This window comes from Solanum lycopersicum, chromosome 9 (genome assembly GCF_036512215.1).
Source record: "Solanum lycopersicum chromosome 9, SLM_r2.1".
Classification (NCBI taxonomy): Eukaryota; Viridiplantae; Streptophyta; class Magnoliopsida; order Solanales; family Solanaceae; genus Solanum; species Solanum lycopersicum.
The window spans coordinates 35,123,343-35,195,431 of NC_090808.1; the positions used below are offsets into that span (position 1 = coordinate 35,123,343).

The following is a 72,089-nucleotide window of genomic DNA, read 5'->3' on the forward strand; positions in this document are numbered from 1 at the left end:
CCAGATGTCTAAGCCCAAAAATGGTGGACATAAACTAAAGAGAATGCCATGGAAGCCTAAAGAATTTTCTCACCCTCGAATTTTATGTACTGATCACCGATCTTCTAAGCGAGGTCTGACAATAGATGTATGAAGATGCCTTGTATTCAACAAAAATAAGAGCAAGTTCACTATCAATACATAACCATAATGCATAGGTAGGATCACACGACTTTCCTACTAGTGTAACCAAAAGCAAGTCAAACAACATTATAATCACGTGCATATATATCAACATAGACAATATTAGTAACATGATGAATCAACGATGTATTTCACATTATCATCAAATCATTGGTCCTCTCACAGAACCCTAACCGAAACCCAAACAGTTAGCCTTCTAGAATTTGGCAATCTAATTCTAAACTTATGCCGAAATGTGGCAGCTGATACAAAATTATACCGAAATGTGGAAATACAATCTTAATGTTATCCTAAAATGTGGAAACTGACCAAGTTAGTTATGTCGCAACGTTTCAACATATTTAAGTTATTTATGACAGAATGTGGCAAAAAATCAAAGTAATTTCTTGTCGGAACGTGGAAAAATATCCCAAGCACACACTACAATCACAATAACAATCACAATCAGAAGTATATGAACAAGATCATTCATTTATATCATGATTTCATGGCATACATCATTCATCCATCTCATTGACAATAAGTGTTATCAGTATTGCAATATTCATATATATCAAAGTATCAAAATGAAGCAAAAACGTGAATATATCACACAAACAAAGAATCACAATCATCATCTACCTCGAAAGAAGCATAAAACACTAAAAAACTTGATCCTTCATTTCAAGATTCATTTCTCTTTTCTTTTTCTTAAACAATTGATATATTACAGGATTCAATAAAATATTATTAATTAACCGTATTACTAATAACTGTAAGAACCCTAGATCAAACCTATGACTCCAATAATCTAAATTAGGGTTGCTTCCACCCTATAATCTACATCAAAACTTCTCTCCATAATTAATAACCTATTCTTCTATGTTCATCAAATCAAAAAATTGATTCGGGGAGTGAAAAGCTTACCTTTAACCGTAACAATGGTGGAAAACGAGTTGAAGTCGCATGGGGTTCATTACTGAACAAAAAAAGAAAAAAAGTGGATAATGAGGTCGTTTAGGGGTTTATTAACGACTTTAATTCACGTCCTACGTTTCATAATGACACCCATCCCACCATAGCGGCAGTGTCAATGTGGCAGAATCCCTTGCCAGGATGGCGTTGTCGAACAAATGAGCTATCTCAAGAATTTAAAAATCCCAAATTTCTAACACACCTCTACTCCATGAGGATTACAAAAAAACCATTTATGATATGTTTGATCCCGGAGATATACATGCTCAAATTAAATTCCATGAAGTCATACGGGTCCATTAACGAGTAATCTTAGTAATCATGTTATCAATATAATAAATTGTTAACCTAATTGCTACTAGTTTTCTCTACTCTTTAGTGATTCTAATTTCCTCTAAATCATGATAGGTTTGGAAAAAATCCCAATACTACGTAAAAGTTTTCCGACCAAGATTTTTCTCGAGTTAGAATTATTTTACTGATGGGAACATGTCGTTATAGTAGATACCAATTTACCCATTACTCATTCTAGAGTGACAAAACTTAGGAAAATATGATCACGAAGGAATGATGTTTTAACTGATTCGATGAACAAATTGGGATCCTTGTCTCACATGTCATTCTCAGTTTCCCAAGTGTCTTCTTAAATTTATTGATGCTTCCATTGATCTTTCACGGACTTAATCCCCTTGGTCCTAAACTTATGCACATGAAGATTAAGAATAGCAATAGGTTCCTTATCATATTTAAGGACCTTGTCTAGTAGAATTTGGTCCCACTTAATGATATGATCACTGTCACTATGATTACTATTCATCATAGAGACATGAAATATCGGTTGGAATCATTATTTATTATGGGTTAGATACAATCTATAAGTCTCTGTCAGTATATATTCAAGAACCTCAATTTGACTAATATCTCATGGACTTAACTTACCCTTCTTACGGAATCTCATCACCCCTATCATGGGTGATACCCTAAGAAGAACATTCAGTCTGGTATGAAATTTTGTGTCTCTTACCTTATGATCTTCGTAGTTCTTTTGTTTACTCTTGGCTCCTTATAGCTTTGCTTGAATATTGCTAACATTATCTTGAGTAACATTCACTAAATGAAAACCCAAAGGCTTCACACCTCCTGCCACAAACCAACCTATGGGTAAGCTACATCCCCTCCCATTTAATTCGTCAAATAGTGCCATATAAATGTTTGAGTACCCAATTCATCATGAAGTTTGTTCCAAAATATGGATGTAAATTGTGTACTACAATATAAGAATACAGGAAGCGACACTCCATGTAGCTTCATTATCTCTTCCACATACCCCTTAACCAATTATGGTGCATTATAGTCTATCCTTACACCGAATAAAATGTGCTGACTAAGTCAATCTATGAACCATCTCCCAAAAAGAATCAAACTTACACAATGTCTTGGGATGACTAACCACACTTCTATTCCAGAATTATCATCCTTTGAAGCAAACCTTTCGGCCTTTGATTATCTTATTTAACTTGTTTGAAATTATGACACTTCACTGCGTACTCCTCTATGTCTTTCTTCATCCCTCGCCATTAATAAAATATAATTTGTTTCAGATATCTGTAGATCTTTGTCACACCCAGATTAATAGAAATCGTGAACCATGAAAACCTGTCAACGATTTATGAATAGATTCATCAACTCGAGTAACACAAATTCTCCCTTAAACACATAGCACACCCTCTGCATCAAGATTGGACTCTTATGCCTTACTTTTCAATGTCTTTGCCTTGAGTTCGTTAAAATTTTCATTCTCAAATTGTTTGGATTTGATCTCCTTAATTAATGTGGCCTTAATTTCAATATTATCTAACATCCACCACTTCAAGAGATACCCAACTGCATGAACTTGGACTATTAAGGTTTGAATTTCTTTGGACAAAGGGAACTTGGTTATAGTGAAGTTAAATAAGGTACCCATACTTTCCTCTTTTCAACTCCAACATATGCCACAACATTAGCCTTCCCTGGATTGTATTCAATGGTAATATCATAATGATTGAGTAATACCATCCATCTTTGTTGTCTAAACATTAGATCTTTCTGAGGAACACCTGTTGCAAACTACGATGATCGGCAAACACTTCACAATTAACACCATATAGGTAATGTTGCAAATTTTTTAGAACAAACACTAGTGTTTCCAACTCTAAATCATTCATTGGATAATACTTCTCATGCACCTTTAATTGACGTGAGGCATATGCTATCACATTCTTATTCTGCATCAACATAAAATCCAAACAAGAACATGAAGCATCACAATAAAAAATAAAATCTATACCTTTAATCGGTAATGCTAGTATGGATGCGGAGGTGAAGAGCGTCTTGAACTTTTGAAATCTCTCCTCACCTTTTTAGTCAAATTAGTCAAGTAAGTAGCAATACAGAAAAAATTCATAAAAAATTTACGATAATAGCTAGTGAGTCCCACAAAACTCCCAACTTTCGTCACCAAACTAGAAATAACTGAACTCTTAACCGCCTAATTTTTTTGAGGATGTACGATTACCCATTATTTGGAAAATACATGCCAAATTTCATTGAATTCAACAAATATTCACAGTTAGAAAATTTAACATACCATTTTTGCTTTCCAAGAACACCCAAAACACTTCGAAGATGGTTGACATGCTCTTTTTCACTTTTCAAATACCAGAAAATAACATCAATAAATACTATATTAAATGATTGAACAAATGGTTTGAAAACCCCATTTATCATACTCATGAAAGATGTAGGAACATTGATAAAGCAAAAAGACATAACAAAATATTCATACATCCTTAGGTCTAATATTCTATTCATGGTAACCAGATCTTAGCTCAATCTTCGAGAAAATTTTTGGACCTTGCAATTGGTCAAAAAGATCATATGTTCAAAGGATCTTCAATTTTAACATCCCTAATATAGGAAAAACAAGCCAAACAACCTTGGTCTACTAATTTACTAGCCCAAATGGAGGATATAATATTAGCTTGCTTAGGATTGGACGCAAACTTCCCACTACAAATTTTTCTCTTCCCCGATCTAAAGTCACAAACTTTGTATCACAATTCTACAGATTATAATAGTTGCAAAACTATGACATGCCCAAGATAATATCAAAGCCAGTCATATTCAAAATCACTAAATATGCTAATGTCTGATATCCCATAAACAAAATAGGGCAAGCCGGATAGACATGGATAGCTATGTGTGACTCTCCAACTAGGGTAGAAACATAAATAGGGGGCATAAAGTGCATCACATATCATATTAAACCTGGAAGCAAATCTCACTAACATATAAGAACAAATAGAACTGAGATTAAACAATTAGTAGTCATCCGATCACAGACAAGAATAGCACATGTGATCACCGCGTCAAATGCCTCTACACTATTCCTACCCTAAAAAGTATAACATTGCACTCTCTAATCATGACAAGCCACTTCCCTTCCTGGTGGCGCATTACCTCTACCCCTACCTCCACGACCTCGCTGATAAAGTCCTTGGCCACCTTGTGGGCGTCCTCTACTGTTATTACAATTCCTTGTTGGTACCACTCCTCTAGATGGCTGTTATACGGAGTCTAGCACATGCGGGTAGGGGTTATATCTCAACATATGTCTGATTTCTCCATAATTATAGAAAATATGATCAGAGGATGGTCTACTTCTCGTCAAAAGCGTGAATTGTAGAAGTGGGCATAGTAGACTGAATTGGCTTGGCTTCAAGCGTTGGCCTACCGAATCCCTTCGAATATCAGCCATGAAAAATTCAAGAATTTTTGGCTTTCTTAGTAAACACCTTAGATCTACCATATCCCCTGACACCCTCCTATTTCTTCACATAGTCTGTCACTTTATTAAAGTTACTTCCTACAAAAGTCATGTGAACATATAAAACTTGCAAATGAAAATTAAGTCCTCCAATAAATAAGCATATCTTCTCCTTCTTTGTAGGAACAAATTACGTAGCATATCTTAATAAAGAATTGAACTTGGCATCAAAAGAATCCACAATCGTCCCACCTTTCCAAAAGGCCATAAATAAATCCTTCTTGCATTGTCTCAGGGTTCTACGAACATATTTTTCCAAGAAACGAACATGAAAATAGGTCATGTGAGACGGGGTAATGTAGAAGATTTGCACTCCGTGTAAGATTTCCACCAATGTTTGGCCTTACCTTAAAAATTGAAGGACACGAACTCAACCCAATGTTGGTGAACAATATCCAATTTACGAAGCCTCTCATAACATGCTAACATAAACTCATAAGTGTTTTAAATTTTAAAACCCAAAACACTAGACGCATAAGATTCAAGAACATAGCCAACATGACATGCTCATTACCATTCATAATAGAAACCAAAAAAGGATGGAAGAAATCATCAAAACATACATTTCTACCCATTTTGGGCGAAGTTCTAGCAACAAGGGGCTTGAACTTGAGTAGGCAGAAGCACTGCAGTTCTAGCAAACCATTTTAAGAATACTATGATCTGTTGAGCTAATATTAGATCGAAAAGGGAAAAACCTTAGTATCAACCAGTACCTCTTCCTCTTGAAGATTCTCCTGAAGATCTACAACCTCGATAACCTCTTACATCTCCTCATTATGGATGAGTTGGATCTCATTCACATGACAATTTGTCAATCGGTGTCTCATTACTAGAAGACACTAATATCCCATGACCTGTACCCGTACCTCTTCCTCTACCCCTACCTTGACCACGAATCTCATTGCAGGTTTCTCAGTTGGAGAACTAACGGGAGCTACTGGACAAACACTGTTAAACCTTACGTTATCCATCAGTGGAGGGAAGAATGAAGGAGGATAGATACCAAATTTAATCACCTAGATACTAACTGTACCCAATTAATACCACAAAAGAGAAAAGAGAAAAATATACTTATTTTCTGAAGTCCTATAGCCTCTTGAAATAAACTAAATTTGTCCCTATACTATTCTGTGAGATTAGATTTGACTTGTTTCGGTACATTAAGATCAATGAAAATTGTCTTTTATCTCAACTTTTTCACAACCCAAACTATTGTGATTCACACCCACACTAACTATCCAATAACTACTACTACAACCCTAACCGAAATAACTAAACAAACTATGACAATTAAGTTACAGAAGCATGTTAATCAACTAAACATGCATAATTTATATGTATAGAATATAAAATGTACGAAAACGTCAAAATCTCAACTAAGTCTAAAACAAGAAGAGATGCAACCCTAGTCTAGTGATTTAAATAACTAGCAAAAGCAAATTTCAAAGTCCGAAAATGGTGGACAAAGACTAAAGAAAATCCCATGGAAGCCCGGGACAATTTGCTCACCCTTGAATTCGAAGTAATGATCGCTAATCTTCAAAGTGATGTCTGACAATAGTAGCATGAAGATACCATGTACTTAACAAAAATTAGATCAAGTGTAGTAACAATACACAACCACAGTGTACTATTAGGATCATGCGGCTATTCAACTAGTATAACATAAACAAGTCAAAAAATATTATAATCACATGCATATATATATATATATATATATCAACATATATAGAACATGTAGAATAAACAACACATACAATATTATTATCATACCATTGGTCCTCTTATGAAAACCATACCCAATAAGTTACCTTTCTGAAATGTGGCAATACGATCCTAAAGTTTTTTTGGAACATGGCAACTGATCGAAGTAAGTTATGTTGGAACATGGAAATCGATCCAAGAGAGTTATGATGGATTGTGATAAACGATCCAAGACACAAACTACAATCACAATCACAAGTATAAAATAAATATCATACATTTACATCATGATTTCATGGCATACATCTTAATCTCTCTCATTTACAACAAGTGTGATAGAGATTGGAACACTCATACATATATAAGTATCACAATGAAGTAAGAGCATGCATAAATAGCATAAACATAAAATCACAACCATTATATACCTCGAAATATGCTTGAAACCCTAAGAATCTACATATAACCCATGTGATTACCCATATTACTGACAAATGTATGAACGCTAGATCAAACCCATGATCCCGATCATCTAAATAAGGGTTGTTTCCATAATAGAATCTACATCAAAACCCTTCCCCATCAAAAATAACCCATTGTATTTGTTCTACGGATCGAAAAATAGATTCGAGGAGTCACTCTTTAGGCACAAGAATGGTAAAAATGAGTAGGAGTTGCCTGGGTTTGTTACTTATTTCAAAAAGTAAGAAACTGCATGATTTGTTTGTTTAAGGTTTATTAATAACTTTAATTCACATAATAGCTGCCACATTGGGACCCATCCTGCCACAACAGCAACACCAAAGCAGCAGAATCCCCTACTAAGGTGGGGTTATCGAACCACTGAGCTGTCTCAAGAATTTCCAGCACTCCAATTCAAAGCACACCTCTTACCCAAGGCATTACGAAAATATCATTTACACTAAGTCTCACATTTGAACACTATAATTATAGTACTCTCTCATCTCAAAAATAATAAAATTTTGGGAAAACTTTGAGCATTATTTCTAGATGTGTTGTTGTTGTGGATTGAAAATCTTGCTAAATGCTTAATTGCTGATAATATAGTTTGCTCAATTGGTGAATTTTCTCAGTTAGTTAATTTTAGTTTTGCATCAGAATTATTTAATAGTGCAATTCTCATTGAGCTTTTTTTAGGAAAGCATGCGAGTCAATTTCCTTTGTAACAACCCGGAAGCGACTATGCTAAGTAAGACCTTAATGTACCTACAATGCATAGGTTTGACCGGGTTCACACGGCTTAATGCGCGTGGAACAAGACCCCTGGAACTATGCCCCAGCCAAGCCAACCAACTTGGTGAGTTGGTTGATCTAGGCAGGTTGGTTCCAGCCATGTTAGGTCCCCAAACACTAGGATTCACCCTAGTGAGTCTTAACCGGACTTAGAGGGTTAGTCCAAGGTTTTAAGGGTTATAGGGATAAAAAGGTAATTTTGGGGCTACGGGTAGTATAGTAATTACCCTAGGTTGATATTTAATTAATTAAATAAGGTTTTTAATTAGTCAAAATGGGTCAAAGCTTGGTGGTCAAACCTGAGTTTGATCGGATCTCCACACTCGGGTTCAAGCCGAGTTGGAGGCCTTAAAGTGGGCGATTTAAGTGAATTAAATCAGACAAAAAATAAGGAGGGGAATTATAGTAACTTAAAACATAGATTATAATCTGATTTTTACCATTTAAATTGTGTTGAATAAGTCAACAACAAACCCCAAGAAAAGGGGGTGCACGACTCAAACTAGGAGTGTACTCCATGTACACTCTTAATTCATTATATATCCACAAAACGTTTTTCAACTTTACCTTGATATATAAAATCAGAAAAATAAAATAAGTCTACTGTTGTAAGAGTTCTCGACATTCATCCATCAAAAATGAAAAGAAAAATAAGTACGGCTAAGTGTTTTAAGAAATCACGTAAAGAACGTCTTTTGTGAACAAGAATCAAGGCTCGGAAGAGAGGTTTGTGCGTGTGTGAAGACGTGTCTGTGGCTGGTGGCCAAAGTTGAAAAAGGTATGGGTTATCATCTATCTTGATCCCTTTCCCAAGAGTCCCCTAAGGCTCAGTTCAAATCAAATCTAAAAACTAAGGTTGTCCCCGTTGCATACCCCTATCATTAGATCCAATGAACGATTGATACATGCGTTGGTATGACTTCTTGCATATGTTTTTAGGAATGATTGTGATTATGTGAAATGTGTGTTCTTTGAATTTTTATGATTTTGTTATGTCTGCCCAAATGTTGAATGTTACATGTGCACAAATATGTTGTTTTCCGTGATTATGATGTTACGGACTACTTGAAGAAATTGTGAATTATGTGTTACATAATGTTGTATGTTTAACATGAAAGAAGAAATGGTGATGTTCATGAACAAGAAAATGAAAGTAAAGTCCTTAACAAATTGGTTAAAAGTTCATATAAAACTCCGATGCAAGAAAGTGAACTAAAGACCTATACTAATTGACTAAGTCTTGACTAACCACTTGTAAAAAATGAATAAAAAGAGATGCTGCCATTGAGGGTGGAACCCGAGATCTCAAAGTCCTAAAACTAAGAGAAGAGGCCTTAAATTAAAATAAAAAAATAGTGTGAGAGAGGGGATTCGAACCCGTTCCTCGGCCAAGTGTGTGAGACACATAAATTTCACACAATAAAATAATAAAATTGAGGCCACTGGAATTCGATCCCGGATCCTCTTGGCCGAGTATATGAAGATACCTAACACTCTAAATAATAAAAAAAATGAAATACTACCCAAGGGATTCGATCACTGATTCTCTTGACCGAAATTGTGAGGCACATAAGTCTTACATATAAGATAAAACGCAGCCACTAGGGATCGAACTCAGGCCCATTGGCCGAATATGCAAGATGCATAAGTCTTGCACAATGTGCACTCAGATGATCATGATACACTTAGTTAAATATGAGTAACCCGAAAGGGGTACTACCATGAATGTAAAGTACACTAAAGGCCATGTGCATGGCTTATGATGTAAGTTAATGGCAAGATGAAGGAATGAACATTCACGTAATGATGATGTTGGTCTTATGTTGTACATGTGTTTGACTTATGGATTATGTAATTGTTTCTCTATATGGGTTCATGATTGTTTTACAAAATGTAGGTTCCGGTCGTTTATCTTATAAAAGGCCTTTAAAGACTACTTGAATATTTTCCAAGTGTTCTGTAGGTTCTCACCTTCCAAGGAAAATGCCACTATCTCGCTATTGGATATTTTTTTAGTCTTAAAGACAATTTAGTTCATTCTCCTTCTTTGATTACTTTGTATATGCCTATATGAGGCCTTTATTGTCATGAAGTATGGGATACGTCCAATGTTGTACTTGTTTTATAATATAAGATGTATTCTAGACTTCTTATAAATCTATATTGCTATATTATGTATGTGAAATACAAGTAGAAGCCTATGTATTGCTTCCTATACGAGGAGTCTAAGTATAATCTCTAATTATATACTATGTGGAAGCGAGAGGTCTAAGTAAACCTCAATGTAAAAGTAGTTAAAAAGTTTTAGATTCTCCACTAATTTGACTTATGAAATGTAATGACAAATGCTAAGTGGTTAGTCTTAGTCCTCTTCGAGGACAACGACGTCGGTTACTTCTAGGGGGTGCTCCCAGATGTTAAAGTGAAACACTTGGTCGAATGAAACCCTTATCTAACAAATCCTTTAACTACTCTTTCAACTTTGTTGGTACCATTCTCTATGGCGGAATAGTCATAGAATGATTATCTGGATTGATGTCTATGCTTAAGCCTATTTATCTTTGAGGAGGGACTCCAAGTAGGTCATCTGGAAAGACTTATAGAAACTTGTTTTTCTATGGGACCTGAATGAACGGGAGGTACCTCAAAACTAGAGTCATTAACGACTATGTGATGGATAATACCCTTCGAAACTAACTTTCTCTCCTTAAGGTACAAAATGAAACTACTCTTAGGCACTGTTGATCAACTACTCCACTCTATGACTGGCTCATTAGGGATCTAAAATTTGAAAACTCGAGTATTACAATCTATTAATTCATAATAGTCATGAAGTTAGTCCATACCTAGAATGACATCAGAATCTACCATGTCTAACTCAACTAAATTAGCCATGGTGTCTTCCTGATTAATTGAAACCACATAATCAAGATGAACTTGCTTAGCTATAATAGACTCCCCAACAAGTGTAGGAACGCAGAAGGGTTGACAAAGTTTCTTAGGAATAACATCAAACTAATTTGCAACATAAGGGGTTACGAAATATAAACTTTCTCTTAGGTCTAGCAAAGCATATACATTTTGATCATACCAGTGACAAAATTTGGAGAGTTCTCTTGCTCTTGGTGACTAGTGAGTGTATAGAGGCAGTTTGCTCCACCTCCAAAATCGGAAGTAGCTCCTCTAGGTGCAGCCTTGTCTGGTGGAGCAACTAATAAAGACTAGGATCTATTGCCCAGATTTCCATTACCTTGCTTAATCTTGGGACACTCTTTCATGAAGTGCCCCTCATACCCACACTTGAAAGAACAGTGTGTCCATCATGACAGTTACCCGAGTGGTTTTTACCATACCTACCACATGTAGGAGCCTAACTACCTCCTTATGCCACACTACCTTGAGACTATATAGGTATAGCTCTAAAATTCTGTGAATTTTGTCCATTATACTCACCCTTATTTCTAAGTTTAGGTGCACAAGCAGATAATTGTGCAGGCCCTTTTTGCTTCTAAAATGACGAACGATCGACGCTACCTTTCTGCTGCCCAGACTCATTTGTTGTCTTCGCTTTCTTATTTTTGAACTATTCTCTATCTCTTAGTTTTTCCTCCATAACCTGCTGCATATAAACCATCGACCTTTATATGTCCATGTCACCTATCAACATCGTTGACCCTCCGTCTTCGCTTGATAGATGAACCAACCCAGCAATAAACAAGCTTATTCTACTCTTCATGTCCTTAACCATCTTCAGAGTATAACGAGGTAGTTAGGTGAACTTCCACCAATATTTATGAAAACTTAGATAAGCCTTCTTAATCGTGAGGAACTCACGTGCCTTGGCCTTTTTCAATTTATGGGGAAATAAAGCCCCAAAGAAGGCTTCATCAAAACAAGTCCAACTCGCAGGTGGTGCATCCACATCTCTACCCTCATTCCACTGATCAAGCCAAGTCCTAAAAACACCCTTCAATTGATATGCAACTAGCTCAACCTCTCAGTGTCGTCAACATGCATAACTTCAAATACCTTCTTCAATACCTCGATAAAATTCTCTATATCCTTTTCAGTGCATCCTTAAGAATTCTCAGATTGTCAAAGTATCAACCACTTCCTTCCTAGATCCTCTGTGTTGACCAACGTGGTTAGTCACAGCTCGACTAAGCACCCTTATCACCTCTCATAACTCGGCATTAGTGACATTTTCATTGGGTTTCACTTCAAGTTCATTGGGTACCCCTTGATCCCGAGGTTCAACATTCTTCCTAGATTGACGATCTCTAACTACTCTTCATGGAGACATGATTATCTGAAACACACAAAAGCACAAATTAAAAAAAATTAGAGATCAACTCTAATGCACTAAATGATTATGAAAGAAGTAAACGAACTCCTAAATGTTACAGCCCCCTAATTATAGATGTGACGCGCTTCACACTGATAACTAGGACTCTACAGACATGACTTCATAGATTTCCTAGGTAAAACAATCTTACTTCATTAAAGGTAAAACAATAACAAACTTTACTTTATTCATATAAAAAGTAATATAATTTCATTGGGAGATTATCTAACCTACAACCATCACTATGAGCCTAAGTGATGTTACAACATTTTACATCACGTTGCCAAAGATTGTCCTATACCTTGATATCGTCATAGAATCTGAACTACTAAGTGAATCCACTAGTTTATGCTAAAAAGCACTAAGGAATCACGTTGTAACTATCCAATAGTACCCCTTAGAAGTTAGGGCATCCTTGAATCTGTAACAACCCTAAAAATGGATAAGATAGGAAATGTATAATCTGTCAAGAATGCCTATGATTAGACTAGGGTTCACACAGATTGATGCGCGTAGAACCAGGCCTCGAAACCCTTGATACAGCCAAGCCAACTAACTTGAAAAGTTATTTGATCTTGGATAGTTTGGGTCCAACCATGTAGGGCTCTCGAATACGAAGATTTACTCAAAGGAGTCTTTACCGGACTTAAAAAGAAGAAATCTTAGGTTTGAAGGGTCTAGGGGTAATGGTATTTTTTCCTGGGTAACGGTAGTATAATAATTTCCCTAAACATGTAATTAATTATTTAATTAATAAATTTTAGGGGCTGTTTGGGGAGATAGGGCCGAAATTGAGCCCTTGAAATGAAGTCTTGCTCCACCGTGGTTCGAAACTAAGTGGGAGCAATGATTTAATGTTATTTTTGTTATTGGTAAATTAAATTAAATAAATTAATAACTAATGGACATTTTAAAAAGGAAAATCAGATTTTATTATTAATTATTATTCATTTATTTATTAATTAATGTTTTTTTTAAATTGAATAAGTCTTGCAAACTATCCTAGTTTTAAGAGGCACTATCTCACACAAACTCTCTCTCTATCTCTCTTGTCAAAATTGTTTTTCTTAGATGAAAAAACAGAAGATAAAAACATTAGAAAACAATCAAAAGTTCTCTACACTCAAAGAACTTACAAAAACAAAATACAAGCAAGCAAGCTAAGTTAAGAACGAAAACCTTGCATCATCTTCTCGATGGGTAAGGTGGGAGTTTCTCTGTTGGATGTTGGGTTGGTGGTGATTTAGGGAAAAAATATCTAGACCAAGAACAGGTATGGGTTTTTTCTCTTTGAATCCTTTCTCCAAGAGAAATTTCTTTCTACAAAATTCAACGTGTGAAACTAGGGTTGTCCCCTTTATTGTTAAACTCCTTGTCCCTAGTCTCCTTCCAATTTCAATCTAAATTAGTTTATAAATCATGTTGTTGGTATGGTTGCTGGTAGCTAATTGTGAAATATGATGTTCCTTATGATTTTATGTTTGGAAATAGTAAGCATGTTCAATAATGTCAATCAAAAATGATGTGGTGCAATGTGTAAAATGTTTGTTGCTGTTCTCCATTTGAAGTCTTAAAATGGCTTGTTTGATGATTCGAATTATTGTGCATAAACTGTGTAAATTGTGATGTAAATAAAGTGTAAGGTGGATGATCTTAAGTGGAAAAATCTAAGCTAAAAAAACAATGAATCTACACCTAAGAATGTGTTAAATGAATTGTGAAAGTACTTCAAAACGAACTTATGAATGTTGTTAAATAAAGGCTAGAATTTAATAAAATTTCCAGCACTTAGTGATGGAATTTTCGGCCAGAATACTTGAGGTTGAGAGGTTTAAGAATATATTTAAAACATGTGAGGTCGATGGGGATTGAACCCAAGACCTCACAACATGAAAGCTTAAAAAAATGAGAGGTGTGGGATTCGAACCTGATACGCTCAAACTTACTTCTCAAATGAGAAGTAAAGCGGTCGCGTCAAGTAAATAACCCAACTAGTGAGGTTGGGATCATTCCCACGAGGAAAATAGTCTAGACTTAACTTCAACTTGTTATTACTATTGTTCGGTTGATGACTTCCTTAGAAAGTAAAAACATAAAAAGGGGGGTTCTATCTCTAAATAAGTGAAAATAAACAACGAACTTGAAAAAGACACTTAACAACTTTTAATTTTGGGTTTTAATCAATTAATCAAAGTAACTAGGGTTTACGTGTTCCCCACAGGTTCATAACTTGATAATTCTAACTATAACCATTCTTTCCTAGTATCTTGCATGCAAAGTGATAAGTTATGTATTTCTAAATCCTTGGTCCGGCATCTAGAAAATCTCACTCCGCACCTTGGTCCGGCTGTGTGTGTTGCTTTCCTAACCCTTATCTTTACCTCATATTAAGCATCGTATTCGATATTTGATTAAGTTATTACCTCGTACCAATCAATACTAGCCTATTAGATAGTATACACTAAATCTATGTTAATAATTCTTTTCCTATTATCTACCTCCTTGGTCCGGCAAGTAGCATTAAGGCGAGTTCTAACGTTGATCATCCGTTAAAAAGACTTCTAAGAGAAAGAATTATTAATATAGCAAGACACTATTCTAGAATTGCTATTTTAGCTAGGGTTTATCTCATTATTTGCCTATGGTTCCCACAACCCTAGTTATGGATTTTAGTTACTCATAGCCATAAACACAATATTCAAATATATTAAATAAGAATTCATGTACTTACTTCAATGAGAAAGAATAAAGTCCAAAAATTTGCTTGATTAATCACCAAAAATCACTTATAAGAATCTCCAAAAATCAAACACTAATACACAAAGTCTAATAATATGATGTCTAATCTAGCAGAGTCTAACCTCAAAAATGAGGTTTTTCGAACTATTTATAAAAAATAAAAACCTAATTAAACAAGGATTCAAATTACTGGAAATCTGCCAAAATGCGGCTGGGTCGACGGACCACGCGACAGACCGTCGTGGTCAAAACGGACCGTCGTGGACTCTGTCGTCCTATACTTGGTGCAATTAATTCTGCAGCTTTCTTCATTCCCCTCAACGGCAACTGTGACGGACCGTCATAGGCACAACGGTCCGTCGAGGGTCTTCGTTTTAAAATACTTCAACTCTTGGAATCTGGGTACTGGGATCACTTCTCTGATCTTCATGACAAACCTGCAGGACAGATCGTCTTAGCCATGACGGACCGTCACAAGCTTCGTAATCCCACTCTTGGTCAGACTTCCCCATCTTCCTTCAGCAGCTGCACTATGCTGCCACCTACGGACCGTCACAGGCACGACGGAGCGTCATAAGCTCCATAGGTGGTCTCTTCTGCATTTTTCGCTCAAAATCTCTGCTTTCAGCTTTTGACAGATTTCCTGCAAAACAAAGAGAAACTTATATCAAAATTAGCACAAAAAGTCTTTCGGACACACTAAACTTAACGAAAAAATATTAATTATACTGTTAAACCACGGTATATCAGAACCCACAACCTCTCAGCCAAACAAAAGAGTAAGAGGGAAATATTAAATCAATAAAAATAATGGGAAGAGTGGGATTCGAACCCACAACCTCTTGGCTGAAGGAGGAGGCAATGAGAGAAATTTAAAAAAAAATAAAGTGAGGTTGTGGGGGCTCGATCCCACAACCTCACTACCAACACTTAAGTAGTTAACTTTTAAATGAAAATAAAAATAAGGAGGTTGTAGGGGTTCGAACCCACAACCTCTAAGTCCCATGAGAAATAAAGAAAAAAATATAGAGAGGTTGTGGGGGTTTGATCCCACAACCTCCTGGTTAAGAAAAAATGGACAAGGAAAATATATAGGAAAATAAAAAGGCGGTTGTGAGATTTCGAACCAACGACCCCTCGGCCAAAGGTGAGAAATTCTAGAAAAAAGGAACTAAAAAGAAATGTTGATGTTGGGGTTCGATCTAGGGTCCCAATGTCATGAGGACTAAAAATAAGATCAAGGAAAAATGTAAGTGTTGCCCAAGGGATTTGAACTTCGGTTCCCTTGCCCAAAATTTTGGTATTAATACATATATCATACATGAATAAAATGTTCAAAAATAATGTCACCTACTTAGATCGAAATCAAAATCTTGGCATACATTCAAGATACATAACACTTTTACTACATAATCTTAGGAAGCTATGAGTCATTTAAAAACTATGAATGAAGCCTCATCGCTTGTATATATAGACCCATAAGTCTAGCATATGATTAAAAAATAAGTGAACCTATGATGTATGTAATGAAATGATGAAACCCTATAAAGGTTAAATAAGAGTGTAAGATACACTAATTGCCAAGTCTGTTGGCATATGATGAAATCAACAATGAAATTATGAAATGAACAATGAAATGATGAAACCCTAGAAGGGTTATAAGAGTGTGAAACACATTAAATGTCCAAGTGCATTGGCAGATGATGAAATGAAACATTCAAGTAAAAAAAAGGGTGAGTAATTATGAAGAGAAAATGTGCTAATATTAATGAATGTGGTTACAACATGATATGAGTCTAATATAAATATTGGAGCAATCTCAAATGAGCCTAATTAAATGTTACCAAAATGTACTCACCTATGAGAGTGCAAAGTTAATGAAGAGACCAGTCTCTATAAACACTCTAATGAAAGTATTGAGATTAACACACTTCATAATAATGATGAGATGAGAAATCATCTATTGAGATATGAAGTCCTCATACTAGAAGCCAGCTTCCATGACTTATGAGTTGAATGAAATGGAGCTTTATGCAGAGCACCGATAGACTAGCTATGAGCGGTGATGCCTTTTTTCGGGAAGGGCGGAGGTTCACGTAAATCTCATGAAATGAGACTGCCTGGCATGCCAGGTATGAGTTCCTTATATATCCTAGTCTTTGAACCTATACTGCCAAAATAGGGATCTAGAAGGCTTCAATCCCCTATATACGCTAGCATGTTTTGGATCACTTTGGCCGGTGATTCCACCTTTTTTCGGTGTGGGGAACACACTGGATTTCGTGATGCTCTTATGATCTATGTCGGTTAAAGTTAAAGTTCCTAATGAATTAATGAGGTCAACCTCAAATGATGTACACAATGAAATGAATGATACCAAATATGTTAGGATAGGAAAATCAAGAGGTGAGCTAGACTCAAATAATGATACTAGGTTATTCTTGGTCATTGCCAGCAAACCTGATTAGAGTCTTAAACTACATCCCAGTAATAGATTGTTCTTACACTAGCTTATGAATGAATGGAATGAAGTACGTATGAATGAATAAAGCAGACTCTTGTGTTTGTTAATGAGGACTCCCTAGTTGAGGTCCCATATGTTGATCCCTCATTTTGGAAAGTCTTAATGTCAAGTCCATGATTCCAACATCTCATGGCACATGAATGAATGTTATAAAAGATGTTATGTGCTATATACTACGTGATATGACATGTGAAATATGTTATGTGTTGTTTGCAAAATAATAAGTTTGATGATGCATGTTACACTCATGGCATGACTTTCCTAATCAAAATTTGGATAGTTCACTAACTTTCCTAATCCCAAATTGGAAAATCCACTAACTTGACTTTCCATAATCATGTTGTTCGGGAAGATCTATTCTTACTCATGCATGTACTTTGTGTGTTCTTCCATATGCCCATACTTAGTACAAGTGTGTACTAATTCCAGACAACTCTATAGTTTTAGGTTCAGACACAGGTGGACGCTAGAGCTTACAGGTTGACGTTGCATCTATCCTGACGTGGATCTTTCATCCGGACTTGGTTGGCCCTCATGATTTTGAGGATGTCTACCGTTATTATCTAGATTCGATGTAGGCTTTAGCTAGTGCAGCATGTTCCACTAGTGTTTCTTTCCACTTTCATTTCATATTTTGTATTGGTGCCATTTTGGCAAAAATATGTCTAAGGCAATTATGAACTCTTTCTTTCATTTTATTATCTCTATATTGGATGGTTGATTTGTGAACACCTTTGATTTTGAGTTTAAAATGTTTAGCATGAAATAAGAAAACAAAAGGTTCAATTTTTTGCTAAAATTAACATAAATGAATTAAGAATGACGTATGTAGGCTTGCCTGCGACCTTTTGAGAGGTCAACAATGCCGATCTCTTTAGAGGTATAGGTTTCAGTCGTGACAAAGTTAATATCAGAGAACTAGGCTAAATTTCAAGGATAATAAGTTCACATCAACCATATTAAATAGTTTCTAAGTCATGGTAGTGAAGTGCACCACTATCCTAAATTAGAGACTGCATGATGAATAGGAAAATCTCCCTTCTTCTGATCGTGCGTTTGCTAATGTCCAATTTATCGGTGTTATGAGCCTATCTAACATCAACTCTTGTTGTTTTCAGAGAATGAATACCAGGAGAAACATTGGTTAGAGGAGTGGAGGAGCAAATGCTAGGGACAATCAGGTTCCATCCTAGGCTCCAACTGAAGGAGTGGCTATGCCGGTTAACCCGGCTGGGTTGAATGGTTCGGAGGTGCGGGAATCTCTAGCCGAGATGGCACAGGCCATAACTATGTAGGCCCAGGCCATGACTGCCCTGGTCAACCAGCAGGATGTTCAGAGGGAGAACCCACCGGTTCGTAGCATGGCTGACAGGCTGAGAGACTTCATGAGGATGAATCTTCCTATTTTCACAGGGTCTAAGACTTCAGAGGACCCCAGGAGTTTGTGGATGAGGTGCATACATTTTTTGTGGCGATGGGGGCCACAGATACTGAGAAGGCTGAGTTGGCTTCCTATCAGCTCAAGGATATTGCACAGACTTGGTGCAAGATTTTGCAGGATAGCCGAGCTTTGCGCGGAGTTCCGGTCACTTGGGAGCTAATTAAGACATCCTTCCTAGAGAAATTCTTCCCCGAGGAGATGATGGAGGCCAAGGTTGAGGAATTTATCAACCTTAAGCAAAGATCTATGACAGTCAGGGAGTGTTCCCTAAAGTTTGTGAAATTATCCAATTATGCCACTTCTCTTGTCTAACAGAAGATACGAGATGAGTAGATTCTTTACAGGGATTGATGAGGATCTCAAGGAGGAGTGTAGGGAAGCTATGATACATGACTGAATGGACCTTTCCAGGCTATGGTCCATGTCCATCAAGTGGAAGAAAGCAGGAAGAGGAAGCACATTAGAACAGGGAACAAGTCAAGGCAAGCTGAGAAGAATTTTTATAGGAAGAGTAGTACTAAAATCAGGGATAACTTCAGGTTTTAGAAGGGACTCTCCCACCAAGGGGAGTCAAGTTCATCCAAGGGTCGCTATGGTAGGGATTCTGATCCCAGAGTTAAGAGAAACAATGGAGTAGATACACCTCAGGAGAGACCACCTTGTATAAAGTGTGGCAAACTGCATGGAGGAGAGTGTATGGTGGGCACTAACTCTTGTTGCAGTTGTTGCAACCCGGGTCACATGGTGAAGGATTGTCTGAATAGGAGAAGTCAAGAACAAGGGAAGAAGAGAGTTCAGCCTAATGGTCTAAGTGAGGAGGCTCCAAGGAGGCAACGATTCTTCGCACTATGTATGGTGTTTATGCACTAGTATGAGTTTAATATGTTTGAGTCATCATGTTGGTTTGATATATGAATTAAATGTTGATTTATATTTTATGCTTTGATGATACTAGTTTAGGGAAGAATTCCTTCATCTAATAATGTGAAGCTACTAGTAGGTCTCAAGGATGTACACCATCATGTTAATATGTGAATCAGATTTTCACCAACGGAAGTATTGAATTACCTATGTATGTGTATGTTCTATAGATGACTTACTTATTATTAGTAAAGAGTAGTGTCATTCGGGGACGAATGATCCTAAGAGGGGGATAATGTAACAACCCTAAAAATAGATAATATAAGAAATGTTTAATCTGTCAAGAATGCCTATGATTAGACCAGGGTCCACACTGATTGATGCGCGTAGAACCAAGCCTCAAAACCCTTGCTACATCCAACCCTACTAACTTGGGAAGTTATTTGAGCTTGGAAAGGTTGGGTCCAACCATGTAGGGCTCTTGAATATGAAGATTAACTCAAATAAGTATTTACCAAACTTAAAAAGAAGAAATATTAGGTTTGAAGGGTCTAGGTGTAGAATGGTCTGTTTCCTGGCTAAGGCTAGTATTGAAATTACCCTAAGTATGTAATTAATTATATAATTAATAAGGTGAAGGGGCAATTTGGGGAGAGATGGACAAAATTGAGCCCTTGAAATGAAGTCTTGCTCCACCGGGTTCGAACCTAAGTGGGAGCAATGATTTGATGTGATTTTTGTTATTGGTGAATTAATTTAATAAATTAATAATTAATGGATGATTTAAAAAGGAAAATCATATTTTATTATTAATTATTAATTATTTATTTATTAATGTTTTTTTTTAATTGACTAGGTCGTGCCAACTATCCTAGTTTTAAGAGGCACTATCTCACACAAACTCTCTCTCTCAGGCCTAAATCTCTCTCTCTCTCTCATCCAAATTGTTTTTCTTGGCTGCAAAAATAGAATATAAAAACATTAGAAAACAATCAAAAGTTCTCTAAACTCAAAGAACTTACAAAAAAATATATACAAGCAAGCAAGCTAACTTAAGAAACAAAAACTTTGCATCATCTTCTCGACGGGTAAGGTGGGAGTTTCTGTGTTGGACGTTGGGTTTGTGGTGATTCTTGGAAGAAACTTTGAGTGTTGAACAACACCAAGAACAGGAATGGGTTTTTACTCTGGGAATCCTTTCTCCAAGAGAAATTTCTTTCTACAAAATTAAACGTGTGAAACTAGAGCTGTCCCTTTTATTGTTGAACTCTTTGTCCCGAGTCTCCTTCCGATTTCAATCTAAATTAGTTTATAAATCATTTTGTTGGTATGGTTTCTGGTATCAAAGTGTGAAATATGATGTTCCTTATTATTTTATGTGTGGAAATAGTAAGCATGTTCAATGATGTCAGCCGAAAATGATGTGGTGCAATGTGTAACATGTTTGTTGTTGTTCTCCATTTGAAGTCTTAAAATGGCTTGTTTGATGATTGGAATTATTATGCATAAGGTGTGTAATTGTGATGTAAATAAAGTGTAAGGTGGCTTATCTTAAGTGGAAAATTCTAAGCTAAAATAACAATGAATCTACACCTAAGAATGTGTTAAATGAATTGTGAAAGTATTTCAAAACGAACGTATGAATGTTGTTAAATAAAGGCTAGAAAATTTAATAAAATTTCCAGCACTTGGTGATGGAATTTTCGGCCAGAATACTTGAGGTTGAGAGGTTTAAGAATATATTTAAAACATGTGAGGTCAGTGGGGATTGAACCCAAGACCTCACAACATGAAAGCTTAAAAAATGAGAGGTGTGGGATTCGAACCCACAACCTCTCGGCCAAACAAAAGAGTATAGGGAAATATTAAATCAATAAAAATAATGGGAGGAGTGGGATTCGAACCCACAACCTCTTTGCTGAAGGAGGAGACAATGAGAGAAATTAAAAAAAATAAACTGAGGTTGTGGGGGCTCGATCCCACAACCTCACTACCAACTCTTAAGTAGTTAACTTTTAAATGAAAAAAAAATAAGGAGGCCGTGGGGGTTCGAACCCACAACCTCTAAGTCCCATGGAAGAAAAAAATAAAGAGAGGTTGTGGGGGTTTGATCCCACAACCTCCTGGTAAAGCCAAAATGGACAAGGAAAATAGATAGGAAAATGAAAAGGGGGTTATGGGGGTTCGAACCTACAAACCCTAGGCCAAAGGGAGAGAATTTCTAGAAAAAAGGAACTAAAAAAAATGTTGATGATGGGGTTTGATCTAGGGTCCCAATGTCATGAGGACTAAAAATAAAATCAAGTAAAAATGTAAGTGTTGTCCAAGGAATTCGAACTTCGATTCCCTTACCCCAAATTTCCGTATTGACATAAATCATACGTGAATTAAATGTTCAAGAATAATGGCACTTACTTAGAACGAAATAATAATCTTGGCATACGTACAAGATATATAAGTCTTGTACTACATAATCTTAGGAAGCTATGAGTCACTTAACAAACTATGAATGAAGTATCATGGCTTCTATGTATAGACCCATAAGTCTAGTGTAAGATCAAAAAATAAGTGAACCTAAGATGTATGTAATGAAATGATGAAACCCTAGAAAGGTTATGTACGAGTGTAAGATGACTAAATGGCCAAGTGCATTGGCATATGATGAAATGAACAATGAAATGATGAAACCCTAGACGGGTTAAGTAAGAGTGTGCAACACACTAAATAGCCAAGTGCATTGGCATATGATGAAATTAATAATGAACTGATCAAATGAACAATGAAATGATGAACCCTAGAGGGGTTATGTAAGAGTGTGAAACACACTAAATGGCCAAGTGCATTGGCATATGATGAATCGAACATTCTCGTAAAAAAAGGGTGCGTAATGATGAAGAGAAAATGTGCTAATATTATGAATGTGGTGACAACATGATATGAGTCTAATGTAAAAGATGTGAGCAATCTCAAATGAGCCTAAGTAAATGTTACTAAAACGTACTCACCTATGAGAGTGTAAAGTTAGTGAAGAGACCAGTCTCAATGAAAACTCTAATGAAAGTATTAAGATTAACACAATTAATACTAATGATGAGATGAGAAATCATCTATTGAGCTATGATGTCCTCATACTAGAATCCAACTTCCATGACGTATGAGTTGAATGATATGGAACTTTATACAGAGAACCGATAGACTAGCTATGAGCGGTGATGCTTTTTTGGGAAGGGTAGAGGTTCACGTAAATCTCATGAGATCAGACTGTCCGGCATGCCAGGTATGGTTTTCCTTATATCTCCTAGTCTTTGAACCTATACTGCCAATGTAGGGATCTAGCAGGATTCAATCCCTTATATACGCTAGCATGTTTTGGGTCACTTTGGCTGGTGATTCCACCTCTTTTCACTGTGGGGCAGACACTGGATTTCATGATGCTCACATGATCTATGTCGGTTAAATTTAAAGTTCCCAATGAATGAATGAGGCCAGCCTCAAATGATGTACACAATGAAATGAATGATACCAAAGGTGTTAGGATAGGATAATCAAGAGGTGAGCTAGACTCAAGTAATGATACTAGGTTATTCTTGGTCATTGCACAGCAAACCTGATTAGAGTCTTAACCTACATCCCAGGTATAGATGGTGCTTACACTAGCTTATGAATGAATGGAATGAAGTACGTATGAATGAATGAAGCAGACTCCGTGTTTGCTAATGAGGACTCCCTAGTTGAGGTCCCATATGTTGATCCCTCATTTTGGAAAGTCTTAATGTCAAGTCCATGATTCCAACACCTCATGGCATATGAATGAATGTTATAAAAGATGTTATGTGCTATCTACTACGTGATATGACATGTAAAATATGTAATGTGCTGTTTGCAAAATGATAAGTTTGATTATGCATGTTACACTCATGGCATGACTTTCCTAATCCAAATTTGAAAAGTTCACTAACTTTCCTAATCACAATTTGGCAAGTCCACTGACTTGACTTTCCATAATCATGTTGTTAAGAAAGAGCTATTCTTACTCATGCATGTCCTTTGTGTGTGCTTGCATATACCCATACTTAGTACAAGTGTGTATTGATTCCAGACAACTCTATATTTTTAGGTGCAGGCAGATTGACGCTAGAGCTTACAAGTTGACATTGCAGCTATCCGGACGTTGAGCTTTCATCCGGACTTGGTAGGCCCTCATGCTTTTGAGGATGTACCGTTATTAACTAGCTTAGATGTAGGCTTTAGCTAGTGGAGCATGTTCCACTAGTGTTTCTTTCCACTTTTATTTCATACTTTGTATTGGTGTCATTTTTGCAAAAATACGTTTAAGGCAATTATGAACTGTTTCTTTCATTTGATTATCTCTATATTAGATGGTTGATTTGTGAACACTTATGATGTTGAGTTTAAAATGTTTAGCATGAAATAAGAAAACAAAATGTTCAAATTTTTCGCTAAAATTAACCTAGATGAAGTAAGAATGACGTATGTAGGCTTGTCTGTGACCTATGTGAGGTCAACGCCGATCTCATCTGGGGTATAGGTTTCGGTCGTGACAGAATCAAAACACGACGTTGTCGACCTCTCAGAGGTCTAAGATAAGCCCTTTCATACCATTCATTGCATACATATATAAAAGTAGTGCGGAAATTAAAACTTTTCACCCGAAATAATAATACTTCAAAATAACTCTTGTATAGGAAAACATAATGAAAGGCTAAGTCTCAAAGTCACCATCTTAGACATATGAATATATTGGGACACGTCCCATACTTCAACATATAGGAAAATATCTAAGTGTATTACAATACTTTCAATAAGGAAATCTAAATATCAAGATGTCCTCGAATCAAGTGAGGACATACCACCTTTTACTTGAATGAACACTAATCCAAGCTTCAGCTTTGAGACTCCTGTGAAACGCCACCTACACCTTTAGAGATAGACAAAATGTATGGAATTAGTACAAACACTTGTCCTAAGTATGGAGTAATGCATAAAATCATGATAAAAGGAATTTTGTATAAAAACATGCTCTTTTTGAGTAAAACATTGTAGTATAAGTATAAGAAAAACATTTAACACCTTAGAAACATATAAGATATCACATAAGCATTTTATCAAATAGTTAAGAAATATTACAGTGAACTATGTCACTTTACAGTGAACTAAGTTCAACTTCACAATAACCTCTTTTAGCTTGCATCATTCTCACCGAAGGTTATCCTCAAACTCACTTAAGTGAGACGAAGAGAGACTGCCCATACACCCTCTCTAAGCACACCTAAATTATCCTTAAGAGTACCTAACATAAGATTGTTCCCTTTTCCTTTCATTAACTCTCCACCTAAGGTTACTCTAAGATTAACCTAAGTAGGACAAGAAGAGACCGACCATACACCCTCTTCAAGCTTAACTAATCAACCCTCAAAGCTACCCTCGATAGAGCAAATTCTATTCAATATACATTAGCTAGAGTCATAATTGCTCAGTTAATTACAATACATTTCATTCATTAGACACTTCACAAATGGTCTTGGAAAGACCTAGGGACTCACATACTAACATCTTCAAAGTCTAGTCGTGCAATGTCTAGATAGCTTCCCATTCCACTATCTAAACTTCGTAGTACTTATCCAACACTAGCATGTATCCCACATGATTAGAATAGGCAATAAATGACATAGACCATACTAGATAGGCATTGAATTCGGAGTCATAAACCTACTCCGAAGGGTGTTCTACTTTCCAAGGGTAGATTTAGGACACATCCCATGTTGGCTTATGTTTAAGGAATATCAAGGTCTTTTATGTACTCTAGTCTCATTCTCAAGTAGAGGTACATTGTAATCTAGTCTCCTTCTTAAGTAGAGCTACAAACTACAACATATTCACTCGGTGCAAGCCTCTGTTCTCATAGAGTAATTTCAATATCATGGAGCATATAAAAAGGTAAAATCTCTTAGTCATTACCTAGTCATAATACACCTACCAAAGATGGGTCCACTAGGCCTGCCACTGAATGGTCTATAAGGATAGCTCATTATTAACCTTTTCTCTATATAGAAGGTTCCACATATTAGTCATGCTTAAAAGGGCACCATCTTAGGTCTACCAATCCTAGACTTTCATTCAACATTCATCCATACATATACAAGACAAAGATGCCTAATCCTACTAACTCAAGATGCTCATATTCATCATATACATGTATCAAGTAAGGGACACAAGTCTACGACAACAAGACACATCATTAATTCACTTAGCACATATAGCATATCATTCTTTGAAGCACTTAGGAATGACCCTTATCATATTTATTTATCCTATAAATTACTATAACATCATCAATATAACCATTGTAGACTCATATAGTCAAGTAGGAATAATCATGTATCAACTCTAAGACTACACACATGACATATTAATAGTCTAACATGATCACCTAACCACATCAAACTTTCACATTACTAGCATGTAGATAGATATGATCATACTTCACATAATCAACTATGTGCATCATCATAATACCTCAAGTAATTGCCGACAAGGCCATGATCATCATATTACATAAAGTAACGCTGACAAGGCTACATCAATTGCAAGTAAAACATGTAACACTGCCAACATTGGTGGACCATACCAACCAAAACATAATTGAAATATAATTAAAATAAAATAAAGAGAATTAGGGCAACGTACCACCACTCCATTCTTACCACTTCAATCCGTAGTTAAGTCATCCAATTCAATACCATAAGGTCCTTACCCATGGCCATGAACATCAATAAATCATCATACTAGATTAAACTAGGTCAATAACTTAACAATCTAAAACCAATTATACATCAATTTCATATAATATTTACATCATTAGATAGACCATAGAAAACTATAATATAATTCATAAGTATAGAGACATGATCATTTAACCCATAAAATATTCAAAATAAGAATTGCATGGGATAATAAGAATGATAGATTTAAAACATTTCATTAACATCAGTTCAATTCTAAAATATTAATTCAAAAACATTTATGCAAGAACCCATGTATAGATTATGAAAACGGACAATTCATGCTATTGATCATCTTTGAAAATCAACGGAATTGACTCCTTGAAGAAAGAGATTTCAAGGATGAATAACCATACCTTAATTGCGATGAAAATTCCATGATATTGATGGAGAAAAACTTGAGAAATCTAACTTATTCCTTGGAGCTTCAATGCTTCAATAATGGAGTTTTGGAGAGAGTGAATGGAGAGGTTTTGTTTTGAGATGAGGGTTTTTTCTTTGATTGGTGAGTTTAGGGGTTTAAATAGGTCCTATAGCTGTCCATAATATACCCCAAAATTACCGAAAATACCCCTACATTTATTGCACAAATTAATCAACTCAAATTTGACTTTAAAATGACGCAACAAAATCTTGGACTTTACTGCGCATCTCGGAGACACTTCCAAATATTATTTTTCAGAAATTCTTGGACAGAATGGTTCGTGACAGCTCCGCATCGCCGGGAAAGAATTTTTCCTAATGTATGACAGTTGCGCATCGCGCAGAAGCATGCCAAATCTTGGCTGATTGGCAGCTTCGCTGGCCCATGTTTGGGTCCTCCTCGGGGACCCTTTTAATGGTCCCCGGGGCGTCGTTCCCGGAAGTTTTGACCCTTTGCATTTAAGGGTACACGTAGGAACTATCGGTACTGAATTCCACCATCAAACCATCCTCCAATATATTACTACAAAACACTACGATACACTAGTTCAAGTTCGACTAGTTTCTGAACGTCTTGGAAGTTCTTGGACATTTGACCTCCTAGCACTTCCAAACTTTATATACTTCCAAAGAACACTATTATTAACCATTTTATGACTTTAAAACATCATGACAAAAGTTTTAGTCTCTAGCTTAAGTTAGCTCATTTTGAGAGACGTTACACACCTAAAAAGTATGACCCTATTTCTGCCCATGATGGCTACATGGTTTATGGGGGCTTGAGTTAATAATGACTCACAATCCCATATTGGTGCTTAATACTACTCCAAAAATATACTTAGCTCTTTTTTAAAAAACAATTTCTTCTCTTGTTTGAGATAATTACTCAAAAGAATAGCTCAAAGGCTATCTTGGAATCAAAGTTCCCTTTCTCTGTTCAAAACTCATTTGGAAATCTGAGTTTTCTCTCATCTTAAATGTGACCATTTACTCTTGAAAATACTTAGTTCCCATGCATTATTTTCAAGAAATGAACTTTGCTCATACTCTTTACTCAACTTCAGAACTTAAGTCTTAAAACAAAGTTGAAATTTTCTTAAAAGACGTAAAAACTTGGAACAAACTTCTCATCTCGACTCTTGACTTATCTTAATTGTGATCTTAACTTCTCTTGACTTGACTCTTGACTGATCCTTGAATTGAATTATGGATTGAAGGATTATGATTTGTATTTGGAAAGATCTCATGTTGTTTAGGAATGATTTTAGATGGTTAAACATGATAAAGCTCATGAAATCACCATCTTAGAACAAGTCTGTGATGTTGAGAAATTTTTTGCCCACTAGGGGAGCAAGTCTGTGATGCAAAAATGCGTGCTAGATCGCACTCGACTTTTTCCTTCTTCATTTTCCCAATTCTCCTAAACTCGAATATTTTTTTCAAAATTATTTTAGATTCTGATACCCAACATATGTACTCAAGAACCTAACTCAATACAACTCAAAAACTCAGATAAAGATCTCAGAAATTCCATAATTCAACCCAATTCAAGAGCAACATTCAAATTCAAGAATACATGTGAATAACATCAATTTTCAAACTCTTTTAGGACGAATTATGCTAAACTAAACATGTTTGGCGTGTGGGTGAACGAACCCAACGCTATAAAAGAGTCACATGCATAGTCGGATCAATTCTTTGGTGAATCCATAACCAAAATCGATTGCTCTTGGTGACTCATGCTTTTCCTCTTCTCTTTTCTCTTGCGCTTTTTCTCCAATATCGCTAACTCTCTTTTTCGAAAGTATAAATTGAACTAACTCGGATTTTACACCAATTACTTTACTAAAAATGTATTTAATTAGTTGGGTAAGAAAAAGACCAAACTACCCTTCTAAAATCCGGATTGGCAAATTCATTAACCAAACAGCCCAACTTCTAAAGGGCATAACTTACTCATACGAACTCGGAACTGCGCAAAATCATCCGCGTTAGAAAGATCTTTCCGACCATATCTGGAACTACACCTAACTCATCTTGAGCTAGGATTTATAGTCGTTTGAAGTTGACAAAAAACTCATTTTTTTCTAACTTAGGTAAATTTCCAAATTATTAATTATTCCAAAAATGGTTATCTCCGGTTCTTATCTTCTTCCTAGCTATTTTAAATTGTGTAATGTTGTAATTTATGTATTTGATGAATAGGGTGTTCAAAAAATACCTTGACATGTTTGTGATTGTGTTCATTGATGACATATTGATCTATTTGAAAAGTAAGGATGATCACATCATTCATTTGAGGATTGTGTTGTAAGTTCTCAAGGTTCAACAACTCTTTGCAAAGTTTAGCATGTGTGAGTTTTGGCTAAGGTCCATAGCTTTTATTGGTCACATTGTTTGAAAACAGGTTAATGAGGTAGACCCTATGAAGACTAATGCGGTTAAGAGTTGGCCTAGACCTTTATGCCCTTCGGACATTAGAAGTTTCTTGGGTTTGGCTTGTTAGTACAAAAGGCTTTTTGAGAGATTTTCTTAAATTTCCTCTTGTTTGAAAGCATTAACTCAGAAAAATTATAAGTTCATAAGGTCCAAAGTGTGTGAAAAGATTTTTCAAGAATTGAAAGATAAACTATTTCTACTCCGATGTTGACATTACCGGAAAAGACCAATGATTTTGTTGTTTATTGTGATGCCTCAAGAATAGGGCTAGGATGTGTGCTTAAGAAAGATGGAAATTTATTGCATATGCTTCAAGGCAATTTAAGAATCATGAGAAGAATTATCATAACCGTGACCTTGAGCTAGTGGCAATTTTTTTTGCCTTAAATATTTGGGCACTATTTGTATGGTGTTCATGTCGATGTTTTTACTAACCATAGGACTTTTCAATATGTGTTTAATCATAATGATCAAAATCTTTGCCAAATAAGGTGGTTTGAGTTATTAAAGAATTATGATATGAGTGTTTTCTATCACCCCAGTAAGGCAAATGTGGTGTCAAATGCTCTTAGTCGGTTATTTATGGGTAGTGTTGCTCACATCGGAATGATAAAAAGAAGTTAGTTTGAGGTGCACCCGATGTTAAAGCCAAGCAAGGTCTTGATTCGACTTTGGTATAATTGAAGGAAGCAGTGCTTAAGAAGTCTGTAGAGGATGTCTCCCAAGGGGGAGATGGATTACTTAGATATCAAGGTCATTTGTATGTTCCTAATGTTGATGAGTTGAGGGGGCAGATCTTGTCAGAAGCCCATAGTTCTCGATATTCAATTCCCCCGGAAGCCACTAAGATGTACCGTGATTTGTAGGAGGTATATTGGTGGAAGGGATGAAGAAGGATATTGCAGAATTAGTGGCTAAAAGTTCTAATTGTTAACAAGTGAAAGTTGAGCATCAGAAACCGGGAGGTTTATCCCAAGACATTAGCATTCCTACTTGGAAGTGGGAAGATTTGAATATGGACTTTGTTGTTTGGTTGTCTCGCACCCGGCAACAACATGAATCAATCTAGGTTATAACAAATCAATTGAAGAAATCAGCTCATTTCGTTCCCATCAAGCTATCTTATTCAATGGAGGATTACGCTAAGTTGTACTTGAGGGCAATGGTAAAGTTGCATTGAGTGCCTTTATCCATTATCTCCAATTGAGGTACCCAATTCACTTCTCAGTATTGGAGATCTTTTAAAAAAAGGTAAGGGTACTTGTGTTAATCTTAGTACGATATTTCATCAAGTAATCGATGGTCAAGAAGAGCCTACTATCCAAACTTCGCAAGATATGTGTAGAGTTTGTTTGATAGATTTCAACGGTAATTGGCATGACCACTTACCTTTGATTGAGTTCGCCTATAACAATAGTTATCACTTGTGTAATGGTATGGCTCCATTTGAGACCTAGTATGGCAAAAGATGTAGATCTCTTATAGGTTGGTTTGAGGTGGGTAAAGTTGCCTTAATAGGTCTCGGGTTGGTACATGAGACTATGGAAAAAGTTCAACTTATTAGAAAAAGGTGAAAACGGTTTAAAGTCGCCGAAAGTCATGTGTCAATATAAGAAGAATAGATCTTGAAGCTTATTCCCTGATACATAGGCCCATATCATATTTGAGGCTTATTAATAAGGTGGCTTATGAACTTGAGTTACCTAATAAATTGGCATCAGTGCATCCAGTTTTCCATCTCTCCATGTTAAAGAAATGTGTTGGTGATCCGACATGTGAGTTCCCTTAGAAGATTTGGGAGTTAAAGAGAACCTTTCTCATAAGGAAGTACCGTGTGAGATTTTTGATCGACAATTCAAGAAATTGATAAATAAAGAAGTTGCTTCCGTGAAAGTGTTGTGGAGAAATTATTTAGTTGAGGGTGCTACTTGGGAGGCCAGGGCCGATATGATGTCCCGTTATCTTCATCTTTTTCCTTCTACCCGTACTCTAGCTTGACGTATTGATGTTCCTCATTGCTTACTCTTTTGATGTCACGTGTCATAGATATTTACATGATTTCCTCATTTATGCATGTTCATGAAAAATCTTACAGTTTTGAGAAAATGAGTCAACTTGATATGTCTTGAATCTCATTCAAGGATGAATGATCCCAAGATGGAAATAATGTAACACCTCAAATTTGAGAACGGGTAAAAATTTTAGCTTTTAAGAATCTTGTGTAAGTTCTTATGGTGTCATCCACAAATCGTGGAATGACCTATGAACCGTAGGTGGTTTCGTGGTTGGCTAGTAGTTTTCCCCAAAAAGGTCTAGATCAATGACCATGATCAACGGACCATCGATGGACCCACAGTCAATGGATGAGATAAGTCGATCAAGGCCTCAGATTTTAGTTGACCATCAGTTGAACCACGGTCTGTAGGTCGTCACCATCATTGTTTCAGTAGTTGAATTGTTAGGGTCTTTTGACTTTTTTCCTAATTATTTTTTCCTAATACTATGTCGTTTTACCCTTCACTTAATGACCTATATAAGTGTTTTAGCCCCAAATTTACCCAATTGAAATCACTCCCTCAAATTTACAAAAGAAGAACAAGTCTTCCTCTCAAAATATTTGTGTCGCTCTAGAAACCTTAAAGAAGAAAGGATCAGCCTAGGGTTTGAAGTCAAGTCTCCTAATGGAAGTCAAGTCTCCTAATCCTCCATTGAAGTTAAGCAATTGATATTAAGGTATGATAGTTTTTATCTATGGATCTCTTCCATTCATGGAGTTCTTAAATTCTCCAACTTATAATGCTAGAATTCCCCAAATGAGTTAGGGTTTTCTTTCATGTCATGGGTTCCTTTAAATATTGATGTAATCGATTGATCCATGATCTTTTATGCATGAATTGAGTTAATCCCGTGTTTATGATGATCTCCCATGAACCTATGTAATTTCCAATGTTTTCCAAGTTAAAATCATAACTTATGTGTTTTGGATTATGAAGAGAAGTTTATGAAATCAAGCATGTTCACATGAAATTTATGCAAATACTTTAAGGATGCTTTGAGAGTGAAGTATCATGTTGTTGCTATTGTTGTGTTGTTAAAATGATTTCTCATATCCACATGTAAGCATGAATTGTGAAAGGTTTTCTCACATGATAAGGGTTCTTAGAGTTGAAAGGTTTTCTCACCTAAAACAAATCAATGTTAAGAAGCTACTCCAATGATGAGGCAAGATGTGATTACTCATTCTCTTTAATTGAATGAGAAGAGACGATTGCCATGTTACATGATGTAAAGACAAGAGGCGATTACCCATGCTCTTTAATTGAATGACAAGAAACGATTGCCCATGTTACATTATGTATGGACAAGAGGCGATAACCCATGTTCCTTTAAGAGTTAAGAGTAATATGAATAAGAACTATTCCGTTGAAGTTAAGCTTAGAACCGAGTGCACAAGTGGCGATTACCCATGTCCTCTAACTATGTGCCAACATAGGATTGTCTAGGTAGACATTAGCTAGTGGATCCGCATAAGCTAGAAGTTCATGGTCCTTATCGTGGCATGTAGGACAACTCTTTTGGTGTGGGAGACACCGAATTTTATAATAGCTCTCATGGTCTTATATACCGATTAAGGCTACTTCCCACAAGTGAGTTATGATGACCTAAAGTTACTTCAAGGAAGTATCTCATGCATGTTTACAATGGCGATTATGGGCATTGACCATGTTTTATGACTCGTGCTTTCTAACTCTTATCACATGTTTAGCTTGATAGTTGTATCTTATGAAGGTATCTCCCCTGTAGCATGTTTTTATACATTTTATGAATGGCTATCATACTTAGTACATATTTTGCACTAACGCATACTCTTACCTACATTTTCTCAATGTAGCTCTTACAGTCAGGGTTACTAGTTTTGTGGCTAGAGTGCATAGAGGAGATTCCAAGCTTTGATGAGTCCTTATGCTTCAAGGAGGGACAGTTATTGTTTTCAGTGTTCCTTACTTCAATTTTGAACATGATGTACAGATTTCACCCAAATTAAATCTTATGTACTAGATGGCTTTGAGACAATGTTTTAGACTTCCGCTTTACTTTTATAAATGGGTTTGAGTTGAAATGTACCTCTTTTATCTCTTTTATTCTATTTCTAACATGATGAAAGTTGCATGGAGCCTTTCGAAATCTTATACGCCATGTTACGCCTACTACCTGGATCATGATAACATTTCTCTTATGTTCAATATCATGTTATTGATTTTCAGTTTTTCTAATGTACATTTTACTTGAAATTGCATAGCTATTCGACGAGAGAAAATAAAGTTTAGCATTCAGCGCTTTCTTTGGAATCAAGTGAAGAAAATTGGCTCTTCGATTAACAAAAAGAATAAGAGAATAAAAACCTCAACTATTATTGATTTGGTTTGGCTTGATTTATAGATTTTAAAAGATAATGCAAATAATTTGATTTGGTATTTAAAGATCCAAACTAACCCAGTTGATGTGTCAATATTGAAAAAGATAGCCCCACCCACAAATGACATCCCTATTGTACGCTGTTGAACCTCATAAAGGAGAATATAGAGAATAAAAAAATGTGAAAATGGAGTGGCAAACAATATCATCATCCAGGGAGTAGCAGCAAAAATGGCAGAGACGCAAAATGTAACCAAAAGAATAACTAACCTATAAACACATCTCCCATCCCCCGGATTTTGTATGCGCACATATATAAATAAATAAAGGGAAATTCTTTACATGTTTGTTTTTACACCTAGCACTCTTAGATAACTGTCATTTACAGTCGGAATAAGCAGATTGGTACCATTCTATGCCTGCATGCCAGGTTTTCACCACCAATTATGATATTCAACTGCATCAAACAGGAGAAGAACCATGTCAATTAAGCTTACAAAATTTATGACAACCCCCCACACATCAAACACAATGTTACTTCCCCTCTCTTCAAGGGATGAAAATTATTGCAAAAAGCATTCAAGAGGAAACTTCATGCCACCACCTTAAGTGGGCAGAAATTTTTGAACACGGGTACCAGTTAATCATATTATATCATATGTATGTGAAGTAATAACATCAGGTAAGCTGGAGTTTTCTTTTTTTTTTTTTTTTTTTTTTTGATTAAGACTATTCTTGTGTGGTCAGGAAGCTTGGTTGGTCTCCTTTATCTGAGAACTGAGATTGTTTAGCTGTTCGAGTTAGCAGCTTCTATATATACAAATGAGCCAACATGTCTTTCCAGAAGAAAAATCAGCCCTGTAAGAAAATAATGCATACAAAAAAACACAAGAGCGAGGGAAAGGGGGAGAGAGGGCACTTACAACTAGCTGTAGGAAGAGTATAGCAACCCACAAATGGGGTCATATTCACCAAACTCGGCATATAACTTGGATGGACAATGAATCCAAGGGTAAATTACGTTTTACGGCACTAAGGCATCACCACTTTGAACGGTACATCAAAAAGGAGATTGACACAATGGACAAGTTGACTTGTGAGAAGTAGAGAACCACTTGTAGAGGCATGCTGAATGGAACTTGTGTTTGCAGGTTTTGCAAGCTAGCCGTGGGAGGCTATGATTTGAAGTGTGAATGACACTGTAACATATGGGGCATTCCTCCACACCTTCAAATTCCTTGTCAAAATTCCGCTTCCATATGCAAATGGCTTCAGCTAAGGCACCATTCTGCATTGTAGGAAAAACAGGTAATCAATTTTGCCCGCAAAGTGTATGCGGGATCATTGAGAATATCCAAGTACTAGCTGGTCATTCAAGAAACACAACTTACACTAAGCAATTAATTGACATCAAAGATGGTAAAATACCAATACCTAAAACTTGGTATATATAAAAGTGAAGGGTGACATTTTAAGTTAAAAGGTGCGCCTCAGTAAGAAACATATGCATGATCAAAGAGCAGATTATTAAATGTAACAGCTATGTATGTCAAGGGCAATAAATTCAAATATAGCAGATGGGAGACTGACAACTAACAGTACTGAGCAGAGACATAGAGGAAATGATCAGGGAGTGGAGAATGATGCACAGATCCAAAGTCAGTGGGAGACACCTGATTACGAAGAAATGACATCATTGACATTAACCATTTTCTCTGCTTAACCTCACTAATGCCAAGGCTCTTAGTACAATCTACATCCACAGGTCGCAAAGGGTAAGATCCCGGAAGACGAATTACTAGGTCCATTCCTGTTTCGTCTTTTGTGTAGGTAGCCACCACTTCACTTGCAGATTTGCTCACGGTGACAGAGAAATTATCATCAGCAAAATTGGCTTTTTTAATCTGCATTTGAATGAAGGTCAGCAAGGCATTTTATGGTCACAAAGAACATAAGTCTTGTGCCGGAAGTAAGATTACAAACACAAGCAAGTACAGGTACTTCATATTCATCCAGACTGGATTATTTTAACTAAAAGGGTAAGATTCTATAGCAGCCAGTTTGCCAGTCAAACTTCCACTTGGCTAGCATACATCAGGGCACTGAAAGAAATGTATGACCCTACCACATTCAAAATAAAAATGATTTCAGATTTTCAGGAAAACCCCTGGAACTCCCTTTATTTTGGTAAGTGTTTCATGAATTCATTTCAATAAATGTTCAAGTATCTCAAGTGCGTAAGGACGACATTCGTACCTGAGACAGTTCATTCATAATCAGAGGGGGGCTACAATATGCTCTAGTGAAAAATTCAATGGCAGATGAAGTAGAACGGTCACGTATATCGCTAAACCACCCTCGAACATAAGCGGGAAGAACACAAAGCATGAGGCCAAAAATTGCACCAGCAAGTGAAGCAACTTTTTCTGGTCCGACAGGCCAAAGTGATTCCAAGCAAAATAATACAGAAGTAGAAGTGATGGCACGGGTTGCACATTTTGCTGCTTCTGACACTGAAGCTGGAAGTTCTGAATCCTTCTTTTTCAAGCTTGATGGTACACAAAATTCCAAACGGATATGCTGGAAAAGGCAATCTAACACTGTTGAAGTAGCAAATTCTTGAATGTATTGAACCATTCTCTCCCTCAGGGGTGATGATGATGGTAGTGATACTACATGTGAAAGTAACAAAGACCAAGCTAGAAAGACCTTTATCTGAAAAATTTAAGGATATTTAGCAAACAGAAGTGGTTTATTCCATGCTTCTCCATTAGCTTTGAAGAAGCAAAAAAAAGACCCAAAGGGAGAGGGGAACAAAAAGCTAACCCGTTCAAATGCAAGCAAGTCCATTTGCAGAGCATCATATGGTAGCTTTTCCAGTATGGAAGAAACTTCTTCCCTAAGATTGAGACTTTCTTCAGCAGAACCGTCTGTATCTTGGTTGTTGGAGGCATCTCCACCAGATGAACATGTCTTCTCGACAGTGTACAAAGATAAGTCAGACACAGGTTCAGTTGAAAGAATAATATATGCAGCACATCTTAGGGAAGGAAGTGTCTTGGCAGAAAACAGCATTGCATACAAAGAGCTAACTGGCCCTTTACTTAGGCCCCAGATTTCAACTGATTTTACTGCCTTCTCTCTTGCAGTTGAAGAGGACTCGACGACAAGTGAAGCCACTAAGTCCCAGAACTGAGAATGATCAAGAATAGACGATGCTACAATGAAAGAAGCTTCACTACAATAAGAACTTGCCAAAGCCTGGGTAGCAGCAGTAGAAAAGAACAACCGAAGAACAGCTTCGATAATTCGGTGTTTGGCCATCTCCCATCTGTCAATTTTCAAGGGATTAGAAACATCAACAGGCTCTTTTGCTTCAATACCACTTATATTGCAAAATGAAGAAAATCCAATTAGAGCATTGCTTCCGAGTAAAATTGGAGAAGAGTCCACTGAAACGGTATCGTTGATCCTCTTCAGCATAACTTGCAAAAGTTCACAACTAGAACCATCCGTAATAACACCATTCACATTCTCAGCAACTTCCTCCATCACAACAACTGCTGCTTCAATCCACCACCTAAAACGGTATAGAACAAACTCCCAATCATCCTCACTAAAGTCTTCCCAGCAATAAGCAACTGCAACCAAAATCATTTTTGATAACAAAATCTGCACAACTGGCAGCTTGTTTGTAACAGATAATGCTGAATTCTTTCTCTGCTTCTGATATAATTCAAACAGTAACGTTCTCTCAGTAGAGCTGACATATCTTTCTGGTCTTAGCCCTTTTGCTCCTTCAATTTGTCGTACAGGATAGCAGGATATAACAAGGTGAAACCAATCTTCCATATCTGAAAGTACAAAATTCCATTACACTTACAATGGATAAGTTGCAGATTTTGTGAAATATGTTTAAGTCAAATGGATTGGAAAAAGAAATCAGATATTAGATGCATAAGCCAACATATACATCTGCCACTAATCAAGGCAGTGATTTGACTACTTCTTATGTTGTTTAAATCCTTTACAAAATTGACACATTGTAGAGAGGAGTAATTTACCTTCTGTCGTTTGCCATGCATTTAAGGGTGGAAAAGATTGTGTTCGCTGGAGCCAGTTTATGATAGCCTGTTGCACTTCGCAACAGTCAGAAGAAGCAGACTGCGATTTTGCAGCGCCTTGGCCAAATGAAACACTCAAGGGTCTAACAATTACGTCCATAACTGAAGGAAGTATCCTCAAACAATTTCTATTTATTGTTTCATCAATATGGAGTTTATTCAAAAGCTGATTGAAAAGAAATACTGCCTTGTCTTTTCCCCATACATCATCTTCAAAAAGTTTAGACACTAATGATATAACAGCTCTCATAAAGGGTTCTCGAATATTTTCCACGTGTGTAACAGGAGATAAATTTGAAAGACTCAGTTCTGCAACTCCCCCATGAATAAGTGCACCATCGAGCAAAATGGTGACAATAGAACCTAACAACTCATCCTCAGGTGTATAACATTCACTATTAAAATATTCACAGAGATAAGGTAAGAAGGAGCACAAGGCATTGCCGCCATTCCATTTCCAAGTGCACAAGATTTCAGCTGCCAGCCAGGCACGGGAATAATGACATTGCAGAGTTGTGGTAGGTTGATTAATATGATCCTCAGTTAAAGATGAAGACGTATTAGAAACAGCACCAGCTATGATTTTATCAAACCCCATCTTTGGTATAAGCCTGTCTATCAGAGCAACAAACCTGGTACCTTTTGGGTTCTGCAAAAAGTTAAGTACAAAACTATGAGATCTTATAATATAGATCTAATGTGAATGCATAACATGATGTAACTCACCTTGGAAAATCTAAAAAGATGCCACAAAATGTTATAAAACTAAATCGTTGAATGAGAAAGTTAACAAGAATATGTTTACTTCATCAAAAAAAAAAAAGAAAAGAATGTGTCAAACAATAAAACCTCACTGTAACTCCCTCTTTTCCAACAAGGACATAGCAAGGAATAGAAAAACAGGTGCACAAGATCATCCCAAAGCTGATCAATATAAATTACTTAAGCGGGAAGGGAACTCACATCAATTGAAGCACTCTCAGTTTTCACCAAAGCTGCTCCTTTCCCAACTTTAATATCTGGTGCAACCCAAACAGGCCAAGAATCATCCTGGCTTAGAAATCTGTCTAACAGCTTTTGTACCTCAAACTGATCTTGACAGAGACATTCAAGAAGTTCAAGGACCCAGTGAGAGCATAAAGATGTGACTTCCACAGTATCCATATTTTCATCCTTAAGCACAGCACTCCTTACAGTCTGGACCAAGATGCTTTCCAGGATATTTCGACTATCTGTGTTGATACTAAATAGGAACTGGTTACAAATTTTGCGATGGAGAGCATGCACTAGCTCACAAGAAGCAAACCTTGACTTTATTTTTTCTGTGGATTCTTCACCAAGTTTATTGTTGAAGACAGTAGCCATGCTGCATTCCCATTTAATTACAAATATTGCAGCTAAGATTCCTGAAAGCAGCTCAACTTCATGATGCAAACATTTCAATGCAGAAAAGCCACCATCAAGCACTTGTAAAGCAAAATCGGCCATCTCATTCACATCCATAGAAGGTTCAAATCCCAGTTCTGTGTTATTGTCTCTGACAGGTATTACAGAACACATGACCTTGACCCATATGAAGGGAGAATCCATCATGAAAACTGTCAACTTCTTAAGAATCTCCTCAAATACTAGTACTAGTGTACTGCGGGACAGAAAGTTTGTTTCATCATCTCCTGCTATGCCACCCAGAACAGCACTGCAACAGAACAACAAAACAACCCAAAATAAAACAATAACAAAAAAGGGTTTGTGAGTGTTGTGCTACAAACTGTAGTCTTAAACAAATGAACAACACCTCAGGCCACTGAAGCCTAGATATTGAGATAAAAACAAAAACAGACAGACTATAACCACAGGTTCCAAATTATGGAAGATAAACATGTTGTCATCCTTGAGAATAATGTCTTTAAACTTAAAAAGAGTGCTATTGTGCCCCATGTTGGTTGAGCAAATGGGTTGTTGTCTCCTTATATTGTAGTGGACAACCTACATATAATGAGTTAATTTTTGTGGTCAAGTTAACCCTCATAGCATCAGCACCGTGCTCATCCTATCCTTGATGTATAGGACGTTGGGGCCATGTTCTTTTAATCATGTTCCAGATATCCAACTCTAGCGTGTATTGACATGTAGCTTCGAATCTTCAAAAATATCGATCGGCACGTGTCGGATCCTCAAAAATAGTGTATACACAAAGTACCCGATGTGGGTACGACAACATTTCTGGAGAGTCCAAGCAACTCAGATGTAGAGTATGGGTGTTCGTTGGCCAGTTTGGATGGCTTTTAGACTTTTCAGTTTGTGAATTTGGTTTCTTGAAATGCTATATCAATACCAATATTTACTAAATTTGGTATGGTTTTATTTTTTATCTTTTTGGTTTGGTAACTTCGATTGTTCAGCTTGTATAGAGATTTATTAAAAAAAAATTGTCTTCAAGAGATAAATCTTGGACAAAACACTAAAGAAAGTGTCTTTCGAAGCTAACCCATTTTCTTGACTAAGTTAAGAGGAAAGATCTGCAATTAATCAAACAATGACATAAGAACGACACTATCTATTTCTGGTAAAAGACAGGTAACGAGAAAAAGGTGTGGAAAGTTAAAACAGCGTTGTAGAATGTGTCTGCTTCCTCGCTTATAGCAAGAAGAGACATGAGGCAGGGGGTATATCGCTACACAGGTATGAAGCACAGCGACAAGAAAAAAGCGCTCACTTTAGGGGTAAAAGTGTGAAGCTGTAGGAAGTGTATCCTTTTACCTTCTGTCTAAAAGCTGGACGGTTTAAGGCGAAGAAGTACTATTTCTAAAGTGACTTTCTTCTGCAACTGCAATTAGGGTGACAACCTTCTGGTCTGGTTGCAACTTAGTGCTTCTCTTCTTCTTCAAGCTCAAGTATGGCCTTCTCTTCTTTTTCTTCTCCTCTCTTCTTCATTTCTCTCATTGTTGTAGTGGCTCTTTTTTTCATTCTCTTCTTCACGTAGTTTTCTCAGCTTCATTACTTCTTCAGCTTATATTTTCTTTATTAGTTTTTCCTTCTTTTCTTTGCTGATTTATAATTGAAATTTAAATTATTCTATTTTTTTCTACTCCGTATTTAATTCAATTGAATCAATTCCTTTTGTTTTCTTCTCTCTTTTTTTGTCATGTGCTCTACTTTTTTCACAGGTGCTCTACTATTTCATTTTTTCGCTTCGTTAATTTGATTGACATTTCAAGTTATTCTACTTCATTTTTTGAGTTTGTTAATTTTATCTATTTGTCCTTTTCTCTTTGTGTTTTCTTGTGTTGTGTGAATTATTTTGGTCTTTTTAAAAGAAAAAATTGTGTTTACTTTGATGAAGCGAGCACTTCGCTTCACGGCTCACGCTCTAAGCAAAGTGGGGCCTTGTCATTGTTTGCCACTTCACGCTCTCAAAAACACTGGATTAAAGAATCTAAGAATAAAGGAACTAAATTATTAGGCCTGCTATACTAGTGTTATAATCTTAAGTATGTGTGTATGTGTATTGTATAAGTTAGCATGTATTCCGATACGGTCTTGGTACTCTGCATTTTTTCCTAAATACCTTATACCATACCGAATTTTTCAAAAACTTAAGCCAAATAGCATATCAAAATCTGGAAATTTGGTTTCGATTCGATATGGAATCCCACCCCCCACCCTAATGCAGAGGGTGTTACAGTGCATGGGTTGTTCTCTCCTCATATAATGTTGGCCAATGTTCATCTCAAGAGTTATTTTTTTGGATCTTTTGGGATTGAGTTAGGGCAAAGATTTTTATCTTCTTATCAAGGAGCCCAAAAGATTTGTATGTGTAGCATAAAATTTAGGTTTGAATATTCTGATATCAATTATTAACTCAAGCTTCTACTTGTCGTATAGCACATTGAGATGTTCATTATACAATTTTGAGACAGGAGACAATTACCAAGATTTCAAAGCAAAAAATAATCACTCTTGGTCCCAATAATACAAACAACAACATACCGAGTGTAGTCCCACAAAGTGGAGTGGGTAGAGTGTACACAGAGCTTACCCCTAACTCAGAGGTAGAGAGGTTGTTTCCAATAAGACCCTTGGCTCAAGGAAAAATAGTTCAAAGCAGTCCAGAAGAAGTAACAAAAGTATAAGAAATGACGGATATAGTAAAAAACAATAGATAGTATGATAGTAACAGAAAGTACTAATGTAGAATAATATGGTAGACCCAGTCACTGTTTTCAAAAACGTTTTCAGGGCGAGTCTCGAGGCATATCAAAAATGCCTAGAGCGCAAATTGAAAGCGTAAATCTATAGGACATAAGTCCTAAAATTTGGGCCATCAGCCCTGAGCGTAAAAACCTACGCCCCGGGCTTACTTTATTTATTTATTTATTTGGTTTTTATATCATATTTTTTTATTGATGTGAATGATATTTTTATATTTTATGCTATCATGTCTTTTCAGGTTGTAATGATTTTATCTAAAATGTGCAAATTAACTTCCGTAGAAAATGACATTGCTGAAAATAAGTTTTTAGGTAATCAACTTTATTCATTGCTAAGATAGAGCTTTCATATCACTATGTTCCTGAGACAACTTTATTCATTTTTTTTCGTTACTCTTAACACTTTTTATCCTATTTCTTCTTTAAAATATATAAAAGATAATCTGTACAAATATTACTTGAGGGTGGGAAGGACTAGTAAATGTGAAGATGAATGATGGTTACATTTTAAAGATTACTTTGGCTATTATCATATTTTAATATATAAGGAAATGACACCCACAACATAACTTATTAGAATCAAAGTTAAAAATGGGAAAATGCAACCAATTTATCGTTAGATAATCACTATCTAGTAAATTGAAGGAGACATGTGTGAAGAAAATATTTCAGTTATTTTCACATACCGCATATACGAAACATTGGAAGATCCAAAAGGTGGAAAAGCTTGAACAACAAAAACGGCAGCAGAATCCAACAGATGATGGTGCCAATGGGCTGCATAGGGAACTTGCACAGTGCTTCTATTGCTAGTTCTTGTTATTGCTTTTTCAATGAGCATAGCCAATAGAGAAAGGCAATCAGAGCTCACAATTCCATTGACAGATTTCAGTTCTTCCAAATTTGTTGCATGCATAATGATGCTAGCCCACTGTTCCGCTAAGTATTCATCATCAAGTAACGAAAGCAAGAGATCTAGACGCACGCTAGTAGTGGGACTGTTAGCCTGCAAGCACCATGGGATAAAGGTTTCCTTGAAGACATGCAAGAATTGGTTTCCTTCGGGTTCAATGCAAAAGATCTCTTGAATTATCTTCCGCGGACTAAATATAGAGACAGCAGCCACCATAAATCTCACTGCATTAGGGGAATCCTAGAATTGACAACCAATATGAGAATGAAAGTGAAACTGAACATTTGATAAAAGCCAAAGTAATTCCCAACACAGGAATTCTAGAATCATTTTTATACTGAAGAACGGAATCCTAGATAGTACAACTCATATGAGAGAATCAAAGTGAAACTGAAAAATATTGGTAAAAACAATCATCAAAGCAACTTTTGCTAGGGTCAGGTGTGAGAGTATTTTATTTACATATTCCCGAAGGAGCATATACAAATGCATACACATCACTGATCAGGCCGGTTTCAGGAATATGGTGAAAACCAAAAAAGAATCATTTGTGGATAAGATGAGTTTGAATTTGGGCTTAACCTTATTCAGGGAGCTCAGTAGTGAATCATAAACAAGCCAACAATATGCAGCTACAGAAATCTTGGGTCTTTCCTTTCCCAAAACATAATGTTCTAAAGAGAAGGCTAAGCTATGAATACTCACTAAAATAAGTGGTCAGCAAGTTTGTCTTCAAAGGGTTAAAATGAAGAGAGAGAAAAGTAGTTTTAGATAGGAACAGGCTTGTCAAACATATCCAAATTTCCTTTTTCCCTCTCACACTCTTTCCTCTGTTTATGGGTTCAGACCAAACTATTTTCCACTCACAAAAACACTATCAAAAGAAAACATTACCAAGGAATAACTTACAAGTGTTCTAATCAAGGGGAATGACTTCGACAATGTTGGTCCCACCAAATAAACTAGAGGCCAAGTTTCACCTTTCCTTACTGCTTGTTGATTCACTACTGACAAGAACTCAGTCACCCCTTCACCATTCTCAATAGAACTGTCTGTTTCTTGAAATACACCAAGGCAGGTCTCTTGGAATGTTGAACAGAATAGCAAAAGCAAATCAGGTTCCAGAAGAAAGATATCTGTAAGGATTTCAACAATACATTTCCCAAGATCTTGCGCATAACCCTCAGTAACTTTGACATTAAGTTGTCTTGATGCCTGATGAGAAGGTTGAATACCACCAGAAGAAAAATCCATAGAAGAAAAGACCCTCTCCTGGTTGTTTGAGCTGACAGAAAATAGGTATTCATGCCACAGCAGCTTTAAGAGAATCTGATCTGCAAGTGTCTGCTGAAATCTGTAGGGATCTGCTGCATCAGAATACCTGAAAGAAGGAATACATATTTGAGCAAAGAAACTAAAATAAACAATTCTGAACATAAAAATACAATGCTGACTTAGTAGAGATTTTCTTTGGCATGGCTGCAGAGAGAACAAAGGATACAATTTGGTCAAGTGGGTATTTTTGCAAAGAAATGATGAAGGTGGCTTGGGCATCATAGATTTGAGGAAGCATAACAACAGAAATGCATGTGTGACACATGAAGTCTTGAGGAAAGGAAAGATCATACTTCCTTGGTGCTCTTTATGTGGGAAAACATGGGAAACTAATAGTCACCTATTCTTACATTGTACTTTCACAACACAAATATGGTCCACGTTTCTCAACTTTTCAGAAGTGATATGGACTATGACAGAACATACAGCTGATATACTGAGTTGCTGGATCAGAAGAGGAGATAGCAAGAGACGGAAGACCTGGTGGAATTTAATTCCACACTGCATTTGGTGGACAGTGTGGAAGGAGAGGAATAGTAGGAATTTTGAAGATATATCCAATTTGATTCACAATGTTAACTGGAATTGCATTGTATCTCTATATTTTTGGTGTAACGAGACAGGATTAGAGGATTCAGATCAACTTTTAGAATTCTTAGGATCCTTGTAAGTTGTAAGTATTATGCTTTTTGTTTTTTTCTAAAGGTCCCCGGCATATCCTTAATGCCGAAGAATACAATGTTACCAATTCTCACAAAAAAAAAAGGTGATGGGACCACAGAAGTTCAAAGGGAAAAGTTCAGTGGACTCTTCACCTATCAGTGTTTTTCAGGCTAAATAGAAAACATTCTTTCATTGCTTCAAAAAGTGCAAGACGGTCTAGATGTGATGAATAACTCAAGCTTCTTCCTGCCCACAGATTCTGGAGAACTTCAAGAAGAAACTTCTGTGCTTCAACTGCTTGTGCAGGTACAACATCCAAAAATAACACGAGAGCGGGATATGATACTTGCTGCGATCCAAAACAGCCGTTTCGAAGAAAATGCCAAAATCTACTTAAAGCAGATTTTTTAATCTTCAAGCTACTCCAGCTCTCTGGAAATTTTCGCGAAAAAAGTAAAATCACATCCCACATTGATGAATGGCATGAGGGATCCGTTTCCCGAAAAGCTCCAAGTATTGCATCCGCAAGATCTATAATGTCTGTTTTCTTGATAGCATGAGGAATATTTTTTATGAGACTTCTCATGACTGAATATGTTGCTGAGCGAATAGCAGAGCTCTGAGATTTCAGAAATTCCAAAAATAACTTATGAGTAGTTAACAAGTTCTCAGCACATGAAATAGCTATGCTTTTGGCTTTAGAAGCACGCTTTGACTCGGCTTCCGAAACAGGCCGTTCAGATTGTGCGGTGACCACAATATCAAGAAGGGTGGCCAACGCCAGTAATGATGAAGAAACTACCTGGGATCAATTAGAGTAAGAAAACGAAAATAAATCAAGACGACTGTGGAGTGGGAAAAAAAAGATTGTAAGAATCAAATGTGAGAAGCAGCGAGAAGTCTAAATCTTTTGACAAGTAAGCTGGTTTCTCCATCTGTCAGCACCAAGGAGAAATTCAGGCAATCACTAAACGTTAACAGATATTACCTGCTTGTGCATCTCCTCCAGTTCATCTGATGCCACATTCTTGTCTGACATGCTCTGGGGAGTAAGCTTTAAATTTTCCTCAATGTACCTGAATATCTCTGATGTGTATAAAATCAAGACATCTAGTCGCTTATCTTGTGCTGGAAAAGCAGCCTGATAATATTCACATATGGCAGTAAGGCTGTGATGAAGACTGAACAGCTGAAAGTTTTGCTTAATTTTGGTGTAGGTAAACAAACAACTAAGTCAAGAAGTTCATCAACAAAACAGAGAGAATATAGTAGAACTAATAGCATCTCCTTGATCATTAAGATCATGCCCACTGATTATAAATTACACAGATTACATAAAATGCCGTTGGATCAAAAATTGTAGATCACAAAAACAATCCATTCAGAAATAGATTCAAATGGTGCATATTAACAGAGTAGGTACTCTACAATATGTTTTTTTTTATAACGAGGTACTCTACATTTATAATTTTTATGCCATGATGAGCAAAGCAGAGCTGGTCAAACATAAACAAAGTCTAACCAATACAAGTTATTATGAAGAAACTGTTACATGTAATTCATTTATAATTTCACTTCACCACGCTCATACACTTGCACATTGATCATCAATTTCATTTTGGAGTATAGTACAATTAGAAGAAGTTTATTTCATCTTCATATCCCATTTGAGAAAACCATGCAATTAGGTAGTAAATCTACATCTAACAAAAAAAAGGTAGTATTTTTACAGTTAAGTTACTTTCTGAGAAACTCATGAACCTGAAATGATCTTTTTGCAGCTTGGGAAACTTCATAGGCAGAATCAAATTGGGAAAACCACCATGGTCCCATCAAAGACTTCAAATATGGAGCAATGTCTCTTCTGCAAAAAAAAAGGAAAAGGAAAAGACCACAAAAATCACCTAAAGCAAAGGACCGGAAGGAACCAAATATTTAAAAGCTATAGATGGTATGAATTTTGACAAAAGATTGTAAAAGATACTCCATCCATTTCAAAGTAAATTGATTGATTTAACTTGGGCAGTTTAAATGTGCTTAGAGGTTGGAACAGAAGAAAAATTCCAAATTATGAATCAAGCTTCAACTAATGGAGAAGAAAGAACTATTTCTAACATAGGTATCATTTGTATCACCCAATCAGTAAATGATTTAGGAGTTAACTTTGATAAAATGTAAGTGTTTGTTAAGACGTTACTTAACTAACAACACTATAACTGCCAGCAGGTGCAATCTATCTATAGAAGCTAACAAGCAGCACAAAAACTATCCAGTTTTTATCAAAATAAAGAAAAAAGAGGATAAATTAAGAAACTGTAGGCAAGTCATCACAGCTAATTTACTCTGAAATTAGACTTTTGTACATGTAGCAGAACCAAGAAACTAACTATATCTAGTTCTGACTTATATAAGATAAGTACATACCCAACAACACCAACAAGGTTTGTCATGGTAACATGAGTTGCTCGTCGAACCTCTCTGTTGTAATCCAGTAGCAGCTTCTTATATTCAAATGCCTAACAGGAAGAACAGGGGAATAAAGGCCACTTAAGTGAGTGATAACTAGCACTTATGCAACCCAAACCATGAAAAAAAGATTAAAAGTATAGTAAGACTCCGTAGTTTCAACAACCCAACACTCTGACGGATGCACCTAACCTTTCATGAACATATAATATGAGTGAGCATAAGTTTTTTGATAACCACTATACAAGAGATCATATTTACAAATTCAAGTTGTATTCATCTGAAATAGAAATTTAAAATGATTTTTGAACTTAATTGGTCTGATCCTTTTTTTCATTTTTTGGATAAGGTAAATAATTTTATTCACATATTGGGAAAAACTTTTGTATAAAATAAGCAGAGAATCTACATCATAATTGATTCTCTACAAAATAGACTCAATTATCTAGAAGTCACAAGGGTGCACAAAAAAGCAATCAAAGACAAAAGTCTATCTCATGTATAAAATCATTTTCAGTCCCCTCAAATGTTCTACTAGTTTTCTCCCTCAGTACGACCCACATGAGCTAGCAAGCAACCTCCAATTGCCTGTCTTCCATGCAACACATCTCTGACAATACCTGACATCACCCACTGTTGACCTACAGTTCAAGACCACCCTCCACAAAACCGACTCCATCTCACAATGCAACAAAAGATGATCACCTTCTTCGCCCGAACACTTGCACATATAACACCAACTAGCATAAGTAATATTCTCTTCGTAAGATTCTTAGCCGTCAGAATCACTCCCCTCGTTACCATTCATTCAAAAAAAAACTTCTTCCTCGGAACCCAAACCGTAACTGCAACTACTTCTGGTAAAATGATTTAACTGTGAATGTTATCACTCCTCATCACCGGCACCCATCTCCTTGAACCCTCATTACAGGGAACTATGATATGTTTGTATAGTACCTCCTGCAAACTTTGAAACTCCTTGACTCCCACTCTTGTAGTTTTCTACTAAACCTGAGATTGTGGATTCCCACTTGTTGAAGAGAGGCGTGAAGTTTGTGGGCCGGGGATTGCAAGTAAGTTTGATGTTTCCTCCTCTTTTACTCCAGTGTTGAATGAGTTCTCAGATGATAATATGCTAGAATATAAATTTTGTTGTGTAAAGTAACGTAATAATCCTTCAAGTCTTGGTGATTAAGAGGTTGAAAAGGTGTTTGTTACTAGTGAAGAGGAGATACATGTCCTAACTTATTAGATATAGCCATATTGCAGGACAAAAACGGATGGATTCTTCAAAATTTTGGAAGGACTCAGTGCTAAATCTTACCAATTGAAATTTAACATTCCATCATTCAGTTCAAAAAGGTAAAATTTCTTCGTATGAGTTGCTTAAAAGTTGAAGAGAACAAGCATGAAACCCAAATATCGCAATGTTATACCATAGGGCACGTTATTTAAAAGGAGCACCAAATGTGCAAATTCTGTAATATAAGATATAGCATGGCCAATAGCCTAGAGATTTTCTTATTTGGGTATTGACTAGCATCAAGGAAAGAGGAGTGAGCATACCCATTGTGGCGTTATCGGTATTATCTCCTTTGCAGTCTTTTGTTGGAATAATTGAGATAGTGATGTCAATGCTTTTAGCTGTTTGAAAAAAAAAAAAGAATTTTAATGAGCCTTGTCAATAAAAAAAATAAAGCTAAAATGAAACATTGGAAGCAGTTCAAGGAAATTATGGCAGCCATATGTGGAGCAATCTTATATCATACTTGGAGGGCAAGAAATTGGAAGAAGTTCAAAGGAAAAATTGTTTAAATTGAAGAGGCAGTTAGGCAGATAAAGAAGAAGATTATAGAAAGAATATCTTTGCTAAATAATTCAAGTAAGCTCATAATTGTAGAGATTTTATTCAGCATTTAATATGTATTTAGTTTTTCTGTTATTGGAGGCCTATAACTGTTCCAGGAATAGGTGCTCTTTAAGATGTAAATGTTTTGTGGTGGTATGGTAATGTTTACATTTGTTACCAAAAAAAAAAAATAAAGCATCAGTGGCATATGGGCAGTTGAGCATATACAAAAATAAGTTGATACTTAAAACCAGCTCTTCCAAGTTGCTTCTAATTGATATCTCTCTTAAGTAGACATTATATCCATTCTATCCAAACAATGAATAATGAAATTACTTTAGTAGTAGGGTCCTTTCTGGAAAGCCTCTTGAGGTGTTGTGCCACTTCACTGTCAATATCCTGACAAAGAAAGTAATTAGGTCAAAATTCAAACACATAATTCTATGGTTGCCACATGAATAGTAGTACCAAGAAAGGGGGAGAATCTTCAGTTGAGTCAACACGGGAACAACCCATATAGCCTCCAAATCCAACAGGCGTAGAACCTTGGGGCAGCAAAGAAGCAGCAAGACTGGAATACCAATATCACAAATATTATAAAAAAAAAAAAAAGAGAGAGAGAAACGATAACTACAAGAAAGAATCAAAAAAACAAAGAAAATACACCTGCTGCTAGAGGGACGAGACTTGCTTCTAGCTCCATCTCCTTTCGGTCTCCCCATTATTCAAGAAAAAGTTGATTACAAAGCGAACACCCCAACTACAATTTATATGTTTGCAAAATTCACTGTTTTGCCTCTTCCAAATTTCAATCATAAACTTTTTTTTCTTTCTATTTACATTTATATTTTCACAACAAAAACCCTAATATATTTGTCATTACACATAAAAAGTCGAATAATGATGCAATTTTCATAAAATATAAGCAATATAGTGAGTGAATAAAAAATCATATTTATACGTTGAAAAATCTGTAATCATTTAACATTTTTTAAAATAAATTTATTAAATTATTTGAATTATATTAAATTAGGTAAATTATTCGTGCTTCACACTGGATTGAACTATGTTATTAAGCTCACATTGATCGGTCGGTAATGTTCGGATTTTCGATATATACTCTACATTATCAAGATCATATTATCTTACGCAATTCAAAACCTTAAAAGTTCTATATTTTTTATTTTTTTATTTTTTATATGCAAAAATTATGAGTGATAGAAATATTGTAAGTATAAGAAAGTAGTCTAGGAAATCTTCATAGAAATAGTTGGTCAGAAGTAATGAAATTTTATAAACTCCAAGAACTTATAAATAACAATATCATGTGTTAAAGAAGAGATCAAAAAGCCTTGAACAACAACGCCACGTTCATACAAGAACAGAATTAACTAATTCAAATGGAGGACCTTATGCTCCTTTTTTATGACCCTAAAATTGTTACTATCATAAATATTTTTCCTCATCGTCTCAAAATAATCATTACTATTGCTTAGATTTCATATCACCGGTCCAACTTATTTGAAAATGAACCATAGTTATTGTTATGGCTAATTATCAACCAAGTAGTAGGCCACATCATTCATAACTTGATATTCTAATCCAAAATTTTTACACATAATATATTAAAATTTCAAAGCATAATTTTTTGAGTGCTTGAACTCACAAATATCCGCAAATAATAACACAGACAACCTTACTTTCCTGACAATCAAGAAGTTGCTTAACATATTTCTCAGAAAGATAGTCTATCGATCTGCATCAAAGTTTATAGTGCACAAATTTAATTGAAAGAAGCCAAAAAAAAAGAGTTATTACCTCTTTATTAAAAAAGCAAAAAAAAAATATCAAAAGAAAGAGTTCTCACTACGACAAAAATGATCTTCAGCGACAATTATAAGTGTCCCTTGAAAAAGTTCATAGCAATATTGAATTTAATGACAATTAATGAATGTAGATAAAGGCTCTAGCACTCTTCGTTACTTTGCATATTCATTGCCGATACAAAATATTTTTATTTTAGTGTATTTTGGACATTTGTTAGTATCAAGAAAACTTGATCTCTTATTATTCCTAAAAAGAAGAGACGAAGAAATATGACAAATTATTTAACTTGCGATAAAAAAAAGTGAACTAATTGTCGCTATACTAATATTCTAGGAAGGGTTCAATGATATATAAAATGTTTGTACCTAAGAATAAGCAATCAAAATTATATATTAATTGTGGCAAAGAAGAGAGCAATTTGTTTGGTTCTTTTAACAAACTTCATCATTGGTTCCGTATTGAGTAGTTATTACATACTTATTGTTCTATGCTATCAAATATAGCACAAACAACAAGAAACTTTTCAAAAAATATACAAATAAAACTATAGAAAGAGACAGTAAAAGATAAATTTTCAATCATCCTCACTAGAATTATTAAATGAGTTAACAAAAAAAAAAGACAATAAAATTGAAAAAAAAATTTCAATAAATACATGAATTACTATGACTTACAACAAAAGATTAATGTCACGAGGCTATTTTTCAACCTCGTGGGACAGCCTTGAATGCTTGCACAGCCCTTCAAATGCTCAGTCCAAACAATCAAACGATCACCCAAAGGTATATCAACAAGACGGCCAAAACAGTCCACTAAAACAGCCAAGCAAGGATGCTAAAGCGGAAAGCAAAGTTGGGAGGCAAATGCCAATTTTTCAATATGTATTTCTGCAAGTTTTTACAAGAGTAATCTGCCTAAAAACTCTATACAAGTCCCACTTTAAATCGGTCAAAAACATTTGAAAGCAAAACCCAAAAAAGAAAAACTACAAATGGAAATTTTACAAAAAGGCAGCATGCTGCTTTATTGCCAAAAGAGGATACTGCCCCATCAGTTGTTGTTCCATCCTTGGGGGACGTCCTTGTCTTGGAAAGGTAAGCATTAATTGCTCATCTTAGCCTACAAGCAACCCCCAATGGCTGATCTGAAAAGTGGCATGTGTTCTTGACCCTTGGTCTGAAGATTGATATGTGTCCTTGACCCTCTGTATTGCGATTTGCCTCGGCCACATTGACGAAGGTGCTAAAATTGTTGGATTTTAATGTAACACCTTGTGGGGAGGTACACGCTCCCCCACCTGATTTGGCGACGACCTCGACGCCACACAACTGCAAATAATTGTGGACCTTGTCGCGAAATTGTCACAAGTCCTGATACTTCTCCCATGTTACCTCCTCTGGTGCTGTCCCTTTCCAATGAACAAGGAACTGTGAGCTTGAGTTGTTTCAACCTTTGCGAAGAACAATTTGATGATCAATAATGGCTTCGATCTGTTTGTCCACGGTCGGCGATGTGATAAAAATTTGAGCTCTATCGTACTGGCCCCGCTCCTTGTCTTCCATATCTTCAAAGTATGGTTTCAGTTGGCTAGCATAGAAGACAGGATGGATCTTCAAGTGGTGTGGCATATCAACTTGATATGAAGTCTTGCCTGCCTTGGAAATAATCTCAAAAGGGACCTCATACCCGTGAATCAAACTTTGACTCACATTCCGCAATGATTTGAACTGTCTAGGATTGAGTTTCACCGTAACTCGATCCCCAATTCGATAGTCAACTGGGCGCCGCTTCCGACCAACAAATTTCTTCATTTTCTGGACTGCTTTGTCAAGATATGACCGTGTAAGGTCAACTTGCTCCTCCCAGGCTTTCTCCATATGATAGGCACCCGGACTCTTCATGTCGGTGTCAACTGGCAAAGATTGGGGTGTGTTAGGCTGCTGGCCCGTTGCCAATTCAAAAGGGCTCCTTCCCGTTGCTTCGCTCCGCTGCAAATTGTATGAAAAATGGGCGGTGTCAAGCTGTTTGGCCATATCCTTTTGGTTAGCATTGACATAGTGTCGTAACAAGCATTCCAAGAGAGCATTAATACGCTCGGTCTGCCCATTTATCTGTGGATGAAAGCTAGTAGAAAAATGTAACTCCGACCCCAATAAACTGAACAATTCTCTCCATAACGTGGCGGTGAATCGATGGTCTCGATCACTGATGATATGCTTGGGTATGCCGCAATATTTGACTACGTCGCGCAGGAAGATACGGGCTGCCTCCTTAGCTTTGCAACTAGCTGTCGTGGCAGTGAAAGTTGCGTACTTTGAGAATCGATGAACCACAACCATGATGGTTACAAACCCTTCTGAGTTCGGTAATCATGTAATGAAGTCCATAGTGATGTTGTCCCAAGGCTTTTTAGCGATGGGCAGCGACTCAAGCAGTCCATTCGGCGCCTTCGTCTCAACTTTGTCTTGTTGACAAATAAGACAAGTCTGCACATACACCTTGATGTCATCTTGCATCCGAGGACAATAATAAGAAGCTAATAACAAAGTCAAGGTCCTCTTTTGCCTAGGATGACCAACTCATACAGTGTCATGTCCCTCTTTGATCAACGTACGCCAAAGATTAGCCCACTTCGGGACGTACACACGTCTGCCTGTAGTATAGAGCAGACCAACTTCCTCCCAAAATTTCTTCGTCTTGCCTTGCTGGGCCAAAACGAGGAGTTGTTTTGCCATGGGATCATGTTGCATGCCTTCCCTTATCTCGTCAACGACAGTGCTGAAATTCGAGCTCACGATCGCAGCCTTGCGACTATGCGTATCGACTACAACATTAGCCTTCCCCGGCTTATACTCAAAAGTGAAATCAAACTCAGCCAAGAAGTCTTGCCAACATGCTGTTTGGCAGTCAGTTTCTTTTGAGACTAGAGGTATGTTGTCGCGACGTTGTCCGTCTTGACAACAAAATGAGCACCCTTTCATGAGTCGAATAACTCCGTTCCGCATCATTCAATTTTCTGCTTTTGAAGTCTATCGGGTGGGCCCTCTTGCATTAGGACGCCACCAATAGCAAAATCTGAAGCATACGTATGAACCTCAATGCCTTAGTGAAATCAAGCAGTGTCAAAATCGGCTCTTCCGTAACTGTTGTCTTAAGTTTCTCGAAGGCAGTTTGGCAAGCATCAGTCCATTCCCACTCACGATTTCTTTTCAACAAATTAGTGAGTGGAGCGGCAATAACCGAGTAGCTAAAAATGAAACGTCGATAATAGTTGGCGAGGCCAAGGAAAGACCGCAACTCGGGTACCTTCGTTGGAGCCTGCCAATTTCGAATTGCTTCCACCTTGTCTCCGTCCATCCTTATCTCACCATGACTGATCGTGTGTCCGAGGAATTGGACAGTAGGCTGGGCAAAACTGCAGTTCTCTCGCTTCACGCAGAAGTGGTTATCGCGCAAAACTTTGAACACCTTGCACAAGTGTTCTACATGATCCTCCATGCTGTTGTTATCGATGACAATGTCGTCCAAGTAGATGACCACAAACTGATCCAAGTAAGGATGGAACAACTTGTTCATCAATGTACAAAATGTTGTCGGTGTATTTGTCAAGCCAAATGGCATGACCAGTCACTCAAAAGCACCATAACGAGTCACACAACTTGTCTTAGGTTCATCACCTTTGGTAATCCAAAGTTGGTAATAACCTTTCCTCAAGTCCATCTTAGTGAACACCTTGGCCTGTCCCAATGGATCAAACAAGTCAACAATAAAAGGAATGGGATATTTGTTCTTCACCGTGACCTTGTTGAGGGACCGGTAGTCGATACACAAATGCAACGTCCCTTCTTTCTTATTTTGGAACAAAATAGGTGCACCAAATGGCGCCTTGGACGGCCTGATATGTCCCGAATCAAGCAACTCCTTGAGTTGTTTCCTCAGATCCTCCAATTCCGAGGGTGCCATACGATAAGGCGTCCTGGAAGGCGGCTTTGCCCCGGGAATCAGCTCAATTTGATGATCAACTTCCCTTCGGGGTGGCAACCGTTGGGGAAGTTCTTTTGGAATCACGTCCTTGTTGTCACTAAGGACCTGCTCAATGCAAGGAGGCAAAGGTACTGCCTCAGAAGAGCCTTCAACGCCTCCAACAAGGGTAGCAAGAAAGGTTGGCTCACCTTTCTTAAAACCATTAACGATCTGCATCACCGACAAGTGCATCCTGTTTTATGGTACTCGAATAAGTGGGTACCACGCATGAACCTCTAGTGTCGCTGATGTGCATCTGGTTGTGAGGCGGTGAAATAAACGCGTTAACCTCATACCAAAAGTCCAGACCCAAAATAATATCGAACACGTCCATAGGTTCAATGGTAAAGTCGGTCAGCCCCATCCAACTTCCTAAATCGATGGGGACTTTAGGAGCGAAGCCATGGACAGAAGTGGGGAGGGCATTGACCCTCTTCAACATCGTGGTTCTTGCAATGTAAGTCAGTCCAAGGTCCTTGGCCTTCTGCTCCGTCACGAACGTTGCACCTGTGTCCACCATAATTTGCACGTCCTTGCCATTCAACTTGGCATTGAAGAATAATGATTCGCGCAACTTTATACTAGCCGGCTGAGCAACTAAAGCAGCAAGTGAAATATGATTGAACAACGCTATGTGATTAAACATACCAACAACAAAAAAATTTCCTTTGTCCGTCCCGCTGTTCTATCCATGTTGCTCCCCGGATGAACCTCCGGTTTTCGTCGCAGCCTTCCCTTGCTGTTCTTCGGCAGCCACCATGGCACTCAGTTTACTAAGGGATGGACAGTAATGAGAAACATGTGTTGTTTCACCACAACTATAGCAACCTTCATGATGAGGAGTGCCTTTCTTGCGATCCTCATAGTTCTTGCGAAAATTAGAGGGTTGATTACGGGTGTTACCGCTCATGTCGCTGCTCGGTTTGGTGTTGATCTGCCTTTGTCAACCTTTGGAGGAACATTTTTTCTCCGATTGTTCCTCCCCTTCGATGCATCTGCCCAGAAATCATTGAGCCATTCTGCCACCACTATCACTTCGTCCACGTCATGGACTTGACGCCTTTGGAGTTCTTGTTTTGCCCAGTTTTGGAGACCATCCAAGAAGTAAAACAGCAAGTCATCACTTGTCAAGCTCAGAATTTGGAGTGTCAACTCTTTCACGTAGTTCTAAATAGAGGAAGTTTGTTTCAACTCCCTCAACCTCCGACGGGCCTCATGGACAACATTATGTGGGTAAAATTGACACTTGAGTTCATCCTTGAACTGTTCCCATTCATCAATAAAAGAAACCCCCCTGTCCATGTCTGCTTTCTTCCTCCGCCCCCACAACATGGCTATATCAGTCAATTACATGGCAGCCGTTCTGATTTTGGTAGCCTCACTTTGCATATTCACGTGCTCAAAGTAGGCGTCCATCTGCCACAAGAAGTTTTCAACATCTTGAGAACTTCTTTCCCCACGAAATTCCTAGGGTTTGGGAGCCTCAATGCGTGTCTCACGCACAATCAGGGGAGCAACAACCCCCGTTTAAGCAACCTCATCAACCTGTTGTTTCAGTGCCTCAAACTCTCTTTGAAGGGAGGAGAGAGACTTGGTGAGATTGAGTTTGAGGTTGGTCAAACCCTCTTTGTGAACTTACTCAAGCTCAACCAATTTGTTCTTCACATCATCCAAACCCTCAAGAGCTACAGCTTCAAGAGAACTAAAATTTTTCTCCACAACAACAATACATCTATTTAGGGCTGACAACCCCGCCTCAACTCCGATAATCTTTTCGTCGAGTTGGCTAGTGTCCGACCCTTCCCCCTCTTCCCCTGCAACTCTCCCACTAATAGAAGAGTTACAAGAAGGGTCTCTTACCTTACTCTTGTCACGTTTCTTGGTAGTTTCCCTCGAACTTCCAGCTCCTTCTCTTGGCCAGCCTTTTCGTTCCGTTGGGACTTTGACATCATGCTTCACCAAAGCTCTGATACCACTTGTTACGGGGATAATTTTCAATCTCATGGGATAGACTTGAATGCTTGCACAACCCTTCAAATTCTCAGTCCAAACAACCAAACGATCACCCAAAGGTGTATCAACAAGACGGTCAAAATAGTGTACTAAAACAACCAAGCAAGGGGGCTAAATCGGAAAGCAAACGTGGGAGGCAAATGCCAATTTTCCAATATGTATTTTTGAAAGTTTTTACAAGAGTAATCTACCTAAAAACTCTATACAAGCCCCTCTTTAAATCAGTCAAAAACGTTGGGAACCGAAACCCAAAAAAGAAAAGCTACAAAAGGAAATTTTACAAAAAGGCAGCAGGCTGCTTTATTGCCAAAAGAGGAAACTGCCCCATCAGTTGTTGTCCCATCCTTGGGGGCGTCCTTGTCTTGGCAAGGTGAGCATTAATTGCTCATCTTAGCCTTCAAGCAACCCCCAATGGCTGATCTGAAAAGTGGCATGTGTTCTTGACCCTTGGTCTGAAGATTGACATGTATCCTTAACCCTCCGTATCGCAATTTACCTGGACCATGTTGACGAAGGTGTTGATCTTGACTTCTAGTTCAAGATCAAGCTCGAAGCCCTTGGATTCAACTAGAAGTCAAGATCAAGATAAAGTTTAACATAAAGTTCAACTCCAAGTCCAAGTTCAAGTTCAAGCTCAAGATCAAGATCAAGAAAGAGATTAAGATCAAGATAAATAACAAGTTCAAGATCAAGATCTAAAGCCCTAGAATTATATTTGAAAAGACGAATTCAGAATAATCATAGGGATTGTAACACTCACACATGAAATAATAAATTGATTGTTGCTATAATTTTCCGTTCTTTATTATTGTTTTCTCGACGTGAATTTATTGTCTACAAATTATGACACGTACAGTGGGACCATATCTACCTCTCATCTCAACTTTTCAAGCGTCAAAGTATATCAAGTTGACTTAATGAACAACAACTCTCGATCTACTGCCTCTAAGGCTACTAGCTCCAAGTTGTCTATTGAGATTAAAGGCATCCTTGGTGTTACCTTTGGAATTTAGAAGCTGTTATGAGAAGCAAGACTGCTACACTAAGACAACAAACACTTCAAGTGTCCTCCGCATCAACTCCTATTTTTGGGTCTTCGACTCAAAAAGGAGCAAGTTCCTCCACAAATGCTTTATAAGGAGGAAGTAGTGTTGCTGAAAAGATCAAGAAAACATTGGCTCTACTTGAGAAATACGGTTCCAAGAACTCTACCACAAGGGAGAACTGTGATTCAACTTATGAATCATCTCCATGTGTATCGCATAACGTAAGTCCACTGAAAATTAACTTACGCAACAATCCATGCTACTTTCACTGAAAATTAACTTACGCAACAATCCATGCTACTTTCCTGCATCTCCAATGGCCCTGCAAACGATGGTGACTGTTGCTTACTCTCTTGAGAAACAACTCGCAAATCTAACAAAGTTGGTTGAAGGATTGAAAAAACATGTACAACACCAAGAGTCTCGAATTGATGCGAAGAAAGCCCAACTTGTTAAAGAAATGTCAGTTTCTTTTGAATGAATGATCCCACTCGATCGCTTGAAGGAGTTCATTGAAGGCACTATCAAATATAAGTATGAAGTCTCCACCAAGTCCTCTCATATGTATGCCAAGCCATACACTGCGAGAATTGATAGCTTCAAAATATATGTTGGTTATCAACCTCCCAAGTTTCAACAATTCGAGGGCAAAGGAAATCCAAAGCAACATGGTGCACACTTTGTTGAAACATGTATATAATGTTGGGACCTATGGAGTCCACCTTGTCAAGCAGTTTGTCCACTCTTTAAACAAAAATGTCTTTGATTGGTATACAGATCTCGAGCCCAATTCTATCGATAGTTTGGAATAGCTAGAGCATGTGTTTCTCAATCGCTTCTACAGTAAGGCGTACAGTGATTATGGTAGAGCTCACGAATACTCGTCAAATAAAGGATGAACCAGTCATAGATTTTATGAATCGGTGGAGGAATGCGAGCCTGAATTGCAAGGATAGGCTGAGTGAAGCTTCTGCGATAGAAATGTGTATTCAAGAGATGCATTGGGAGCTTCTTTGCATCTTATAATGAATAAAAATGAAAGTCTTTCGAAGATCTAGCTACTCGCGCCCATGATATGGAGTTGAGCATGTCCTCCACTTGGAAAGATGTGAATTTTGTCCATGATCCTTGCAAAGGAAGAGAAAAGCAGGAGCCCAAGAGATGGATCAAATTTGTCCCAGGAGTGACAACAAAGAATCCATTAATGTTAATGTGTCACCTGCGAAGTTTACTACGAAGGAGGGCACAAAGCAAAATGTGAGATTGAATCTTCAAGCACGTTCGAACCAAAAGTCGACCCTAAGAGAGTTGCAAGAAAAGGAATACCCCTTCTTGGATTCTGACATTTCTAATATTTTTGATGAGTTACTCGAGTTAAAGCTCATTGAGTTGCCAGAGATGAAGAGACCTGATGAAGTTGGTAAAGCTGATGATCCAAATTATTGCAAGTATTATAGACTTGTAAGTCATCCTCTTGAAAAATGTTTTGTCTTCAAGGATAGAGTGATGCAATTGGTTAGAGAAAAGAAAATTACCCTTGATGATGAGAAAGCTAGTTCCAACCAAATTTATATCACATTCAGCTCACTCGATCCAGTCCAAATATGTGTCTCTAAAAGGCATGAAGGAGATTCATTGGAAAAAGAGAAATCTCAAGTTGATATAGATGTTGATGAAGGTTGGATTCTTCTAACTAAACGAGGACGCAACAAGTCAATCTTACTAAAGAAATCACTAGAGCAACCAATTAGAAGGAAGATGGTGAAGAAACTGGTGAAGCAAAAATCGATCAAGCGTCCATAGAAGGCAAAAGTAGAAGTGTATCACTACTAGAAACCCCGATATCCTGTAACTCTAGAGGAATTTTTACCAAGTTGGTTGCGCAAAAATCTACTCAAGAAAATATTGAGGCATCTTGCTTTAATGCTGATAAAGAAGAAATAATGAAGGTGTCTCCAACTAGTCAAGAAGAAGGAACAACGACAAAAGACTCACCAAAAGTGTCTCCTAGTGGCAAAGAAAAGGCAACAAGGGAAATCTTGTCAATGATGTCTCTGTCATCTTCTGAAAAGCCTATTGAACCTTCTTCTTAAGAAGCACAAGTATGTGACACAAAAATCACATTCACATACGATGATCTTCTATTTGGGGAAATATTACATAATTGTCCTCTGTATATTGTGGGTCACGTGCTAGAAAGAAGGTAAATAGAATCTTAATAGATGAAGGATCTGGAGTCAACATTTTGCCTATCCACACATTAAAGGAACTTGACATCGCGACTGAAGAACTTAGTGAAAGTCGTTTATTGATACAAGGGTTCAATCAAGTGGGGCAGAGAACCATAGGCTTTATTAAATTAGAAATCCATTTGGAAGAGTTGCGATCAGATACATGGATGCACGTTATCGATGTGAAGACCTCATACAATATATTGCTTGGAAGACCTTGGGTACATGAGAATAGGATCGTCTCATCTTCTTACTATCAATGTTTGAAGTATCTTGAAGGAAGAATTGAAAAGAAGATAGTTGGATCATAATCCTTTCACCGAAGTTGAGACGCACTTTGTTGATGCGAAGGGTTATGTTGTTAGAGAGGCAAAATATAATGATGTCAAATCAACTAAGTCTGACAAGATCACGAGCAAAAGAGTTGATGCGGCCGTCAGAAAGGCGAAAGTTGACACTAAAGAACTTTATACTAATCCTAATCTTACTGAAGGGAAGATCATGTATCTAAAGAATAAATTGACTTCTGGACTTCGCTATGTTCCAAAAGTAAAGAAAAAAGAAGTCAAATCGTCTCGCCTTCAAGAAGATACATTAACAGGACTAAATCTTCCTATTAGACAGAGTGATGCAATAACCTTGTTTTAAAAACTGCCAGGAAAGACATCACTCAAACTTAGGTGCGAGTTGTGGCACTACTTGCGAAATACAAAAGTGAAGGTTTTGATCCTAATTCTTACAAGTTATTTGCAAAGGCCGGATTCAACCCCAATGAGCCATCAGTGTTAGCAAAACTCCCATCAGAAGATGAAACTAGGCAGGCACGTGAAGGTTTAGGATATAACTAACCACCAACATCACCATAAGAAGGGCAAGCAATGATCATATAACTTTTGAAGATGATGTCACTACTTCCAATAAAAGAGCCTTCCGTCTTTGATTGACTTGGGGAAGTGACTGCAAGAACTTCTGTGTTTGAGAGGTTAGGTCCATTGAAGAAGAATAACAAAAACCTGAGAAGTTATTTAAAAGTTACAACGACTATTTCACATTTAATTCGAAAGGATTTTAGAAGTTTGATTCCTTCTAGAATGAGACGATGAGTGGAACTGGTGGTTTCATGTAAGGAGGAACTCAAGGCTAAGAATCACACTGTAGCTTAGACTAAGGAGCGTGAGGAAGACGAAAAAAGTGTAGGTTCGTCAAATAATGTTACAATCCAAAATGAGCACGGTTCTTTGTCTCAAATGAAGTTTAATTAAGAGTTAGAAGATATTGTCTCATGTTGTCATATATGTGTCAATGATAATGATACCTTGAAATAGGAAGATGCTAGAGATGCTCCACCGGAACTTGAAGAAGGAGTAAAGACCACAATAGATCCTTTGAAAGAAGTTAACCTTGGCACTGATGAAGACCCAAGGCCAACTTACTGGAGTGCACTTCTAGAAGTTGATGAAGAAATCACTTATATAAATATACTCAAAAAGAATACAGGGATATCTTTGCTTGGAGTTACAAAGAAATGCCTAGATTGAATCCTAAAGTAGCGGTTCATCAGTTGGCAGTCAAAAATGGTGCTCGTCATGTTAAGCTAGCTCAAAGAAATTTTAGGCCAGACTTGGTTCCATTGATAGAAAATGAATTTAACAAACTCATTGAGGCAGGATTTATTCGTGAAGTCAAATATCCTACATGTATTTGAAGTATTGTTCCTGTGAGGAAGAAGATGGTCACATTCGAGTTTGTGTTGACTTTAGAGATCTCAATAATGCATGCCTTAGAGATGAGTTTCCTCTTCTAATTCCAGAGTTGATGATTGATACCACCACTGTTTATGAGGCGATGTCATTCATGGATGGTTCTTGCTGCTATAATCAAATCCACATGGCACCAAAGGATGAAGAAATCACCGCATTTTGCACACCGAACGGTATTTATTGCTACAAAATGATGTCATTTGGTTTAAAGAATGTTGGTGACACATATCAAAGGGCTATGCAAAATATATTTGATGACTTCGTCCATAAAAATGTTGAATGTTATGTTGATGACTTGGTGGTAAAATTGAGAAAAAAGGGTGATCATTTAAAAGACTCTAGAATGGTGTTTGAGCGGCTTCGAAGATATCAACTAAGGATGAAACCAGTGAATGTGCCTTAAGAGTTACTTCTGGCAAGTTCCTTGGCTTCATTGTAAGACATCTACGAATTGAAATTGATCAAGCCAAAAATGATGCAATATGAAGATGCCTGAGCCTCGAAATATTCATGAGTTAAAAAGTCTTCAAGAAAAGCTGGCTTACCTGAGGAGGTTTATCTCAAATCTAGCAGTACGATGCCAACCATTACTCATGAATAAAGGTGCTCCTTTTCATTGGGACGAACCATGTAGCGATGCCTTTGAAAGTATTAAATTGTATCTAGCAAAACCTCTAGTTTTGACAGCCCTTATACCTGGAAAGCCATTGATACTCTACATTGCGGTACAAGAAAGGTCTGTAGGAGCCCTGTTAGCTCAAGAGAATAGTAAAGGCAAAGAAAACTTCCTTTTATATTACTTGAGTAGAACGATGACACCAAATGAGCTGAAATATTCACAAATTGAAAAATTGTTCATGGCGCTGGTCTTCTCAATTCAAAAACTGAAGCATTATTTTCAATCTCATGTTGTTCGTGTTATTTATAGAGAAAATTCGATCAAGTTTGTTATGTCAAAACCTATCCTTAGTAACTGACTATCAAGATGGTACCCCAATTCCAACAGTTTGAGATCGTGTACATCCATCAAAAAGCTGTTAAAGGACAAGCATTAGCGGATTTCTTAGCAGACCATCCTATACTGAATGATTGGGAGTTAATTCAGATGTTAATTGAAGTTCAACCTCCTTGGAAAATGTACTTTGATGGGGCAACACATCGCGGCGAAGCCAGTGCTGGCGTGGTGTTCATCACTTCGCAAGAAGAGATTTTACCATTCTCTTTTACTCTAAAACAATGTTGCTCTAATAATGTCGTTGAATACCAAGCCTTGATACTTGTACTTGAAATGGTCGTTGACATGAAGCAATTACATTTACAAGTCTTTGGTGACTCTTAATTGTTGATTAATTAACTCTTGGGAAGTTTTGAGGTTAAGAAGCCTGAATTCTTCCCTTATCATGATTATGCTCAAAAGTTGATAGGATGACTTGAATATGTAATCCTTCAATATGTGCGTAGAACAGAGAATAAGAAAGTTGATGCATTGGTTGCTCTAGGTTCAACGCTAACCCTTCCTGATTAAACACAAGTAACTGTCCGTAAAAAATGGATAGTACAACCGCTAAATGAGGAAGTATATATTGAAAATAAGCCTGATCATATCATCGCCACTGCTGCATCCGCGAAGGAAGATCGGAGACAATCCATTATTGACTACATGTTTTATGGATACTTCCAGAAAATCCGAGAAGAAGGACTGCCAAACGTCGTCGTGCACCTTGCTTCCTTTACTACAATGACACATTATATAGGCGATCATTTGAGGGTGTGCTATTACGATGTTTGGGGGAGAAAGAAGCGATTCAAGCTTTGCAAGAAGCACACTCAGGAGTATGTGGATCACATCAATCTAGGACGAAACTTCACTTTCACATGAAAAGGATGGGGTATTACTGGCCAACCATGGTGAAGAATTGCTTAGATTATGCCCGGAGGTGCGATGCTTGTCAACTTCATGTGAATTTCTTTTCTAAGCCTCCCGAAGTATTGCACCCAATGATAGCCTCTTGTCAATTTGATGCTTGGGGACTGGATGTTGTAGGACCACTACCAAAGTCTTCTAGTAGACACTTGGACATCCTTGCTGCAATAGATTATTTCTCAAAGTGGGTTGAAGTTTTTGCCCTTAAGGAAGTGAAGAAAGCGAATGTTGCAAATTTTATCCGAGTGAATATCATCTATGCTTTGGTATCCCTCGCTACATAATAACTGACAACGACAAGCCATTTGATAACAAGTTAATGAACAAGATTTGTGATATTTTGGACTTCAAACAACGTAAATCTTCTATGTATCATGCTGCCGCCAATTGTCTTGCTGAAGCATTCTATAAGACTATATGTAACCTACTCAAGAAAGTTGTCTCCAAGTCCAAACGAGATTGGAATGAAATGATGAAAGAAGCTTTGTGGGCATATAGAATGGCGTATCTCACTCCAACTCAAGCAACACCATATTCACATGCTTTGGAGTTGAAGCACTCTTGCTACTTGACCGTCAAATACCTTCCTTGAGACTGGCTATTCAAGAAAAGCTCATTGAAGAAGAAATGCTTGATTGCGTCTTGTTGGTTAGAATCACTTGATGAAAAGAGGCTTGAAGCCCAACAAAACCTTGAATATTGTCAAGCTCGTCTATCTCATGCTTTAAATAAGAAGGTTCGCTTGAGGTGTTTCCAAGTTGGAGACCATGTTCTCGTAGTAAGAAGACCCATCATTACTTCGCACAAGTCTGGGGAAAATTTACCTCAAAGTGGGATGGACCATATGTCATACAAAAAATCATATTCGAATGGTGCTTACAAGATTTTTGATGCTGATGACTTAAGTATCTGTCCTATTAACGCTAAATTCCTAAAGAGGTACTACCCTTGAAGTAAAATGATGCTCCTTAAGGTACGAGCCTAAAGTGCATGTCAATCCTAACCCGCAAGAGTATAAACTCTGTACGACACAAAAAAAACACTCAATCCCAGAACTACGTTGTGACTTGATCCTCTTTATTGAGGTATGTAGGAGCTTAGAATATATCCTAAGTTCAATTGCATGAGTGTCAAAAAAACACATGTTCCCACTTGAAGTCACATGATTATTAAAAAGATAAGTATTTTGTTTTATCTTTTGTCTCATCAAACGTTAGACTTGTACGAAGTATTGATTGGTCAATAGACAGGGGCAAACCCTTATAAAGTATGAGTTTCTTTGGCAACATGCTTGAAGTTTCTTTAAATTCACACTAGTTTGAAAGTTGAAGACTTCAAATCTTCCAAGTTTGAAAGCTGAATTCTTCAAAGTATGCAAATTAAAGCCTTCGAAGTCTCCCAGTTTGGAAGTTGGAATCCTTAAATCTGAAAGTTAAAGTCCTCAAGTTTGCAAGTTGAAATCTTTAAGTTACAAATTGAAGTCTTCAAACTCTTTAAGTCTGCAAGTTGAAGTGTTCAAATTCTTGTGCAACATTTGCAAGCCATATTTGAATGCAGAAACTTAAAGGAATGAGAAACTTTTATTTTTTTTATTCTTATTGGCGTGAACATGTATGGAGCTTGTATTATTCAAATTTCCAACCAAAGAATAAAGCTCAAGTTGAAAAATGCGATTAAAGACATGTAGAATGTTGGATATAATATGAAACAAAAGAAAATATTATCCTTAAAAAAAATTGTCTAGCATATCAATAAAACTCTAAAATAAATAAATAAATAAGATCTAATCCAAGCATAGTTGGTAATTTATCAGATCTTGACGCATAGCCTCTAGATGCTCTTTCTTTGAGCTAGATCATTCTTCAAATTTGCGTCGAAACATGTATCAAATTCCTGGGTTGAAAATGAGGTTGCTAGCTTTGATTCTTCAACTTTCTCCTCGCCAGCTATTAAAAAGACTTGCACAACGCTCTTATTTCCTTCTTTATGTCACCCAACAATTGACGAAGGGAGGACACCTTCTCAACTTTATCTTGCTCCTCAAACATAGCATTTGTAAGACGTTCTCCTGCGGCTACAAACAACTTTTTTTTGGCGCTTTCCACATCTATATCATGAAGGGTTGATGGTGCTTGATCATATGAAGCAACAAAATCAAACGAAGAGTTCAATAAAGTTTTCAAGAGTGAAACATCCACGTCCTTGCAGTCTATCTCTTTGATAATTACTTGAATCTCATCTGTAAGAGAAGATTCAAAATCTACATCACTTCTTGAAAGATTGCCTTTAATGACTTTCAAAAGAGCAGAAATGAAATCATTTTGAGCATCTACGATGACTTTATTCCCATCAAATACAGACATAGCAGGTGGTCGATGCTTGCATTCTTTATTTCCCAGATCATTTTCAACCTCATCGCGAGAGACATAAGGTGACCCTTTTTCCATTTGAGTCATAGAATGTGGTTTTATCAAATCTGAACGAGATATGGATTCACCAAAGTTTTGTGACTCCTCTTGTTATGGAGTCGCATTGTCCTCCTACAAAAAAATGGATGAATAAATATTCAAGTAAATAATAATAGTAATACTAAGTTATTAGAGCAAGTTTCTTAACCACACCTTATTGTGAGAGATTGTTATAGTTCTTGAAGCACTACTTGCATTGTTGTAACACTCAACCAAGGGTGGAATAACATCATCTAATACCCTTAGTCTCCTAAAAAAGACTTCCTTGCTACTACTTTCACTCTCACCTTCAAGCAACCTCTTGGAAACATAAGTGGCTTGAGTAGGTGTCTTTCTTTTTGGTGCTACCGAAGGCAATTGAGACTTCATTTTACGTTTCTGGGTGCCTTAACACCCAAAGAGGAAGGTATGCCATCATTAAGGACCTCGTTATTTACTTCCCCATAACCCACTAAATATACGATGGGAATCGACCCAGTAGCATCCACTAAAGCTTGCAAATGGTCATCAAGAAATTTCCCGTGAGTTTTTTTCTACCAAGCCTTATAGTTAGATCCAAAAGACTTTCCTACATTACGTGTGATTTAAGGAGAAGTTGTTGGAGATGCAGATTGTCTCATAGCACAAATACGCCAGAACGTAAGACCATTGTCCAAGGAGGCACTACAAATATCATTCTTCATGATACCAGGGATGTTTTGGTAGAATCTGAATTGACGACTGAAGCGATGTGGACTATATGGTTCAATAATGAATGAATATTTATATCGAAGAGGAATATAGTTAAAGTGAATACTCATGAAATAACTCGACTCCAACTCTAGTGCACAATCATTATCCGCATGAAAGTAAGGGTACGTCTTATCCAACATAGTAGATGTCCAACTCACATTCTCCCACATTGAATGAGTTTTCTCGCATCATTGCTATCAAAATACCTTGCACCACTCTCTACTGAATATACTACCATAGTAGGAACAAAGGGGTCATTGGAAAATGCATAGCGAGTCTTGAAGTAATGAGCAAGCCAACCATAAACATAGTGGATAGGGAAGTACACTTTAATTTGATCAAGTTAAGATAAAGACAGGATCTTATTTAAACCATTGTAAATGCTAGATAATACCGGAATTGCAAGACTGATATTCCTCCCACAGGCCATCAGGCTTGCCATCTTGAAAGTCCCGGACGTACAAACTCACCCTCTTTATTGGGAAGGACGAAACTATGCAACTAACAAGACAAGAAAGCAGTTAGATATGTTTCATCTCTTTTGTCATCTCACTCTAAGTCCAGAAGACACCCTTTCTTCATCATGTGACCACCTTGTTGAATCAGGTAAGTTCCCACTAGGATTATGGGTTGATTTGGGGTGAGAAGTTTTCTTTTTCTCCCTCGGTGGAGCAGCTTCATACCTCTGAGGTTTCTTACACAAAAAACTTATCCACTTGTTAAAAGATACTTCTTGACTAACTCCCCGAAGATGATGAAATGCCACAAATAAATATTCACAAACCCGAGGAATGTACTTGGTCCTCTTTTCATCATGACCCACAAGTTCTTTGGCTTCAGGCACTATTTCTTCATAAAGTGAACCCGAAATCGGGAAACCCCCAAGAATATGTAAGTCCCATAAAGAAATAGATAATTCTCCGACAGATGTACGAAGTGTACTGGTTTTTGGACACCAAGCCTCACAAAACGCTTGCAGAATGCCTGAGTTATGACCATAAGTGAATAGAGATGCATAAACAACATCATAAATTTGGGTTGTAACCATTACCTCTTGGCTTCTACCAAGTATATCCTCGGTACATTCCCAATACCTGGAATGTGATGATACTCTTCCTCAACTATCATTGTGTTCCCCCGTCGTATCTCGCCTTGAATTATGCAACACCCTAAACTTGGAAGAGGAGTTGCAATGTTAGCGTGATGATGATCTTGTGCTTAAAGAGACAACAACTTAAGTCTATTATTGGAAGTATGAGTTTTCATCGAAGTCCAATTCACCATATGAAATGGGTTATTCAAAGAAGGCCACTAATTTGCATATCGACCAACTAGTGGAGCATGAGCCAAAAAGTGTGTTTGCTCTCCCCCTCTTTCAGTCTCAACCATAAGATGCCTAAGTCTGGTGGATGGAGACATGTATTCTCTGAAAGTTGTCATTTCTTCAAACTGCAAGTTACAGAAGGAGGCCGTTAGCAACAAACTTGGCCATATAATAGCTACAAAAAAAGTGGTCATTATCAATAAAGCTCTTTGTTATTCTTAAGCTGGGAATTTTCATCTATGTACTTTCGCTTTAAGAATACTGTGAATTTACCCTTCTTAAGGCGGGGATTTACATCTATCCGCTTTCGCCTTGAGAACACCGTGAAGTTACCCTTCTTAAGGCAGAGATTTACATATAACTGCTTTCGCCTGAAGAACACTATGAAGTTACCCTTCTTAAGACGGGGATTTACATCTATCCGCTTTCTCCTTAAGAACACCGTGAAGTTACCCTTCTTAAGGCGGGGACTTACATATATCCGCTTTAGCCTTAAGAACACCATGAAGTTACCTTTCTTAAGGAGGAGATTTACATATATCCGCTTTCGCCTTAAGAACACCATGAAGTTACCTTTATTAAGACGGGGATTTACTCTTATCCGCTTTTGCCTTAAGAACACCATGAAGTTACCTTTCTTAAGACGATCCATTTTTGCCTTAAGAACACACTGAAGTTACCTTTATTAAGGCGGGGATTTACACCTATCGGCTTTTGCCTTAAGAATACCATGAAGTTACCTTTCTTAAGGCGGATATTTATATCTATCGCTTTCGCCTTAAGAAAATCAGTTGTACAACAAAATTTAAAGTTAACTTCGAAATATCACCTATAAAGATTCCGAAGGTAGTGGACCATTGTGTCTAGATTATAAATAATCAAGTGATTTGTGATTTCGTGGTTCCTACATCAAGGCACAAAAATTTTAGTGAAGCCACACAAATCTGAAATTTCAGCATGACAGAATTTAAAGTTAACTTCAAAAAATCATCTAGAATGATTCTTAAGGTATTTAAATTTTGAATTTTGGACACTTTACAGACCTTTGTGTATAAATTCGAAATAATCAAATGGATCATGATTTCGTCATTACTACATCAAGACACGAGAGTTTTAGTAAAGCCGCACAACTATGAAATTTTCAGCACTATAGAATCTAGAGCTATCTTCAAAAAATCATAAAAAAAATTTGGAAAGCATTAAATTCTCAATTTTGGATATGTTAGAGATGGAGAAGTCTAATTTCAGGAAAATTTAATCGTTCATGATTTTGATTTTTCTACAATGAGATATGAATTTTCCATGATAGACACGCCAAGTTGTAGAAGAAGTGACAAAAATCAGAAAAAGGGAGGAAAATTACATACAATGCGTCTATTTATACATGTCATGTGATGGGAATACGATTCATTTCCTAGTCCAATAACAAATCCTTTTTGACTAAGACAATAGAAAAATATATGAATTTGAAATTGAGTAGGATTACAATTCCTTATTCAACTATAATTTTAATTTATATGGATTTCAACATAAATTATACAAAACATTCCAAGTTCCAATTGGAGTCAAATTAGAAGTCGTGTAACTAAAGGATTCCTAATAGGATTCGACGTGTATGACTACTGAAAATTGTATGTGACTAAAAAAACTGGTGTATCATTTCATTCCTAGTTGACTTTTGTCATTAAGATTTAAGGACAAAATTCAAACTTTTGCGGAAATTGAAGTCCAGTCTTAACATTTATAATGTGACAGTTAATGATGGTTCCCTCTAAATGTAGATATTATTATGATATAATAATAATAATAATATCATGATATTGAGTCAGTATTTCCTCATAATATCATGATAATGTTAAGTCAATACTTCAAGTCTAGTCTTTAAAAATAAAATATCTCGACAAGACTTGAAGCAGCAGGCATTTGTAATCATTTAAAATTTACTTTAAAATAAATTTATTAAATGATTTGAATTATATTAAATTAATGAATATATTAGTCCAAATAAATATTATGGATTAATATAATTAATTTAATTATTTAAATTCAGATAAATATGAATTTAATTAAAGTCCGCTCCATCAAGCCCACATGATATTTAACTTAAATCTGATTGGCCGAAGGGAGTCATGTTCCAATCACGACTCCTCTATTCTAAAATTATAAATAGGGATCTCATAATTCAGATTAGAGAACCAAGAATTTTAAGAAGAAGCTAGAGAAAGCTCGTGGATTAAAAGCTGCAGATTTCTCTACAAGTTCAAGAATCAAGTATTCAAGTTTCAAGAACGATAAAGATCAAGAACGATCAAGATCAAGACCGCCGAATTCAAGATCAAGACTGAAGACCTTGGATTCAACTAGAAGTCAAGATCAAGATAAAGTTCAAGTTCAAGTTCAAGTTCAAGATCAAGATCAAGATCAAGATAAAGTTCAACATAAAGTTCAAATCCAAGTTCAAGTTCAAGTCCAAGGTCAAGATCAAGAAAAATCCCAAGTTCAAGACTAAGCTCTAAAGCCTTTGAATTATATTTTAAAAGACGAATTCATATGAATCATAGGGATTGTAACACTCTCACTTGAAATAATAAATCGATTGTTGCTATAATTCGCGTTCTTGATTATTGTTTTCTGACATGAATTTTATTGTCTACAAATTCACTTTAAAATTCATTATAGGGTGTGTTTGGTACGAAATAAAAAATTTTCCGAAAATATTTTCCAATTTTCTAATATTTGATTGGATTAAATGTTATTCAAATCAACTCATTTTCCTCAAATTTAACGAAAATGACTTCTCTCCAAAACTTAAGAAAACATTTTCTAAAATTCTCATACAACTTCAGATTACAATTTTTTCGACTCTACCCACAAACCATCCCAAAAAAAGAAAATCGAAAGCTTGTTTTTAAAAAATGTTTTTAACTTTAAATTTTTTTACCCACCGTCAGCCCTCTACCACTAGCTCCCAAAAAAATATTAAAAGTTGTTTTTAAAAGATATTTATTACTAATTTTTTATTTTTTACCCTCCCCCACCACCCACCCCCTACCCTCCCCCCACCCACTTAAAAAAATTTTAATTTTTTTTAAAAAAAATCTACTTCAAAAAATTGAGTTTGTTTTTAAAAATATTTTCCTTTTCAAAACTTCATTTTTTTCACTCTTACCCTCGACCCAGTCCCCCACTCACACCCTTACTAACCCCACCACCAACCTATCCC

The 72,089-nt window shown here is 36.8% G+C and overlaps 1 protein-coding gene across 1 annotated transcript; it reads right to left on the minus strand.

Annotated features, from left to right (window-relative positions):
* Positions 1-34,100: 34,100 nt before the first annotated feature.
* LOC101247956 (E3 ubiquitin-protein ligase listerin) lies at positions 34,101-50,413 on the minus strand. The gene is made up of 17 exons (XM_010327951.4): positions 50,185-50,413; positions 49,987-50,089; positions 49,855-49,917; positions 49,236-49,313; positions 47,628-47,719; positions 46,965-47,067; positions 46,192-46,344; positions 45,356-46,005; positions 44,115-44,586; positions 42,979-43,445; positions 39,045-39,777; positions 38,022-38,730; positions 36,784-37,811; positions 36,214-36,672; positions 35,631-35,861; positions 34,881-35,245; positions 34,101-34,414 (listed from the first exon to the last, which is right to left on the minus strand). Exons 1-16 carry the CDS (start codon positions 50,238-50,240, stop codon positions 35,018-35,020), a joined length of 5,625 nt encoding a protein of 1,874 aa, XP_010326253.1. The 5' UTR covers positions 50,241-50,413; the 3' UTR covers positions 34,101-34,414; positions 34,881-35,017.
* Positions 50,414-72,089: the final 21,676 nt, after the last annotated feature.

What these genes read in the sequence shown, in the direction of transcription:
- LOC101247956 (XM_010327951.4), bottom strand. Translation starts at nt 50,240, where the DNA reads ATGGGGAGACCGAAAGGAGATGGAGCTAGAAGCAAGTCTCGTCCCTCT. An exon ending in AACCTTGTTGGTGTTGTTGG is followed by an intron (nt 47,068 to 47,627) that starts GTATGTACTTAT and finishes TTTTTTTTGCAG; the next exon opens with AAGAGACATTGCTCCATATT. An exon ending in TCCAATGTTTCGTATATGCG is followed by an intron (nt 39,778 to 42,978) that starts GTATGTGAAAAT and finishes GTTCTGTTGCAG; the next exon opens with TGCTGTTCTGGGTGGCATAG.